The following is a 72,089-nucleotide window of genomic DNA, read 5'->3' as shown; positions in this document are numbered from 1 at the left end:
GTTTAAGTCTTTGTAATATGACCGCTAAATTTAGTATCAAATATATATCTATTTTTATTAATTCTCTTCGCTCTTTTTTATATTGAAATAATCCGTGCATCAGGCGGATATGTATACTAGTTTAAAGGACACAATAAGTTATACTCTTTTTAGCTTTGACTACAAAATTAATGTTGGATATGTAAATAAATTATTATATACATCATTTTCATTGAAGAAACATGTGAATATTAATACAAAATAAAAAACTAATTTTTAAGTGTACTAACTAAATGTTGATCATGAAATGATAATATTAATTTAATTTAAAAATCATTATTAAAGCATCTATATAATACAAAATGAAGAATGATCCAATATGTGGCAGAGATTACCTTATTCTAAGACCCGATCACCTGTCAAAGAAATATCCTTAGGTCTTAAGTCTACAGCTCGCTTCGTAGCTTGTGTCGCCTACATAGGGTAGAAATGAATGCTTTTCATAAATATCTCAATGTCCAAGATAAAAGGAACGAGAGGAAGAATCGACGAGACGAGTGTTCTCGAAGAGAAAATCATGATGGAAAAAGCGTGAGGAGAATTCTAAACTCGAGATATGCAAAATAAAAAGATTCCCTGAGAGATGGTATTCTTTGTTTTAGGTCTTGATAGATTGTTAACCACTTTTTAAACCGTGAGAGGGTGGATGTAATTCAACTCGAACGAAGTGAGAAGAGGTCATTCAGAACCCGCTGGCTCCAGAGAAGCACCCAAGGAAATGAAGTAAATATATCTTTTACTTTGCATAAGTAGTGTATTATATGGACAAAAGGTCAAAATGACCATTAAAATGGATAGTTATATTATCTGTATTGAATATGGGCAAATTAGATATTTTATCTATTTATGCCTAACCCGTTTTTGACCTGCCTTGTATTCGCCCAGACCCATTTGCCGCCCCTATTCTAACCTTATATTTAAGTGTTTAGTACCGACTAATCGTGTCATGTGGCATGGAGAATGATTTTTGTTTACCCTCAAAATAGGATAACAATTGAATTTGTAAGTGATTTTAAGGATACGTAGATTAACTTGACATAAAATGAAAGATTAGATTGCAATCGAAATAAATAATGATAAAATAAATACAAACCACACGAATTGAACAGTCTTAGCACTGGAGAATTAATCACCCTCGAGTCAGGTACTTCGATCTATATCAAGACAGAAGAAATGAGAGCTTAAGAGAATAGTAATGACCTAAAGAGAATAATAATGTATTTCTTTTGAATGCGTGTTACAATGTACCCAATGAATTATCAGACTCACTTTTATATAGTAGAGGAGTCTTACTTTAGGTAAAATTCTATAAAAGGTAAAAATCCCTAGATTAGCTGATTGTCGGTTCCTTACTGATATGCGCCGAGATTTCTGCCGTAATATCCAACCGGTTACGGATATTTCGGTCTTTTGCTGGTTATACTAACAATATTTCTTCAAGCTCGATCGCGGCTAAGGTCGACTCCGGGATTACAGACTCAATGTTCTCGCAGGCAGGCGTTCTGACTCCGGGTTCTAGATCGGTGGGACTCGGGGTTGATCTTCAGTCTTTGGTTGTCATATTTCGATCCTATCCTGCCATGTCGTAGGCGAGCTCAATTTCGACCGTATACAGATAGTCCCCTCATTTTTCGGAGAGTAGACGACATGAAACGACATGAGCTTCCGATCCTTAATGGCATTAAACGCTTGTCAGTTGATGGTCGGCCACTCCTAGATATGAACCGTCGTTGGAAAACTATAAATACCGCCTCATTTGGTCATTCAAACCTTCTACCCTCGTTCCTAAGAAATTTCAATACTTCCAAGCACTTATATTCTGGTTACTTTGAGATCTTTTATAAGAACTCTCATTCGTCTTTTTCTCAAACCACCAAGTGTACTCTTATAACTTCCTCTTTTTCCTTATTTCATCTCTATAAAGAAATGGCAAAAACTTCCAAAACTATTCCCCTAAAAGAAACTCCTTCTACCTCGCGGTCGGCTACCAAAGAGACCGCTTCACGTACTGCTGTCGAGGAACCAGCACTGGAACCTCCCCTAAAAATATTCATCCCGGGGGGGAGGGGCTGGTCAATGCTGATTTTAAAGTCGAAAAGCCCTCCTTTGTACCAGGCCGATGTGAGGAGGTCTCGAGGTACATCTGCTCGATCACCGAGGATATTCTCTCCGAAGTCAAAAAGGATTGTAACTGGGTTGACAAACATGTGTGGTTCCCGAACCTGTCGAATCCATCACCACCCTCGTGGCGCGAGCTTTCAAAGGGCCGATGGGAGCCCCGTTCGCACTGTGAGATATCTTTCATAAATGATATTTGGTCTTCCCTTCTACATGATTAAGTCCTTACTTGTTTTATTTCTTTTTGCATGTTTACCCAAGGATGTCCAAATAAGGCCCCCATCCGGTAGTGATGATTTCCCCACTGAGTCCCCTGCTCCGAAATATAGAGAAAAGAAGAAGAGAAAAAGGGCTCAGAGTTCTCCGAGCTCGGAGAAAAAGAAACCAAGGAGGAGGCTGATTGGCAAGCCAAAAGAAACCTCCAGCTCCCTAATACTTGATTCGAACTCCCTTTACCGGCTCAGGGACTAGTCTGAAGAAGATGAAGTTTTAGTGGCCCGGGAGCCATCGATCCCTGAAGAATGGGCATCAACCGAAGGGCGGACGATAGATGCCAATCCCTCCAAACTCAAGTGGTCGATGCATCAGTGGGGGTCAAGGACCTTTAAGACACCGATTCTAGTCCACCCGGTGTCATCGATATAATGGGATCGCCTTCGTTCACCGACTCAATGTTCGGTGAATCTCAAGCGGCGAAGGAACGTTCAAATGAGGGGGTCCAAGGAGCGAACGATCCCCTCCTAAGTGTTTTGATGGCGTGGACTCTATTGCCACGGAGGATGTCACCGGATTGGGTGATTTAGAAGTACCAAGAATAAGTCCTCCCTCGGGGACAGGTGGGTCTAGCTCGAGCCCAAGATTGGTCAACCAATTTCGTGCCGATCATGGTTGGAAGCGGTCGATCACTATCTCTGTTCCGGAGGATGCTCAGGTCATTTCCGCAGGTCCAACAAAAAATCGATCAAATCGGTCAACTGCGAGCTGAGATGGATGTTGTGAAGGCTGAGACCGACGAATGGAGGGGTAAGATGGATCGTCTGACCTCGGAAAAATAGGTTGCTCGAGCGCAACTGACTTCGGTTGAGGTCCAGCTTCGAGCAGCAAAGGAAAAGGCCGAGGTGCAAGCCAAAAAGGTTGAAAAGCTCCAGTCTCGGCTAAGTTCGGCTGCCTCTAATCGAAAAATTATGGTTGAGGAACTTGAAACGGCCAAGTCAACGGCCATGGCGGTTAAAGCTGATGTTGACGAGATGATGGCAAAATATAAGTCTGATGCCGAGGCGGCCCAGGACCGCTTGAAGGACATTGTTGATTATGAGAAGCGGCAGTCATGAAGAGAGGCCCTCGAGGAGATTCATGCTCGGGGTTTCGATCTATCGGCCGAGATCAAAATAGCTAAGGGGCTCGAGGCCGAGGCCAAGAAGTTGGCCTATCCCGAAAAAAGAAGAAGAAGACTCTGAGGGTTCCGATAGACCCAGGGATGGATAAGACTAGTCTAGTTAGACGCCTTTGTAGAAAGTTTTGCTTTTTTGTTTATTGTACTTGCATACTTTTGTATTTTTTTTTAAGGCCATTTGGCCTTTGTAAAGACTGTATATAATATACAAGACTTATTTTTCCCTTCGATAGTTTAAGAATTTTATTTTCCTTTGTTTTATTCTTTATGTTTGCAAAGATCGAAATGCCTTAGCATAAAATAGATAGGTCATGTTCGGAAGTTCGAACAGGCCTTGCCTTTTGTTCAAGGCATCATGGGGGTTCGGTGTGACAAAATAAATTTCCCCAAAGTGGGCTTGTTACCCCCGGGCTCTGATAGCCCGAGCCATCCGAGTTTGCTTTCGGACGTCAGACCCCGATTGGGAGTGATCGTTTGAACCCGGATAAAGACATCCCTTGGGCTCGTAACCTTTAGGGAATCAAATGTAAGGAAAAGAAAAAGATAAATTCTTAAGGGACAAGATGTTTATCCGCAAGGTAGAAACTTCTTTTTATTCTTGTGTGTAATAGTCACACATGTGTAGAAGTTTTGTGCCAGGGCTCGAGTAGTCTATGCGGGCACAGTTAATTTTATCATTTGGCCCTTACAGTAAATCCTATCGATTGAGCCGAGACCATTTAATCATAAATTTTCTTTCCTTGCTGAAGTTGTTATCTGAGGGTAATGCCCCCCGTGTTTGGGGCCGATTGTAGAGAGGCCTTGAATACTGTTGTCATGATCTTCGATATCGATTCGTAAATGGCCTTCAATTCTAAGTTAGCACGATTTACTATTGCCTCGTTTAAAACCTTGTCGGAAAATCCATTTGGGACAAAAGGGAAAAAACGTGTAACCCGTGCTTTCAGGCCTAAAGATTGTATCGTTCTTTGATGATTTCCTGTAAGTGTTAGTTCGTAATCTAAATTTTTTAAATAAAAAAAAAGGATGAGTGGGGTTGCACCTTAACAGTAGTATCGCTTCAAGTGAGTTATGTTCCATTTGTTCGGTAGTTGCTCACCGTTCATTATTCCGAGCTTGTACAATCCTTTACCAGTGATTTTGATAATTTGATAAGGTCTTTCCCAGTTCGGCCTAGTTTTCCTTTATTTGGGTTTCGGGTGTTTAGTGTGACTTTTCTTAACACTAAGTCCCCGATATTGAAGTGTCGAAGGTTGTCCTTCGATTGTAATATCTCTCGATCCGCTGTTTTTGGGCGGCCAACCGGACAAGGACTGCTTCGCGCCTTTCGTTTAATAGATCTAGGCTCGTGTTCATAGCCTTGACGTTCAATTCTTTGGTTGCATATCGAAACCTGAGACTTGGTTCTCCAACTTCGACTGGTATTAGGGCTTCGGTGCCGTAAACCAGTGAGAACGGGGTGGCCCCGGTACTGGACTTTGAGGTCATACAGTATGCCCATAAGATTTCGGGTAGGATTTTCTTCCATTTTCCTTTGGCCTCGGTCAACCTATTCTTGAGGTTTTGGAGTATGGTTTTGTTGGTCTATTCTCCTTGTCTGTTCCCACTAGGGTGGTAGGGTGTTGATAGAATCCTTTTGATCTTATGATCTTCGAGAAACTTTCTAACTTTGCTGTCGATGAATTGTTTCCCGTTGTCGCACACGATCTCGGCTGGCATTCCGAACCGGCAGTTTCATACTACATTTTAATTTCTTACTAATTCTGTAATCGAAAGAGACGGAAGAGTAATATAGTTAATTTTGGTATTGATAGATATTAACTTTTATTTAGTGGCATCTAACTCGTATATGTTAAAATTGATTCTATACTTATTTGTAATCGAAAGGGGCGAATATTGTAGTAATCAGTTATAACAAGTAGGGTAAACGAAAGGGACTTACTAAAAAGAGCAAGTTTTAGTTTAAGCATATATTACTGGCTCTTTAATATTACTATTTTGACAATTAATTTGAATAACCGAGAGGATTGCAATTAATTGTTCAACTTAAGTAATAATATATAAATATAATCGCGAGAGACATTTATATATTTGTGAGAAATAAAAATTGAAGGATAATTTTATCTATTATATAATAGAAATATTAAGTGAAGTTATGATCCCAACACCTTTTTATTATATTTGTGAAAAATAAAATATTTTCTATTGCTCTATTCATGCATTTTTAGTTAGTTAATTCACAACTCAACTCTTCTTGGTTTTCTCAAATAGTAATTACAACAAGAAACGTGTGTAGAATAGAAAAACCAATCTCTGTGGGTTCGACATCTTTCTATACTATAATTTGAGAGAGTACGAGTTTAAATTTTATACACGCCAAACACTCGTCAAATTTTTGGCGTCGTTACCGGGGATTGACAACATCTACTTCAGATTAATTATTTTATTATTAATTTGAGAACTTGCTATTATTATTATTATTATTATTGTTATATTTGTTTTTTGCTACTATAACTATTGTTACCAATAATGTCTTTCTAGTTTTCTCTTATTAACAATACTACTACTTACTATTTTCATATCGTTTTCTTTCTTCATATTTTATATTTTTATTTTACTCTACAGTATCGTACTATTGTTTTTAGGATTAGCTAGCTCTTTTCATTAAAAAAAATAAAATAATTTGCTTTAAGGATTTCAGGTAGTTTGTGACCCGCTCTTCTACAATAGAGTTAGTGAGTTATGACCCATAAATTGAAAAATCCCTTCGATTGCACAGGAAAAGACAAACATCATCCCCTCAAAGCATAGCTTGTTAAGAAATGGAGAACTAAGAACTTAACAACAACCAACTCCCGCCACATCAAGTAGAAGAATAGTTTGATGAGGTAGCTCCACGATGTGATAAAATACTCAAAGATTATGCAATGCCAAATCATTTTGAAGGAGAATCAAGTGTGAGAAGACCGCTAATTGCAGCAAACAACTTTGAAATTCACACAAGCTTGATTCAAACCATTCAACAGTCATGTTAGTTTACCGTTGATGCGAGTGAAGATCCTCACACCCATCTAATTGATTTTCTTGAATTAGTTGAAACTTGCAGATATAATGGAGTCACAACAGACGCTATCAGGTTGCGACTTTTTCCTTTTTCATTAAAAGGTGAAGCCAAAATATGGTTGCGAAGTCTGCCGAGAGGTTCAATCACTACATGAGACCAAATGACTCAGAAATTTCTTAATCAATATTTTTCACCTGCAAAAACATTTAAAATGAAGCAATAAATCAATAATTTTGTGCAGACAGATACTGAATCTGTATATCAAGCATGAGAACGATTAAAAGCAATGTTAAGAAAATGTCCATATCATGGTATCCAAGATTCTGACATCTTATATATTTTTTATCATTGTCTTAAACCCTCTGCTAGAAATGTTATTGATGCAGCATCAGTAGGATCCATAATGAGCAAAACCACTGCAGAAGCCATACAATCTCAATGAAATTTCAGAAAATGTTATTCAATGGCCCTCTAACATAATGATTGTTAAGAAAGCAGCATGAGTCAATCAAGTTGAAGCTTGGAATTCATTAGCGCAACATATTGCAATTCTAATACAAAAAGTTGAGGCTTGTCATGCAAATACTCAATCATCACCTCAATATGAGAATTGTGATGTTTGTGGAGGTAATCATCACATTCATGAGTGCCAAGCTTCAACGCAAAATGAAGAACAAGTAAATGTTATTGGTTATAGAACCAGTTATCCATTCGGTAGTCCTATGGCACAAAAACATCCGGGATTCCAATGGAGTAACCCAAATGGTGCTGAAAATCCTCAAAGAATTTTCAATAAAAAACAACAGGCATAGGGACCACATGGTTTTCAAAATAAAAATATAGGGCAACAAAATTTTCAGCAATATCAACAACAGCCCCAAAGAGCTTATCAACAAAGCCTTGAAGACATGATGTACAAATTCATTAAAGCTACAGACGAGAAAGTTGAAAGTCAAAATTCAGCAATCAAGAATTTGGAAATCCAGATGAGCCAATTAGCAACCCTCATGTCTGGGAAAATAAAAGGTGCTCTACCAAGTAACACCGAAAAAAATCCAAAGGAACACCTCAAAGCCATCTCTCTGTTGTCAGGTAAAACTCTTGATGATCCATATGTAGATAGACAAGGAAAGCCACAAGAAGTGGAACAGGTAAATGAAGGTGAGAATAAAAGAGACTCTGAACTTCTAAAAGAACAAAAAGATAAAGGAAAAAAGGTACAAGAAAATAAATTGATGACAAATCCTTACTTTGTACCCCTCCCCTTCCCCAAAAGCTAAAAAGAGAAAAATTTGACAAACCGTTCTCAAAGTTTCTAGAAATTTTAAAACAACTTTACATTAATATACCTTTTACATATGCTTTGAAGCAAATGCCGGCATATGCTAAATTTCTTAAAGAAATTTTGTCAAGTAAAAGAAAATTGGAAGAAGTTTCAGTAGCTAAGCTTACAGAAAAATGTAGTGATATACTTCAAAATAAGCTTCCACAAAAACTTGGTGATCCAAGCAGTTTTACAATTCCTTGTACTTTGGAAGGTGGTCACTTTGAAAAAGCATTATGTGATTGAGGTGCTTCAATAAATCTAATGTTTTTTTCAATTTTCAGGAAATTAGAACTTGGTGAAATGAAGGACATTGTTGTGTCTCTACAGTTGGCTGATCAAAGTACTAAAAAATCGAAAAGAATACTTGAAAATGTCCTCGTTAGAGTTGATAAATTTATATTCCCAGTAGATTTTAAAGTACTTGAAATGGAAGAAAATATTGATGTACCATTGATTTTAGGCAGAACATTTGTTGTAACAGGAAGAGCAATAATTGATGTCCATCAAGGACAATTAATTTTGCGAGTTGATGAGAAAAGAGTGATTTTTGATATGCAGAAAATAATGAAATATCTTGAGGAAGAGTCATCATCATTTTGTTTTCAAGTTGATTTGTTGAATGACCTTGCAGATGAATATAAAGATGAACATTTGATTATTGATTCATTGGAAAGATGTTTGACAAATTCAGGTACCACAAATGATGATGACATCACAATGAGAAAAGAAGTTGAAATACTGGAAAAAGAATCTGAAAATGAGAAAGTCTCACTAGAAGAAGTTCAACCAAAAATTGAACTCAAAACTCTTCCTTCTCATTTGAAATATAGTTTTCTTGAACCTGAATTATTTAGTCTTCTTTTACTGCATAACATGAAATAAAACTAATGGAGGTGTTAAGAGGATACAAAAGAGCCTTAGGATGGACTATAACTGACATCAAAGGAATCAGTCTATCTATTTGCACGCATAGGATCCTTATGGAGGATAATTACAAGCCAATAGTCCAACCCCATAGGAGACTGAACCCAACAATGGAAGAAGTCGTCAAGAAATAAGTAGTGAAACTTCTAGCGACATGTATCATTTATCCGATATATGACAGCTCTTAGGTAAGTCCTGTGCAGGTAGTACCAAAGAAAGGAGGTATGACCGTAATAAAAATTAAAAATAATGAACGCATACCTACTAGAACAGTCACAGGATGGAGAGCCTGTATTGATTACAAACGACTTAATGATGCCACAAGGAAATATCATTTTTCTTTGCCTTTTATTGATCAAATGCTTGAAAGAGTTGCAAGCCATGGTTTTTATTATTTTATTGACGGATATTCTAGGTATAATCATATACCAATTGCTCCAGAAGATCATGATAAAACCATATTCACATGCCTCCAAGGTACGTATGCTTACCGAAGAATGTCATTTGGACTATGTAACGCTCCTGCTACATCTCAACGTTGCATGTCGGCAATTTTCTTAGACATGACTGAAAAGTTTCTTGAAATTTTCATAGATGATTTCACACTTTTTGGTAAGATATTTGAAGATTGTCTCTATTATTTAACGTTGGTGCTTAAAAGATATGAAGAGACAAATTTGGTTCTTAATTGGGAAAATGTCACTTCATGGTAAGAGAGGGAATTATTTTAGGACATAAAATTGCTGCTAAAAGAATAGAAGTTGATAAGGCTAAAATTGATCATATAGCAGGATTACCCTATCCTACCACTGTTAAAGGTATTTGAATCTTAGGGCATGCGGGTTTATATAGAAGGTTTACAAAAGATTTTTCAAAAATTTCAAACCTCTGACTGACCTACTGATGAAAGATGTGAAGTTTGAATTTTTAGATAATTGCAGGAAAGCATTTGAGATTCTCAAGGAATATTTAACTAATGCTCCAATTGTTGTTTCTCCTGATTGGAGCAAACCATTTGAAATAATGTATGATGCAAGTGATATAGCAATTGGAGCGATATTGGGACAAAAGAGAGATAAGATTTTCAGGCTTATTTTCTACTCCAGTAGAACTCGCAATGAAGCTCAAAAGAATTATGTCACAACTGAGAAGGAGCTACTTGCAGTAGTATTTGCATTTGACAAATTTCGTTCCTATTTGATAGGAACGAAGGTTACATCATTCACTCATCATGATGATTTAAAGTACCCCTTAGCAAAGAAAGATGCTAGACCTAGATTGCTAAGATGAATACTTATTTTGCAATAATTTGATCTTGAAATAAAAGATAGGAGAGGTTCAGAAAAACAGGTAGCTGACCATTTATCACGTTTGAAAAATCCTCCAACGGAGACAACAAATATCAAGGAGGAATTTCCTGATGAGCATGTTTATACAATCATAACAATTGTAAATCAACCACCTTGGTTTGCTAACATTGCCAATTACTTGGTTGGAGGGTGGATCCCAAAAGTTTTTTCTTGTTTAAATAAGAAATAAGATATTATTTTTGGGAAGATCCTTAGTTGTTTAAATTTTGTGCATATGGCATGATTAGGAGATGTGTACCAGAAACAGAGATGAAAAATATCCTAAGCCACTATCATGATGGAGCTGTAGGAGGACACTATGGAGGAAGAAGAACAGCCGCAAAAATGCTTGAAGCTGGTTTTTCTGGCCCACTTTATTTAGAGATGCAAGAAATTATGTCGTCACTTGCGACAAATGCCATAGAAGCGATGCAGGTAAAAATCGTCTGTTGCAGCTTGATGAATTGGAGGAGTTCAGACTTGAAGCATATGAAAAGGCTAAATTGTACAAAAGAAAAGACAAAAAAATGGCATGATAACATCATTCTCCATACGGAGTTTACAGTTGTAGACCAAGTTCTTTTGTACAATAGCTAGTTAAGATTATTCCCGAAAAAATATCACGACTCAAATACTTAACTAGTCGTGATGACGCTTATCGTGGAACTGAAAAAGCCAACATTCTCAACATGCTTTCAATATATAACAAAAGTGAGCTAAAATAATTAAACTAACTAAAGGTTTAGATAATAACGGGGTAAAAAATGAAAACACAAGTGCAGGACATCGGGGTGTCACTAAGTCATGAGCATCTAACAACCAATCTAGAAACAGAGCCTACTACAGTCTGTGCCAAACGCCAATACAAGAGAGAAAAGATAATAAGAAAGGAGAAACAAGGATTGTGGACGCTGTCATCTACCTCGTTAGTCTTCGATAATCAGCTCGCGCACGAACTCAGCGACCGCTAGAACCGTACACACCTGGATCTGCACATGAAGCGCAGGGTATAGCATGAGTACAATAAACTCAGCAAGTAACAAAATTAAATAAGGAACTGAGAAGCAGTAACGAGCTATAAAAACACAGTTCATTTCAAAAGTTTTCAATAAAGAGTGAACATGATTTCAAATCCGGTGGTATAAGTCAAATCAGTTCGAGCTCATGTAAAACATATATAAATCTTTCAGAAATTTCACAACAACAGATAACAACTAAGTGCCACAATAAATAAAAGCAAGCACAACCTCTCAAGGCAGCAGTCACTCAACCTATCTCAACAACTCATACTCTTGGCCTTCATCCCTCAATACATACTGCGCTCACTGGGGGTGTACAGACTCCGGAGGGGTACCTTCAGCCCAAGCGCTATATTGTTACGGCGTGCAGCCCGATCTAATATTGTTGCGGCGTGCAACCCGATCCAATATTGTTGCGGCGTGCAACCCTATATATATATATATATATATATATATATATATATATATATATATATATATATATATATATATATATATATATATATATATATATATATATATATATATATATATATATATATATATATATATATATATATATATATATATATATATATATATATATATATATATATATATATATATATATATATATATATATATATATATATATATATATATATATATATATATAATAATCAGCCCAAACAGAGAATACAACAAGTATTACCAGGAAATGAGAGGGAACTTCGATATAAAACACAAGTAAGACTGTGACTGAGTACAAGACAATAATTAGCAGTTAATTCAATAAGTATATGACTGTTGCGGGTCCCAACAGTGATATTATATGGTCTAAGTATGGTTTCTAACATGAAAGGCAGTCAATTGCTCAAAGACAAGGAAAAACAATAAATAACAATAGCTATTCGACTTTTCAGTGTCACGGGATGAACCAAGTCACAATCTCTCATTGTGCACGCTCACACGCCCGTCACCTAGCATGTGCGTCACCTCCAAATATTCACATCATACCAATTCTCGGGGTTTCATACCCTCAAAATCATATTTAAGACTGTTACTTACCTCAACCGTGCAGAAATCCTACTCTGAAATGCCTTTGCCTCTCGAATCGGCCTCCAAATGCCCCGAATCTAGCCATAAACAGTACGAGATAATAAATATTGGCTAAAAGGATCAATTCCACAAGAAAACTACTAAAATATGGTCCCAAATCTAAAATCGACTAAACCCGCCCCCGGGCCCACATCTTGAAACCCGACGAAAGTCACAAAACCCGAAAGCCCATTCACTCACGAATCTAACCTTACTAAATTTATCAAAATCCAACCTCAATTGCCCCTCCAAAACCCCAAAATTCACTCTCAAATTCCCAAGCCCTAATCTCCCAAATCTCACCTCAAACACTCACTAACTAGGTGTAAGAATCAGTGGGAAAACACCATTATTGAAGATATATAGGCACAAGGAACTTACCTCAGTGATTACTCTGAAATCTCTCTCAAAATCCCCAAAATCTGAGCTAAAAAATGATGAAAATTGTGAAAAATCTCGAAGTCTTCTATTTATAGGTTCTGTCCAGACTTCTCGCACCTGCGACTCCATTTCCTACGATTAAGTGACTGCATCTGCGCTTTTCTTCCGCTCCTACGATCAAGTGACCGCATCTGCGCTCTTCGTGAGTAGGGGAACTACATCGCACCTGCGGTCCAAACTCGTACTTGTGCCCCTAAATCCGCTTCTGCGACCATCGCAGTTACGGGAATTCCATCACACCTGCGTCCTCTGCCCAGATCCTCTTTAGCCGCATCTGTGGCTCCTCCTTCTCTTATGCGGGCTCGCACCTGCGGTTCCCACTCCGTAGGTGCGGTTACACCAGTAGCAGCAGCTTCAGCTACAATTTCTCAACTCTCATCAAGCCGTTAACCACCCGAAATCACCCCGAGGCCTCCGGGACCTCAACCAATTATACCAACAAGTCTTATAACCCGATACGAACTTAGTCGAACCTTCGAATCCCTCAAAACAACATCAAAATACCAAATTACACTCAGATTCAAGCCTAAAGAACTTCTAAACTTCTGAATTCCACAACGACGCCGACACCTACCAAACCACGTCCGATTGACCTCAAATTTTACACACAAGTCAAAAACAACACCAAGAACCTACTCCAACTTCCGGAAATCCAATTCGACCCCGATATCAAAATTTCCACAAAATCGCCAAAATTCTAACTTTTCCCAATTCAAGCCTAATTCTACTACGGACCTCCAAATCACATTCCGGACGCGCTCCTAAGTCCAAAATCACCTAACGGAGAAATTCAAATCCGAGGTAGTTTTCCCACAAGTCGACATCCGGTCGACCTTTTCCAACTTAAGCTTCTAGTTAAGAGGCTAAGTGTCTCAATTCAGTCCAAAACCACTCCGGACCTGAACCAACCAACCCGGTATGACATAATACAGTTATAAAGAACAAAAGAAGCATAAATGGGGGAAACGGGGCTATAACTCTCGAAATGACCGACCGGGTCGTTACATCCTCCCCCTCTTAAACAAACGTTCGTCCTCGAACAAGCATAGAAACATACTTGAAGTGGTGAAAAGATGAGGATAACGGTTGCGCATAATATGCTCGGTCTCCCAAATTGCCTCCTCGACCGGCTGGCCCCTCTACTGAACCTTCACATAAGCAATATTCTTTGACCTCAGCTTTCGAACCTGACTATCTAAGATCGCCACCGGCTCCTCAACATAAGATAAATCCTTGTCCTACTGGATGGAGCTGAAATCCAACACGTGAGACGAATCACCATGATACTTCTGGAGCATAGAAACATGGAATACTGGGTGAATCCCCGCTAGACTGGGAGGTAAAGCAAGCTCATAAACAACCTCCCCAACTCGCCGCAACACCTCAAAGGGGCCGATGAACCTTGGGCTCAATTTGCCCTTCTTCCCAAACCTCATAACGCCCTTCATAGGCGAAACCCGGAGCAAGACCCGCTCCCAGACCATAAATGCAACATCGTGAACCTTCTGATCTGCATAACTCTTTTGTCTGTACTGGGCTGTGCGTAGTCTATCCTGAATCACCTTAACCTTCTCTAGAGCATCCTGAACCAAGTCTGTACCCAATAATCTAGCCTCGCCCGGCTCGAACCAACCCACGGGAGACCAACAACGCCTACTATACAGAGCCTCATACGATGCCATATGGATGCTCAACTGGTAACTATTGTTGTTAGCAAACTCCGCTATAGGCAAGAACTGATCCCACAAACCCCCAAAATTCATCACACATGCATGGAGAATATCCTCTAATATTTGAATAGTGCACTCGGACTGTCCGTCTATCTGAGGGTGAAATTTTTTGCTCAACTCCACTCGAGTCCCAACTCATGCTGCATGGCCCTCCAGAATTGTGATGTAAACTGTGTACCCCGATCAGAGATGATAGATACTGGTACGCCATAGAGCCTGACGATCTCGCGGATATACACTCGAGCCAGCTGCTCGAAATAATAGGTAATCATCACGCCGGTCCACAATCACCCAAACTGCATCAAACTTCTGCTGAGTCTGTGGAAGCCCTACAACGAAATCCATAGTGATTCGCTCCCATTTCTACTCCGAAATCTCTAACTTCTGGAGCAACCCACCTGGTCGTTGATGCTCATACTTCACTTACTGGCAATTTAGGCACCGAGCTACATATTCCACTATGTCCTTCTTCATTCCTCTCCACCAGCAATGTTGTCTCAAGTCCTGAAATATCTTCGCGGCACCCGGATGAATAGAATACCGCGAATTGTGAGCCTCCTAGAGAATCATCTCACGCAAACTATCTACATTGGGCACACATAGCCTGCTCTGCATCCTCAATGTAATATCATCCCCAATAGTGACCTCATTAGCATCACCGTGCTGGATCATGTCCTTAAGGACAAGAATATGTGGGGTCATCATACTGACGCTCCCTGATACGATCATAAAGAGAAGATCAAGAGACCACACAAGCCAATACTCGACTTGGCTTAGAAACATCCAATCTAACAAACTGGCTACCTAAGGCCTGAACATCCAATGTCAGTGACCTCTCTGTTGCTGGAAGATATGCTAAGCTCCCCAAACTCTCCGCCCGGTGACTCAAGGCATCGGCCACCACATTGGCCTTCCCGGGATGGTACAAAATGGTGATATCATAGTCCTTAAGAAGCTACAACCACCTCCGCTAATGCAAGTTAAGATCCTTTTGTTTGAACAGATGTTGTAAACTCCGATGACCAGTATTGATCTCACAATGGACCCCGTACAAAAAGTACCGCCAAATCTTCAAGGCATGAACAATAGCTGCTAACTCAAGATCATGGACATGATAGTTCTTCTCATGGATCTTCAACCGGCGTGAAGCATAAACAATCACTCTAGCCTCCTGCATCAGAACACACCCAATACCGATCTGTGAGGCATCACAATACACTGTGTAGGAACCAGAAGCTGATGGCAGAACTAGAACTGGAGTTGTGGTCAAAGCAGTCTTGAGCTTCTGGAAGCTCTCCTCACAGTCCTCCGACCACCTTAAAGGAGCACCCTTCTGGGTCAATTTAGTCAAGGACGATGCAATAGACGAGAAACCCTCCACGAAATGGCGGTAATAGCCCGCCAACCCAAGAAAGCTCTGAATCTCCGTGGCTAAGGACGGTCTGGGCCAACACTACACCGCCTCTATCTTCTTCAGATCCACCTAAATACCATCACTGGACACCACGTGCCCCAAGAACGCTACTAAACTGAGCCAAAACTCACACTTGGAGAACTTTGCATAAAGCTTCTCCTCCCTCAACCGTTGTAACACAATCCTCAAATGTTGGGCATGCTCCTCCTGGCTACGAGAGTACACCAGGATATCATCAATGAATACAATAACGAACCAGTCAAGATAAGGCTGAAACACGTTGTTCATCAAATGTATGAACGCTGCTAGGACATTGGTCAGCCCAAAAGATATCATAAGGAACTTATACTGGCCATATCGGGTCCTAAAAGTTGTCTTAAGAATATTTGAGTCCTGAATCTTCAGCTGGTGATACCTTGACCTCATATCAATCTTGGAGAACACCATCGCTCACTGAAGTTGGTCAAACAAATCATCAATGCGCGGCAAAGGATACTTGTTCTTGACTGTAACCTTGTTCAACTGCATATAATCAATGCATATTCTCATAGTACCATCCTTCTTCTTTACAAATAGAACTGGTACACCCCAAGGTGACACGCTAAGCCGGATAAACCCCTTATCAAGGAGTTCCTGAAGATGTTCCTTCAACTCCGCCAATGCCATATGATACGGTGGAATAGAAGTGGGCTGAGAGCCCGACACCAAATCAATACCGAAGTCAATGTCCCTGTCAGGCGGCATGCCCGGCAGGTCTGCAGGAAACACATACGGGAAATCACACACCACAGGAACCGAATCAATAGTAGGACCTCTGCACTAACATCCCTCACAAAAGCCAAATAAGATAGACAACCCTTCTCAACCATCCACAGAGCTTTTAAGTATGAAATCACTCTACTGGGAACATAGTCTATAGAACCACTCCACTCAACGCTCGGCAACCCCGGCATCGCTAATGTCACGGTCTTAGCGTGACAATCTAAAATAGCATGACATTGAGACAACCAATCCATACTCAATATCATGCAAAAATCAAACATACTAAGAGACAAGATATCCACTATACTCTCCAGACTCCCAATAGTCTCTACACATGACCGATATACACGGTCCACAATAATAGTATTGCCCACCGGAGTAGATACATTAACAGATAAAACTAGAGACTCATGGGGCATATCTAGATAATGAGCGAAATACGATGACACATATGAATAAGTGGAACCAGGGTCAAATAATAAAGAGGCATCTTTATGGCAAACTGAGACAATACCTGTAATCACAGCATTCGAAGCAATGGCATATGGTCTGGCAGGAAGAGCATAGAAACGGGCCTAGCCACCCCCTGATCTGCCTCCCCCTCTCGGGTGATCCCTAGCTGACTGGGCTCCACCCCGGGCTGGCTGAGTGGGTGGTGGAGGGGCTGGGGATGATGACATAGACTGGCTCCTCTGCGGAGTAAGACCTCCAACTATATGGGGACACTCTCTTCTCATGTGACCAAACTCCCCACACTTATAGAAACTCCCCGGTGCTGGTTCAGGGGGCTGAAGGGAGCCCAGAGCACCGGGATAACTGGCAGAAGGACCTGGCATAGACGAACCCTAACCCGATGGAGCACGGGATGAACTCTACGCTGGGAGGGCACCGATAGATGAACGGACCTGCTGAAAACTATGAGAACCATGGCCAGATGATGCACCACAGTGAACTGGACGAGCAGTCTGAGCATGTTTGAAAGAAAGAACTCTACCGTGCTGGAATTGACCCCCAGAAGGAGCACCACTAAATCCACCCTGTCCATGAGGCCTCTTGGCCTCCCTCTCAACCCTCTCCTGACTGCGAATCATCTCAAATCTGCGGAGCAATGTCGACAACCTCATCAAAAGTAGCAACATACACTCTTTTTCTGGTCATAAGCAATCGCAGCTGAAAAGTGAGGTCATCTATAAACCTCATGATCCTCTACCTCTCTGTTTGAACCAACCAGATAGCATGACGGGCCAACTCCGAGAATCGCATCTCATACTGCATCACAGACATATCACCCTGGCGAAGCTGCTCAACCTGTCTGCGCAACTCCTCTTTGCGGGACTGAGGCACGAACTTCTCCAAAAGACCACGGAGAACTGCTGCCAAGTAAGGGGTGTTGTGCCAATAGGCCTACGCCTCTTGTAAGTCTCCCACCATCTGAGTGCAGCCCTAGAAAATCAAAAAGTAGTAAATGAGACCCCATTAGTCTCTAGAATACATGTTGTACAGAGTATCCTCTGACACTTGTCCAAGAAGCCATGTGCATCCTCTCCCTATGTACCACTGAAAGATGGAGGTTGGAGTCTCCCAAACATCTCCAATCGATGCTGCTCATCATCAGGCATGATAGGAACCACATAGTCCTGAGCAACTACAACCGGCTGGGCTGGTGGTGCCCCCGGTGTGTCCGAGATCCCTGTACCACCTGCTCTGGTGTGCGGGCGGCGGGAATTTGAGCGCCTCCCTCGGCCTGAGAAGTGGCTGCTGGGGCAGAACAGAGACCGCCTGAGCAAGACTGGTACACACGGTCTGAATCTGAGCTAAGGCCTCCTGAAGGCCTAGAATCACAATAGGCACAGGTGGTGCCTGAGCTGGTCCCACAGGCTCGTCCACAACTGGAGTCTGCTCGTGAACTGGGGCAACTGGTAGATCTGCAGGTGCTGCCCTAGCTGCGGTGCGAGAAGTCTGCCCTCTGCCCCTACTGCGGCCTCTGTCGCGACCTCGGCCTCTCGCGGCCCTGACTGGTGGTACTGGCGGATGTCCATCATGCCCCGTAGTACACGTCCATACCATATGTGAGAGAATTAGAATAACAAAAATTTATTTACCAGAATCTAAAGGTTCACACGACAAGAATTCAAGAATGTGAAGTTTTCTAAGGGTTCTGCAGTCTCTCGAAGATAAGACAGACATCTCTGTACGGATCTGCAAGACACTACTAAACCTGCTCATGACTTGTGAGACCTATGTAACCTAGGCTCTAAAACCAACTTGTCATGACCCAAATACCTAACCAGTCGTGATGGCGCCTATCGTGGAATTAGGCAAGCCGACATTCTCAATATGCTTTCAATATATAACATAAGTGAGCTAAAGCAATTAAACTAACTGAAGGTTTACATAATAACATGGTAAAATCCTAAAAGACAAGTGCGGAATGATAGCCCGATATCGGGGTGTCACTAAGTCATGAGCATCTAACAACCAATCTAGAAACAAAGTCTACTACAGTCTGTGCCAAATGCCAATACAAGAGAGAAAATATAATAAGAAAGGAGAAACAAGGATTGCGGACGCCGGCAACTACCTCGTAAGTCTCTGATAATCAGCTCGCGCACGAACTCAGCGACCGCCAGACAGTACACACCTGGATTTGCACAAGAAGTGCAGAGTGTAGCATAAGTACAATCAACTCAGCAAGTAACATAATTAAATAAGGAACTGAGAAGCAGTGACGAGCTATAAAAACACAGTTCATTACAAAAGTTTTCAGTAAAGAGTGAACATGCTTTCAAATCCGGTGGTATAAGTCAAATCAGTTCGAGCTCATGTAAAACATATATGAATCTTCTAGAAATTTCACAACAATAATAGATAACAACTAAGTGCCATAATAATTAAAAGCAAGTACATCATCTCTAGGAAGCAGTCACTCAACCCATCTCAACAGCTCATACTCTCGGCTCTCAGTCCTCAATACACACTATCAATAGGTACTTGTGCTCACTTGGGATGTACAGACTCCAGAGGGGCTCCTTCATCCCAAACGCTATATTGATGCGACGTGCAACTCGATCCAATATTATTGCGGCGTGCAACCCGATCAATAATAATAATATATATATATATATATATATATATATATATATATATATATATATATATATATATATATATATATATATATATATATAGAGAGAGAGAGAGAGAGAGAGAGAGAGAGAGAGAGAGAGAGAGAGAGAGCCCGAAGGCTTGTTGCGGCGTGCAACCCGAACCATATACCTCACAGCTCGCAGCTCGGCATTTGGGCCCTATCTCAGTCACTAATCTCTCCATCCCTCGGGCTCACAGAATATCATAATAATCAGCCCAAACAGAGTATACAACAAGTATCAACAAGAAATGAGAGGCGACGGAGATATAACAAACAAGTAAGATTGTGACTGAGTACAAGACAATAATTAGCAGACAATTCAACAAGTATACGACTGTTGCGGGTCCCAACAGTGATATCATATGACCTAAGTATTATTTCTAACATGAAAGGCATTCAATTTCTCAAAGACAAGGAAAAACAAGTAATAACAATGGCTATTCGACTTCATAGTCTCACGGGACGGACCAAGTCACAATATCTCACGGTGAACGCTCGCACATCCGTCACCTAGCATGTGTGTCACCTCCAAATATTCACATCATACCAATTATAAGGGTTTTATACCCTCAAAACCAGATTTAAGACTGTTACTTACCTCAACCGCGCAGAAATGTACTCCGAAATGCCTTTGCCTCTCGAATCGGCTTCCAAATGCCCCGAATCTCGCCACAAATAGTACGAGATAATAAATATTGGCTAAAAGGATCAATTCCACAAGAAAACTACTAAAATATAGTCAAAAATCTGGAATCGGCTCAACCCGCCCCCAGGGCCCACGTCTCGAAACCCGACGAAAGTCACAAAACCTGAAAGCCCATTCACTCACGAGTCTAACCATACCCAATTTATCAAAATTTGACCTCAATTACCCCCTCCAAAACCCCAAAATTCACTCTGAAATTCCCAAGCCCTAATCTCCCTAATCTCACCTCAAACACTCACCAACTAGGTGTAAAAATCAATGGGGAAACACCATTATTGAAGATAAATAGGCACAAGAAACTTATCTCAGTGATTACTCCGAAATCTCTCTCAAAATTCTCAAAATCTGAGCTAAAAATGATGAAAATGGTGAAAAATCTCGAAGTCTTCTATTTATAGGTTCTGCCCAGACTTCTCGCACCTGCGGCTCCATTTCCACATCTGCAAGCAAAGCCCCGCATCTGCGGAAAAATCACTAAAACACTTTCTCCGCTCCTGCGATCAAGTGACCGCATCTGCGCTCTTCGCGGGTGCGGGAACTACATCGCACTTGCGGTCCAAACTCACACTTGCGCCCCTAAATCCGCTTCTGCGACCATCACATTTGCGGGAATTCCATCGCACATGCGTCCTCTGCCGAGATCCTCCTTATCCGCATCTACGGCTCCTCCTTCGCTTCTGCGGGCTCGCACCTACGGTTCCTACTCCGCAGGTGCGGTTACACCAGTAGCAGCAACTTCAGCTGCAATTTCTCAACTCCCATCAAGCCGTTAACCACCCGAAATCACCCCAAGGCCTCCGGGACCTCAACCAATTATACCAACAAGTCTTATAACCCGATACGAACTTAGTAGGACCTTCGAATCCCTCAAAACAATATCAAAACACCAAATTACACCCAGATTCAAGCATAAAGAACTTCTAAACTTCTGAATTCTACAACGACGCCGAAACTTACCAAGCCATGTCCGATTGGCCTCAAATTTTACACACAAGTCAAAAATGACACCACGAACCTACTCCAACTTCCGGAAATCCAATCTGACCCCGATATCAAAATTTTCACTATCGGCCAAAATCGCCAAAATTCCAACTTTCGCCAATTCAAGCCTAATTCTACTACGGACCTCCAAATCACAATTCGGACGCGGTCCTAAGTTCAAAATCACCTAACGGAGCTAACGGAACCATAAAAATTTAAATCCAAGGTCGTTTCCCCACAAGTCGACATCTGGTCGACCTTTTCCAACTTAAGCTTCCAATTAAGAGACTAAGTGTCTCAATTCACTCCAAAATTATTTCGGACCCGAACCAACCAACCCGGTAAGACATAATACAATTGTAAAGTACAAAAGAAGCAGAAATGGGGGAAACAGGGCTATAACTCTCGAAACGACCGATCGGATCATTACATCAAGTCACGTTGGTCAGGACCGTACATTGTAACAGAAGTGACCCCCTATGGTGCCATTGAAATACAACGTACAGATGGGGGAGACAAATTCAAAGTAAACGGCCATCGTTTAAACCTTATATCAGCAGATTCTTCGACAAACAGGCTTCAATAATCCTTTTTGCCTAATTTTTCAAATAAGTCGAGCTGGCGACATTAAACTCTAAACTATTTTCTCTCCCTCTTTAATCTTTTAAGTAATTATTAGTAGTAACATATAATATTTCATTTCTAGTAAATATATATAATAATTTCTTTTTTCTTAAAAAAAGTAAAAAATAAAATAATAATTGCATGTTTTATATTATATATGTGTATGTATGTAGTATGTATTCATATATTTTACCATGATAAAGAAGCACTCCCATGATTTCGACAATAAAAGTTTTCTCCTATCATGAAAAGGAACATTTTCTTTGTTATAATCGTGTCTTTGTTACATGAGAAAAACCTTGAGAAGCCAAGAAAAAGGAAATGAAGCTAGAATCGAAAAGAATCAGGGAAGCTCCTTTATCTCCTTTTTTTTTGTTTATCATGAGGACATGATATTATTTAGTCTTGGGGGTAGAGGAATATGTTTGTTATATATGTGTTCCTTTAAAGTGTTTTTTTTCTTTGATAAAAGCAAAAGGTAAAAAAAAAGTATATGTTACAATTGAAAAAATATGTTTTAGTAAAAATATTTTTTTAAAGAAATTAAAAAACTTGATAAAAACTTCAAAAGTACTATAGTCACATTATTTAAAAATCTAAATATTTAGAAGGCATATAAAAAATTACGATCAAAGAAAAACTCGTTTGACTATCAAAGTTCGAATACTGCCATATAAATAGGGGCGGAGGGAGTATGTACTATGTTTTAAAGAAATAGTACATGATTGAAGGATAAGAGGATCCGTCAACGCTAAAGGATATGTTGATCCATAAATAATTACATAGAGTTATAATTCTTAGCTTTAGTGACAAATTAATGTTAAATATATTTTTATAAAAAAGTAAGGAAGGTTCATTTCTTACATAAAATTAACATGAACCTCGACACTTTTTAAGAAGTAATTAGGTTGTATTCAAAGTAAAAACATAACATATTAAAAATTTAAAACGTAAATACAAAAGGATTAAGAAAATACTCATAAATTTTTGTTTGATAAGGAGCAATGTTCTAAAAAGTTCCCCTGCCAAAAGTAGTTAATTAGAATTTCCTTTTTAATAAATTATTTACTCTTTATTTACAATTCTATTACTTGTTGAAAAAAAAATATTTTTTCTTTTATTTAGCTTAAATTTTAGGAAATGAACAAAATCTAATTATTTTTTGAAGGGATCTTTACACAAATAGCCGGTCATATTCATTGTTTACTTTTTCTACCTATAAACATAGATTATACATAATTATACATATATAACACGTAAATTATGCATATATTATACCTTCATCGGCTATTTTTAGTTCAAGTGGTTGGGTGAGCGGCTATTTGGGTTGATTCTTCTTTATTGAAAACATATTTTTCTCATTTATTTATGTATGAATTTTAGGAATGCATGTTTTTATTTTTCTTTTATTTGCGCGAGGAATTTAGAAGTGTTCTATTTTTCTTTTAACTTGTTTGGATTTTTTTAAAAATTGTCGTAAGTATATTTCATAGTATTAGACAAAGTTGTAATTACACTCAGTATATGTCTTTTTATTTAAATTTAAAATTGCTAAATACTTTGAGGATAATTCCGTCGTTTCTTGAAAGAATATTTTTTTATTTACGTTTAGGATATTTTTATTTTTCGTAAAAAACATATTTTGATACTTTGACATAAAAGAAATAAGATTAATGAACATATTTCAAAGGATCAAATTAACAATAGAATGTTGCTTTGATATCTTTTGGTTGCCAGAAAGGAAGAGAAAGTTTTAAAGGCTCTTTTTTCTTTTACTGTTTGATAAGCAGCAAAATTAAAGTTTCTCACAACAAAAATAGATAGATTTTCCTTCTTACGCAATTTTGAGAATTAAAGTTGGAATACAAATGCCTAACTATTAGTTTAGTCCAATATACATTTTCTTTGTTAAAAAGATGTAGAAAAAGTCAAAGTTGGATAATTTTAGTAAACTTCAAAAGTTCTAAATATATTAGGACATCTTAAATTAAACAATTCAAATAAGGAAATATCTAATAACCTAATTTTTAATTGATTTCAAGTCAAATAACTATTTTATTTAATGTGAACTCTATTTTAAAAGGATAAAAAAGGCAAACGACATTTCGCTGAGGGCATTCATGCTTTTAATATAGTATAAATAAATAATAGAACTAACAAAAGCAATAATTATATAAATCAAGATTAACATCAATTAAAAAGAAGTCAAACAAAAGATATATTACTAGTGAAAGTAGCCACATGATCTCATGGTGTTCCCTTATTAAAAATAAAAGAGAGTTCGGTGTTGTCACGACCCAAAATTCATTAAAGATCGTGATGGTGCCTAACACCGTTGTCAGGAAAGCCAACCAAAATTAATTAACTTAATTACCCATTTTAGTATTTTTGAAATCAAAATTTCTTCAATTAAATAGTAAAGATAAAACTCATAGAGTAAGTAATAAATATTTTAGCAACTAAATTACTAAACAACCCATAACCACTCCCAAAATACGGTGTTACAAGTGCATGAGCATTTACTAGGGAGTAAAAATAAAATACATCATTTGTCGGAAATACAAATTAGACATAAAAAATATAAATAACTCTGAAAAGGACTCTGTTGGTTGCGGATCGTAATATAGAATGCAGCTTATCTAAGTCCCCGCATTTTAGCCACACATCTGCACCCACAAGGCCGCTAGACATATCTGTACCTGCACACAAAAATGTACAGCAAGTGTAGCATGATTACGTAAACAACGTGTACCCAGTAAGTATCAAGCCTAATCTCGAAGAAGTAGTGACGAGAGTTCGCCTTCAACACTCAATAAGGGTCAATAATATTAAAAATGGAAATATTTAAGTCATCATGATTTATAGGAATAACAATAATTTTCCTTTAACCAACAGTAATAATTAACTCATTCAATTCCAATAATTTCTAATTTATCAATTAACTTCACAAAATGCAATAAAATATCAAGGTATTGTGTAATTATTATTATTAGGCACGATTTCTGCTGAGGTCGTTCGGCCCAATCCAGAGTGTCGTGTACACTGCCGAGGGACGTGTGGCACGATCCATAGATGCATCTATACTGCGGAGGCGTTCAGCCCGCTCCACAAGATTCGACCACCATCAAAAAGAAAATATATATATATATATATATATATATATATATATATATATATATATATATATATATATTTGAGATTAAAAACATGAGGATGTACAAATTTCTATAACAATTAAATATTCTTAACAAAATTTCAAGTATGTGAGCTTTCAATATTTTACCATTTCCTCTAACAATTTGCAACATAAATGTATTGCTTTAATTAAATAAGGATACAATTATCCCAAGTAATTCATGATTTGAGTCCTAAACTACCGGACTTTAGCAATATTAGTAGCTATGCACGGACTCTCGTCACCTCGTGCGTATGTAGACCCCATAATTAGCAACAATTATTAATTTAAATCACCTATGAGGTAAATTCCCTCTTACAATATTAGACAAGAGACTTACCTTATCTCAAAACCCACTTCTCGATCACAACGTCGCATAAAAATCCTAATTCGGTACCGAAAAATAAGAAATTATCCAAATGTTATATAAAATAATTAATACATGCTCAATAATTTGAAATTAGGCTATTAAATTAATTACACAACCCAAAATGGTAATATTACTAAAATTCACCTTGGGTCCACATGCCCGGATTCCGATAATTTTGTCACGACCCCAAATTATCCCTCCGTAAGGTGTCGTGATGGCACCTAGTCCTTACGACTAGGTAAGCCTAATATTGCGAAAAATATAAAGAAACTCAATATTTTAAAGATAAACAATATATTATAAATAGCCAAGAGTAGTACCACTCGGCATATATAAAATAATTTTCCAAGATACGGAATATCACTAAGTCACAAGTTGCTATAATCTATGTAGCTCTATACAAAAGTATGAGGATAATAAAGAAAGTATCTAGGCGAGGGAGTAGAAGGGGACTCCAAAGATATGCGTACGCAAGCAGAAGTACCTTGAAGTCTCCTAGAATCAGCAGCACGTACTAACCCCGAGGCTGATAGCTCGCACCTGGATCTGCACACGAAAACATGTGCAGGGAAGGGCATGAGTACACCACAATGGTACCCAGTAAGTGCCAAGCCTAACCTCGGTCGAGTAGTGACGAGGTCAGGTCAAGGCCCTACCGGAGTAAATATAATAAATTAAGCGGTAAAAGATATAAGTGAAATTTACAGTAACATAGTTAGAGAAATTCTTAAAAATTTAACAGTTAAGGGAGCCCTCGGCTCAAAACAAGGTAAACACAGTGGAAAAATCTCTCAGGATACCGTCCCGTAGTTTCAAATGAATATGCAGTACAGGGGGATCTCCCGGAATACGTCCGTAGTCCCAAAGTAAATATGCAGTACAAGGGGATCTCCCGGAAGACGTCTGTAGTCCCAAAATAAATATGCAGTACATGGGGATCTTCTAGAATACATCCGTAGTTTCAAATGAATATACAGTACAATGGGATCTTCCGGAATACGTCCGTAGTCCCAAAGTAAATATGCAGTGCTGGGGGATCTCCCGGAATACGTCCGTAGTCCCAAAATAAATATGCAACACAAGATGAAATGACAGGTATGGCATCGAGTTATACAGTTTATACTAGACACATATAAGGCAAATGAGGACTTAGCTAAACATGACGCACAGAATGTCAATTAGGCAGTTAAAACACGTAAACATGCTTTTCTAGTCTAAACAACACAATTAAACATATTAGTACGACTTAATAAGAGAAACAATTTATGATTTAAAAAGGTTAAACATGATTTTTGCAATAATAGCTCGTGTACGTACTCGTCACCTCATGTACACGGCGCCCACACACCAAATAATATCAAGATATCCTAAGGGAAAGTCCCCAACACAAGGTTAGGCAAGTCACTTACCTCGAATCGCGCAAATCACCTCGAAAACACGTTCTTGCCACGAGTATCCGACTCCAAATGGCCCGAATCTATTCAAATAAATTGCATAATGTAAATATAACTACCAGTAACGAATTTAGCTAATTAATTCGAAGCTAAAGCGTGAAATTAGGAAAAACGCCCAAAAAAACCTCGTTTTAAACCTGAAATTCTGCCCAGGTGCGTTCTTCGCGAACGCGACATCATGATCGCGAACGCGACATCACGATCGCGAACGCGATGAACAATCTTCCACTGGCCCAAAATTCCTCATTCGTGAACGCGAGGGGACTCTCGCGAACGTGTACCTTCCACTGACGGACCCTTCGCGAAGGCATAGGCTTAATGCCCGAAGCTTCCTCTGCCTTGTTCCTCTACGCGAACGCGAGGACCATATCGCGAACGCATAGGCTTAAGGTCCCACACCTTCATAAATGCGGGAACAACATCGCGAACGCGAAGAACAACTTTGCTGCCTTTCCCATATGCACTACGCGATCGCGAGGCACCTCTCGCGAACGCGATGAAGGATTTTTCTGCAATAAAACACCATAAATCTACCACTTCTCTAAGTCCAAAGATGACTCGTTGAGCATCCGAAACACACCCAAGGCCCCCGGGACCTCGACCAAACATACCAACCAATCCTAAAACACCATACGAACTTAGTCGAGCTCTCAAATCCCATCAAACAACGCTAAAATCACAAATCACCCTCCAATTCAAACTTAAAGAACTTGAAACTTCAAAATTCTACAACTGATACCGAAACCTATCAAATCACGTCTGATTGACCTCAAAATTTTCCCATAAGTCATAATCAACATTATAGACCTACTTCAACTTCCGGAATTAGAAAATGACCCCGATATCAAAATTTTCACTACTGTCCCAAAACTCCAAAAATTCGACTTTCGCCATTTCAAGCCTAAATGAGATGCGAACCTCCAAAACACAATCTGGACACACTTCTAAACCCAAAATCACCTAACGGAGCTAACGGAACGTACAGAATTCCATTCCGGAGTCATCTTCACATAATTCCGACTATGATCCAAATCCTAAGGTTTAAGCTCTCATTTAGGGAATAAGTGTCCCAAAACACTCCGAAACTCAAAAACAATCATTCCGGCAAGTCACAATAGCAGAAAAAGATTTGGGGAAAGCAGTTAATAGGGGATCGGGGCTATTACTCTCAAAACTACAGGTCGGGTCATTACATCCTCCCCCTCTTAAAATAATCGTTCGTCCTCGAACGAGTATAAAGACATACCTGAAACTTTGAAAAGATGAGGGTACTGGCTGCGCATATACTGCTCGGTCTCCTAAGTTGCCTCCTCGACCTGCTGATCCCTCCACTGGACCTTTACTGAAGCAATGTTCTTTGACCTGAGCTTTTTGACTTTCCTGTTCAAAATGGCTACTGGCTCCTCAACATAAGATAGATCTTTGTCCAACTAGACTGAGTTGAAATCCAATACATGAGTCGGATCACCGTGATACTTCCGGAGCATGGACACATGGAATACGGGGAGAACTCCTGCTAGGCTGGGAGGCAAGGCAAGCTCATAAGCAACTTCCCCAACTCGCCGCAATATCTCAAATAGACCAATGAACCTCGAGCTCAGCTTGCCCTTCTTCCCGAACCTCATGACACCCTTCATAGGCGATACCCGAAGCAAGACCCGCTCACCAACCATAAATGCCAAATCAAGAACCTTACGGTCTGCATAACTCTTCTGCCTGGAATGGGCTGTAAGAAGTATCTCCTGAATCACCTTCACCTTATCCAGGGCATCCTGGACCAAATTTGTACCCAACAATCGGGCCTCGCCCGGCTCAAACCATTCCACTGGGGACCAGCACCGCCTACCATACACAACCTTATACGGTGCCATCTGAATGCTGGACTGGTAACTGTTGTTGTAAGCGAACTCTGTAAGTGGCAAGTATTGGTCCCATGACCCTCCAAACTCCATCACGCAGGCACATAGCATATCCTCAAGAATCTGAATTGTGCGCTCGGACTGCCCATCCATCTGAGGGTGAAAGGTTGTGCTCAAATCCACCCTAGTACCCAACTTCTGCTGTACGGCTCTCCAAAACCGGGATGTGAACTGTGTACCTCTGTCTGCAATGATGGATACTGGAATACCATAAAGGCAGAAAATCTCTCTGATAAAAATCTCAGTCAACCTCTCAGAAGAATATGTGGTCAACACTGGAATAAAATTAGCTGACTTGGCCAGCCGATCCACGATCACCCAAATAGCATCGAACCTTCTCAAAGTCCGTGGAAGTCCAACTACAAAATCCATGGTGATCCGCTCCCACTTCCACTCTGGGATCTCTAACCTCTGAAGTAATCCACTCAGCCTCTGGTGCTCATATTTGACTTGTTGACAGTTGAGACACTTGGCCACAAACCCAACTATATCCTTCTTCATCCTCCTCCACCAGTAGTGCTGTCTTAAATCCTGGTACATCTTCGCGGCACCGGGATGAATGGAGTACCGCGAGCTGTGGGCCTCCTTGAGAATCAACTCCCGAAGCCCATCTACATTGGGCACACAAATCCGTCCATGCATCCTCATCACGTCATCACCAATAGTCACATCTCTGGCATCACCTCGCCGAACCATGTCCTAAAGAACTAGAAGATGAGGATCATCATACTGGCGCTCCCTGATACGATCATAAAGAGAAGACCGAGAAACCACACAAGCTAATACCCGGCTAAGCTCTGAAATATCCAATCTCACGAACTGGTTGGCTAAGGCCTGAACATCCAAGGCTAAGGGCCTCTCAGCTGCCAGAAGATATGCCAAACTCCCTAAACTCTCTGCCCGGCGACTCAAGGCGTCGGCCACTATGTTGGCCTTCCCCGGGTGGTACAATATAGTGATATCATAGTCTTTAAGTAGCTCCAACCACCTCCTCTGACGCAAATTAAGGTCCTTCTAACTGGAAAAGTACTGCAAACTCCGGTGGTCAGTGTAAATCTCACAGGGAACACCGTACAAATAATGACATCAGATATTCAGGGCATGAACAATAGTTGCTAACTCGAGATCATGAACTGAATAATTCTTTTCATGCACCTTCAACTGTCTAGACACGTAGGCAATTACCCTACCATCCTGCATCAATACCGCTCCAAGGCCAATCCTCGAGGCATCATAATAGACAGTGTAGGACCCCGAACCTGTAGGCAATACTAATACTGGGGTTGTAGTCAAAGTTGTCTTGAGCTTCTGAAAGCTCTGCTCACACTCCTCGGTCCACCTAAACGGAGCACCCTTCTGGGTCAGCCTGGTCATAGGTGATGCAATGGATGAAAATCCCTCCACAAAGCGACGGTAATACCCCGCCAAACCAAGGAAACTGCGGATCTCCGTAGCTGATGACGGTCTGGGCCAACTCTACACTGCCTCCACTTTCTTCGAATCTACCTTGATCCCATCACAAGACACTATGTGGCCCAAGAATGCCACTGAATAAATCCAGAATTCACACTTAGAAAATTTTGCATACAACTTCTTCTCCCTTAAAGTCTGAAGCACGGTCCTTAGGTGTTGCTCATGATCTTCCCGAGACTGGGAATATACCAGGATGTCGTCAATAAACACAATGATGAAGGAATCAAGATAAGGCCGGAATACATTGTGCATCAAATGCATAAAGGTTGCTGGGGCATTGGTCGGCCCAAATGACATGACAAGAAACTTATAGTGACCATATCTGGTCCTGAAAGCAGTCTTCGGGATATCCGGCTCCCGAATCTTCAACTGATGATAGCCAGAATGCAAGTCAATCTTGGAAAACACACTAGCACCTTGTAACTGATCAAATAAATCATCAATGCGAGGCAAATGATACTTGTTCTTCACTGTAACCTTGTTCAGCTGCCGATAATCAATACACATACGCATAGAACCATCCTTCTTCTTCACAAATAAGATCGGAGCATCCAAGGTGATACACTGGGCATGATGAAACCCTTATCAAGCAACTCCTGCAACTGCTCATTCAACTCCTTCAACTCAGGAGGAGCCATACGATATGGAGGAATAGAGATGGGCTGAGTGCCCGACAACAAATCAATGCCAAAATCAATATCTCTATCGGGCGGCATGCCTAGAAGATCAACTGGAAACACACCTGGGAAGTCCCTTACTACTGGAATCGACTTGACTGTAGGGGTATCAATACCGACGTCTCTCACATATGTCAAATATGCATCACACCCTTTCTCAACCATTCGCTGAGCCTTAAGAAATGAAATGACCCTGAAGGGAGTATACTCTAAGGTACCTCTCCACTCTAATCTCGGCAACCCTGGCATAGCTAACGTCACGGTCTTAGCGTGATAATCAAGAATAGCATAATGAGGCGACAACCAGTCCATGCCCAAGATAACATCAAAATCTACCACACTGAGTAATAACAAATCGGCTCTGGTCTCAAAACCACTAAGAGCAATCAAACACGACCGATATACGCGGTCCACAATGAGAGAATCTCCCACAGGAGTAGATACATAAATAGGGAAACTCAAAGAATCCCGAGATATTCCCAAATGTGGAGCAAAATAAGAAGACACATATGAATACGTAGAGCCTGGGTCAAATAATACTGATGCATCCCTATGACAGACAGGGACGATACCTATGATAACTGAATCTGAAGCAACTACCTCTGAACTGGCTGGAAGGGCATAGTACCTGGCCTGGCCTCCCCCTTTAGGGTGACCTCGACCTCCCCGACCTCCACCTCGATCTGGCTGAGGAGGTGGGGTAGCAGCTGGTGCTGAAATAATGGTCAGAGGACCCGGTGGAGCACGTGGAGGCTGATAAGTCTTTGGAGGTGCACCCCCTGACTCTGGGGAAATCTATAACCAGGTGATGAGTGTCACCACACTCAAAACAACCTCTCGGAGGACGCGACGGCTGAGACTGACTCAGACCTGGCCTGCTGGGTTGGCCGGTAATAGCACCTCGAGTAGGAGGCATACTGGATACTGGCGGTGCATAATTGGGCTCCTGAGGTCTAGGAGGAGCTGGAACACCGCTGGCTGCTGGAAGAGCTGAATGAACATGGTGACTCACAAAACCCCTACCATAGCGTGGTGCTAGTGCACGAGCTCCTGAATAATGACCAGTCTCTAGAGACCTCTTGGTCTCTCTCTCCTCTCTATCCCGGGCAAACATGCCCTCCACCCTCCTGGCAATGCTCACTGCCTGCTGATAAGTGATGTCCATCTCCAACTCCCTGGCCATACTGGTCCGAATACTGGGGTGGAGTCCCTCAATGAAGCGATGAACCCTCTCTCTGACTATAGTAATCAGAGCTGGCGCATGCCGAGCTAACTCACTAAAACGGAGTGCATACTCCGACACAGTCATAGCACCCTGACGCAACTGCTCAAATTCTGTGCGACAAGCATCCCTGAGGCTCTGAGGAACATACTCATGCAAGAACATCTCTAAAAACTGAGTCCAAGTGAGTGAGGCTGCCTCGTCCGGACTACTCAGCTCATAGGCACGCCACCACTAATATGCTGCTCCCTTCAGCTGGAAAGCGGTGAAAGAAACCCCACTCGTCTCCACAATGCCATAGTGCGGAGAATACGATGACACTCCTCAAGAAAACCCAGAGCATCATCTGAAGCTAGTCTGGTGAAAGTAGGCGGGTGGTACTTTTTGTACCTCTCAAGTCTAAGATTCTCTGCCTCAGAAGCAGCTAACCTGGTCTCATGCTGAACCGGAGCAACTGGGGGCATAGGAATATACTCTGGGGCATGATCAACCTAGACCTTCTGCTCAGGAGTGCGGGTTGCTGAAGTCTGTGCCCCTCCCCCGGCCTTAGATGTAGCGGGAGCTATTGGAAATAATCCAGCCTGAGCCAGAGTGCAGAACATGCTCAAGAACTTAGCTAAAGTCTCCTGGAGGGCTGGAGTAGCAATAGGGATCTCTGGCGCTGGCCCTCCAACTGGAGCTGCTGGGGGCTCCTCTAACGTAGCTCTCGCAGGTGCTCGGGCTGCACCGCGTGGTCGTCCTCTACCCCGACCTCGGCCTCTGGCGGCTCTGGCAGGGGGCTCGGGTGCCTGATCGTCGGTCCTCCCATTGCGGGTCCTCACGATCTGTGAGAAAGAATAAATTAGAAACTTAGAATTTTTGGTGTCAATAACTCGCACGATAAGGAAATCAAAGAAATGTGATTGTTCTTAACAATTACACAGCCTCCCGAAGATAAGTACAGACGTCTCCACACCGATCCATGATACTCTAATAAATCGGCTTGTGACTCGCGACTCCTACGAACCTAGTGCTCTGATACCAACTTGTCACGACCCCAAATTATCCCTCCGTAAGGTGTCATGATGGTACCTAGTTCTTACGACTAGGTAAGCCTAATATTGCGAAAAATATAAAGAAACACAACATTTTAAAGATAAACAACATATTATAAATAGCCAAGAGTAGTACCACTCGGCATATACAAAATAATTTTCCAAGACCCGGAATATCACTAAGTCACAAGCTGTTATAATCTATGTAGCTCTATACAAAAGTCTGAGGATAATAAAGAAAGTATCTAGGCGAGAGAGTAGAAGGGGACTCCGAAGATCTGCGGACGCAAGCAGAAGTACCTTGAAGTCTCCTAGAATCAGTAGCACGTACTAACCCCGAGGCTGATAGCTCGCACCTAGATATGCACACGAAAACATGTGCAGGGAAGGGCATGAGTACACCACAATGGTACCCAGTAAGTCCCAAGCCTAACCTCGGTCGAGTAGTGACGAGGTCAGGTAAAGGCCCTACCGGAGTAAATATAATAAATTAAACGGTAAAAGATATAAGTGAAATTTACGGTAACATAGTTAGAGAAATTCTCGAAAATTTAACAGTTAAGGGAGCCCTCGGCTCAAAACAAGGTAAACACAGTGGGAAAATCTCTCGGGATACCATCCCGTAGTTTCAAATGAATATGCAGTACAGGGGGATCTCCCGAAATATGTCCGTAGTCCCAAAGTAAATATGCAGTACAGGGGGATCTCCCGAAATACGTCTGTAGTCCCAAAATAAATATGCAGTACAAGGGGATCTCCCGGAATATGTCCGTAGTCCCAAAGTTAATATGCAGTGCTGGGGAATCTCCCGGAATACGTCTGTAGTCCCAAAGTAAATATGCAACGCAAGATGAAATGACACGTATGACATCGAGTTATACAGTTTATACTGGATACAGATAAGGCACATGAGGACTTAGCTAAACATGACGCACATAATGTCAATTAGGCAGTTAAAACACGTAAACATGCTTTTCTAGTCTAAACTACACAATTAAACATATTAGTACGACTTAATAAGAGAAATAATTTATGATTTAAAAGGGTTAAATAGGATTTTTGTAATAATAGCCCGTGTATGTACTCGTCACCTCACGTACACAGCGCCCACACACCAAATAATATCAAGATATCCTAAGGGGGAAGTCCCCAACACAAGGTTAGACAAGCCACTTACCTCGAACCGCTCAAATCACCTCGAAAACACGTTCTTGCCACGAGTATCCGACTCCAAATGGCCCGAATATATTCAAATAAATTGCATAATGTAAATATAACTACGAGTAACTAATTTAGCTAATTAATTCGAAGCTAAAGCGTGAAATTAGAAAAAATGCCCAAAAATTCCCGGGCCCATATCTCGGAATCGGGTAAAACTCGCAAAATACGAACACCCGTTCACTCACGAGTTTATGCGTACCAAATTGCTCAAATCCAGTACCAAAATCTCGATCAAAATCCCAAAATTCGGCCTAAGAATCTTTCTCAATTTTCACCCCAAAGCTGAAATTAAATGATGAAATCAACAATAGATTAGTGGAATATAACCATAAAGGAGTTAGGAATCATTATCGAAAAACTTCCTCCGAATATCTCTCCAAATTTCGCCTTCTACCAAGCTCTCAATCAAATATTTTTGTGTTATGAACCCAACCCTCGTTTTTAACCTTAAATTCTGCCCAGGTGCGTTCTTCTTCGCGAACACGACATCACGATCGCGAACGCGATGAACAATCTTCCACAAGCCCAAAATTCCTCCATCGCGAACGCGAGGGGACTCTCGCGAACGCGTACCTTCTACTGACGGACCCTTCGCGAACGCGGGAACCTCTTCACGAACACGTAGACTTAATGCCCGAAGCTTCCTCTGCCCCGTTCCTCTACGCGAACGCGAGGACCATATCGCGAACGTGTAGACTTAAGGTCCCACACTTTCGCGAATACGGGAACAACATCACGAACGCTAAGAACAACTTCGATGCCTTTCCCATATGCACTACGCGATCGCGAGGCACCTCTCGCGAACGCGATAAAGGATTTTTCTGCAATAAAACACCAGAAATCTGCTACTTCTATAAGTCCAAAGATGACTCATTGAGCATCCGAAACACAACCGAGGCCCCCGGCACCTCGACCAAACATACCAACCAATCCTAAAATACCATATGAACTTAGTCGAGTTCTCAAATCCCATCAAACAATGCTAAAATCACGAATCACCCTCCAATTCAAGCTTAAAGAACTTAAAATTTCAAAATTCTACAACTGATGCTGAAACCTATCAAATCACGTACAATTGACCTCAAATTTTGCTCACAAGTCATAATCAACATTACGGACCTACTCCAACTTCCGGAATTGGAAAACGACCTCAATATAAAATATTTCACTACCGGCCCAAAACTCCAAAAATTTGACTTTCGCCATTTCAAGCCTAAATGAGCTATGAACCTCCAAAACACAATCCGGACACGCTCCTAAACCCAAAATTACCTAACGGAACTAACGGAACCGATGGAATTCCATTCCGGAGTCGTCTTCACATAGTTCTGACTACAGTCCAAATCCTAAGGCTTAAGCTCTCATTTATGGACTAAGTGTCCCAAGACACTCCGAAACTCAAAACCAATCATCCCGGAAAGTCACAATAGCAGAAAAAGATTTGAGGAAAGCAGTTAATAAGGGATCTGGGCTATTACTCTCAAAACGACCGGCCGGGTCGTTACAATTTTTCGGAGGAAATTGTTACCCATAATCTCAAGAACTCAAATATACAATTTCCATCCAATTCCATAACCATTTCGTGGTTAAAATCTCATTTCTATACAAATATAAGGTTTTCACCTAAACCCTTGATTTTTAAGATTTACCGGTTATAATCTATCCATAATCTATGTATTTAACTCAATGTGTGTAGAATTAACTTACCTTCAAGTTACTAGTTGAAATCCCCTCTCAAAAAGCTCCAAAGTCGCCCAAATGGAGGAATTACGGGCTAAAATGACTAAGCCTCGCCCTTTTTAACATTCTGACCAACAACATTTTCACACCTGCGGAGGGGATAGCTGCACCTACGGCTTTGCACCTGCGAAAAAATTCCTCGCAAGTGCGAGTTTCCTCACCAGGCCAAGCTCCGTATCTGCGGCACAAGGACCGCTCAAGCGCATCCGCTTATGCGCCCATTCCTACGTACCGGCGGCCCTTGCCGCTTCTGCGCCCTCATGCATCGCACCTGCACACTCGCAGGTGCGCCTCAAATGTCGCTTATGCGGCTCGTGGCAGCCTCCCCTTTTCTCGCATATGCGGCTTGGGGCTCGCTTATGCGAGCTCGCACCTGCGGCTGCCCAAGCGCAGGTGCGGTTGCAGCAGAAGTTGGGAGCTTCATCTGCTGCTCCAACTTCCAAAATTGATCCGAGCCTCGTCCGGTTAACCCCTGAGGCCCCCGGGACCCCGCCCGAACATACCAACAAGTTTGAAAATCATAATATGGACTTGCTCAAACCCTCGAAACGTGTAAAACAACATCAAAACTAAGAATCATACCCGAAACGAATTTGATTCACTTAGAAATTTCAAATCCTTCAAATTTACTCTGAATGTGCCGAAATATACTTATACTACTCGGAATGACCCCAAATTTTGCGTGCAAGTCTTAAATTACCATACGGAGCTATTCTCGAGCTCGAAATTTCAAACGGACCTCAATTACTCCAAAACTGTCACGACCCAAAATTTACACCTTCGAGACCGTGATGGCGCCTAACATTTCACTTGCTAGACAAGCCAACGTTAGAATATAATTAGCCATTTTTACACAATTTTAAATTAATTAATAACAAAGAAACAAATGCGGAAATAAAGTCTAAAATAAAGTGAATAATCCATAATAAACGCGATATCTAAATACCATCCCAGAACTGGAGTCACAAGTGCACGAGCTTCTAGAATAATACAAATAAGGGTCTGCATAAAATAAAGCTGTCTGAAAGAAAACACACAGCTAAAATAAAGTAGACAGGGACTTCAGAACTGCGGATGCTGTGCAGTTATACCTCAAGTCTCCTATGGGTAGCTAAAATCCGAGCAAGTCTATAGTACGCCGCTGGGACCAACTCTGAAATCTGCACAAGAAATGCAGAGTGTAGCATCAGTACAACCGCCCCCATGTACTGGTAAGTGCCGAGCCTAACCTAGACGAAGTAGTGACGAGGCTAAGGCAAGTCACCTACATTAACTTGTACACAATAATAATAATAATAATAATAATAATAATAATAATAATAATAATAATAATAATAATAATAATAATAATAATAATAATAATAATAATAATAACGGGAATAGTAGTAAGACCAGTAAATAATATCAATAATTGAAGTCAATTCAACAGTCACAATCCCTCAACTTGTTTCCATTGCGGCGTGCAACCCGTTCCAACAATATAAACTTTAAATAAATCTGTTGCGGCGTGCAACCCGATCCCCCATTATAAACTTTAAATAATTCTGTTATAGCGTGCAACCCAATCCCCCAATATATTTATTTTCATTTCTGTTGCGGCGTGCAACCCGATCCCCCCATATATTTTAACAACTCTTAAATGTAACAAAAATATTTCAATAAATATCACGTTCAATGAGAAACTATTAAGCATCAAGGCATACAATAATTATAATTTATTTATGAAACAAACAATGACAATTAGTAATTAATTGTGGAAATCAGGGAAAAAATAGGCAGTCTAATATTTAATATGCTAAATATCAAGTAGCAATTAAGACACATAAATCAAGTAAGCATGTGACAATTATTGCATGAATTCAAGAATTAATATTTGACAAGGAATATGATAGAAACAATTATTATAACAATTAATTCATGTCTTAAAATAATTTAAGATGTTAAAATAATTAAGCAAATAATTAATTTGACAAAGTATAGACACTCGTCACCTTGCCTATACATCGTTACACATGAAATTCACATAGCAAATAATTCAAGGGTTCTATTCCCTCAAGTCAAGGTTAACCACGACATTTACCTCGCTTTGCAACCAAATTCAAAAATTCAATAAACCTTTGCCTCACGAATTCGTGTCTGAAATCCTCAAATCTAGTCATAACAATTCAATATACTCAATACAAATCGTAGAATTAATTTCATATGAATTTATAAATTTTCAGGATTAAAATTCAATTTTTTTTAAATCAATAGCGGGACCCACATCTCAAATCCCGGAAAAACTCACGAAATACGAACAACCGTTCCGATACGAGTTCAACAATAGAAAAATTATCGAATTCCGACATCGGATTGGCTTTCAAATCTTCATTTTACATTTTTGGAAGATTTTATAAAAATCTAATTTTTCTTTCATTAATTCACGGATTCATGATGTAATGAGTATGGAATCATAAAATATAATAAATATAGGATAATGAACACTTACCCCAATTTTTTCCCGTAAAAATCGCCCAAAAATTGCCTTACCCGAGCTCAAAATCTTGAAAAATGAAAAATGGGACGAAATCCCATTTTTAGAACTTAAGTTCTGTTGTCCGGGAATTTCTTCTTCGCAAACGCGAGGGCAGTCTCGCGAACGCGATGCATTGCCAAACTTGGCCTTCGCGAACGCGAAGAGTAAATTTCGCCTGCCTCCAGTTCCTCTTCGCGAACGCGAAGAAGGAAACCATACAGTGCATCAAAAAAATCCATCAGAGTTCCAAGTCCAAAATTCAACCTGTTAACCATCTGAAACTCACCCGAGGCCCCCGAGACCTCAACCAACTACACCACCAAGTCCTAAAACATCATACAAACTTAGTCGAAACCTCAAATCACATCAAACAACGCTAAAACCATGAATCATACCACAATTCAAGCTTAAGGGACTTAAGAATTTTTAACTTCTACATTCGATGCTAAAACCTATCAAATCAAGTCCGATTGACCTCAAATTTTGCACACACATCATAAATAACATAACGGACCTATGGAAATTTTCAGAACTCGAATCCGATCCCGATATCAATAAAAGTCAATTTGTGGTCAAACTTTGAAATCTTTAAGCCTTTAGGCTTCTAGTTTTCGCCAATTGGCGATAATTCAAGTTAGGGACCTCCAAATTAAATTTTGGGCATACGTCCAAGTCCCAAATCACGATACGGACCTACCAAAACTGTCAAAATACTGATCCGAGTCCGTTTGCTCAAAATGTTGACCAAAGTCACCTCAGTTGAGTTTTAAGGCTATATTTCTCATTTTAATCAATTTTTCATATAAAAACTTTCCGGAAAAATATACGGTCTGTGCACGTAAGTCGAGGAATGATGAATAGTTCTATTTGAGGTCTCAGAACATAAATAATTATTAAATTTAAAGATGACCTTTTGGGTCATCACAAAAACCTACTCCAAACCAAATTTAAAGAACATTAAACCTTCAAATAGTTGATTTTCATTATTAAGCGTCGAAACGCTCCCGGGTTGTCCAAAATCCGATTCGAATATACGCTCAAGTCCGAAATCATCATACGAACCTATTGGAACCATCAAATCCCGATTCTGGTGTAGTTTTTTAAAAATGTTGGCCGAAGTCAAACTTGGACTTTTAAAGCCAAACTAAGGAACCAAGTGTTCCGATTTCAACCCGAACACTTCCAAATTCCGAACCAACCATCATCGCAAGTCATAAATTAGTAAAAATACATCCGGGGAGTCTTATTTAGGGGAACGAGGTTCTAACAGTCAAAACGACCGGTTGGGTCATTACATTCTCTCACACTTAAATATACGTTCGTCCTTGAACGTGCTAAGAACTGCTCCGGAGTTTGCTGAAATCATTGTTTAGCCCCTCGTGCACTTGCCCGTGCTATCACAATTCAGTTGAGCACATTAGCTCGAGCCAATCTGAAGATCCTCCCCTTTATTTAGGCAAATAAGCCTTAGATCCAAAGTCCAACATCCGAAATTCTCTACTAGGCCTGCTTCCAACATACGAACATTGTTTCAGTTACTACACGATGTACCACTACATGATTGTATACTCTCACTGAATTCACACCATGCACCACATTATTCACATGACCATCATAACATCCTTTGACAACAATAGCCGAAATCCCACGAATCTGATGCTCACAACACACCTCATGACACATATAAGTCTTGTTCCAACTCTTGCAATACTGCCACGACGGAAGAGATGTGTATAAATTCATAACCAACTGCGTAGTCAACAAATCATTTAGTCCCTCCTCCTAACAGGAACCATTACCTCATTATGAACCAAATAATGATATTTGCTCTTTAATATGCCTCATATAATTCTGATCGCACTGATCCCAGGTCCAAAAATGTCGCCTCACCCAGTACAATTCGTTCTAGTAATAAGCCACCACAATCACTACCAAAAGTCTCATATGATGTCACTATGTGTTAGCCACAAACTCGAATGTGATACATAAGGAAAAACGAACTCTGGAAAGAACTACTCAACCCGCGTAGCTAATTTAAACAACCGAAAAGATGTTATGAACCTTCCTCAGAACATGAGAAATAAGACACGCAAGAATAGGTATGGGGAACTGTACTCAACATCATACTGTTACGTCGTGCAACCCGATCTAAATAACATACCCGTGGTGGCGTGCCCAATCCACACATGAAAATAAATAGGGAAGTACCCATCAAGCCAAAACGCTTATACCTACGAAATACCCGAATGTCAACCACAAGCATGCCAAGTGCACAATACCATCGGATATCGTCATAGGCTACAAAACTCAAGCACGACTAAGGTGCAATAAATGACCTGCATCTCGAGAGCCATCCTGCTCATATAACACCGCAAATTATACGGGATCTCAATACGAGTGCGAATAATCAAACCGCCTCATAACCCACATAGCACAATAGGGACTACACGGAAGGGCCGACAATATAAATAACATCTAAGGCCCGAAGACCACTCCGAAAACCACGTTATACTAAAATGAACATATCCAGTCTAATATAGAGCCCACATTCACATTTAGATCCATCCACTGACCTCAAGACAATTCTGGTCGTACCGCACTAGGCTAATAACCTTTCAGGGATCCACAATAACCATTTTTCCTATGACACACAAGAACAACTGTCAAATCCGAAACAAACTTCCACATTCCACAACCAAATGAACCGAGCGCTCTTCTAGCATAAATTCTCACATTAGCGATAGTACCACAATCTCCATACTTGGTTCTAAATCTTTACTCAATCAAGTGACTAGATGTCACACTTATACAATCTTCCCGTGGGGTACGCTCCCATAACCTTCCACACTAGGTAGCAAATCTGCGCATCCAGATCACTAGTCATACAGTGTTGTAAAGCGAATCAAAAGTTCGCAAATCAGTACACATAGCCTCTTACACATGACACTGATCTCAGTGACGCTAGAGACAATACCAGCTTACTCTAAACATTGGAATCCTTCCCTGCTCGTCCGAGCTCGTGACATCCCTATCAATACCGAACTACAACCTTGATCCTCAACTTTCAAATCTCATGCCGCTCACCGCACCTTTCTCACTAACACGCGAAAACTCAAGAATTTCATCATAATTTCTGACCCACTAATAGGATACACACATTATCATATAGAAACCTTTCACTTTACTCGTTTCAGGAGAACCATTGCAATACGTTATTGAATTCCCATAATAGCAGAAAATACGATCCTCAAGTAGTGGTCTAAACTGCCATAACTCTTCCGAAAATCCATCTATACATAACATGCCATATTACTCTACTGCCTCCAAATAAAATCAATTACGGTGGTCGTTAAGCCTCGCACGTACTGCCACCAACCCATGTATAACTTAACACGCTGAAGGAACTGATCATTGCCACCATCATACTAATTCAACCATTGCTAACCGATCCGACTACTTCTAATTTTACCCTAGATTTTCCTTAGAAATAACAATAGCTCCATTTAAATTATATCGAACTCAATCCGCACTCGCCCCGAGTGACTCTATTTCATGAGCCCACATTGCCTCAAAACCCACATACCATCTCATACCCTCTTTGCGCTCATGTTTACATCCTCAACTGGTACACCCAATTGTGATAATTCCTCTATGAATCCGAAGTCATTTTCTTTCATTCCTCCAATGCTACATCGCAGCCCGAAGATAACGTAGAACACTCCAAGCCCCTTTCATAGTCCACTGCAAAAGCTCGATACTTAACTATACTATGAACTCGAAATCCTTAGGCACCGCACTCAAATTTTTGAATCCACTAAGACCTTTATTGAGAGTCACTCACCCTGACTTGGTCTCGACTATAATAAAACTCCAAGGCCCAGCTAGCACATGAACACCCTCTCAAAGAAGCACCCGACTGGACCACTTTCCTTGTACATCACCTCCACTCGAAGCATAAACCCTGAGTCTTCTCAAAACTGAACATGAACCAGTAAAGCCCAAGTATAGAACACATTCCTCCAATCCTTCGCTCAAACTACCGCTGGCGTTTTCTTTCCTTAGTCGTAATAACTCACTAATATGCAGAAAACCAGAAACCTCACAAGTATACAACCATGCAATCCAGTCCTAGATGGTGGGGCTCTCCTACTTAGCTTGAAGCTACAATTACATAACTCTGGAACCTACCAATATTCCTTTTTCTTCATTGACATGACCTCGCACAATCGACCCGCCAAATTTCTCGAAATCTTCATGTTAACCATTTCATGAACACTCTGAATCACTAGCCACATTTACATGCTCGACCTCTTACCAGATAGCCAGTAAAATTCTTCGTAGAAGCTTCGTCAACCACGCGACCGCTTACCAGCTCACGGGAGATAACCTACCTGTGGAAATTACATGCCGACATTCTTCCAACATCGTTGCACTGGGTGCAATTACTACAAATTAGTAACTCATCCTGAGCCTGTTCTCATTCACCAGTTGTACAAGTCTGTTCACTCCTCACGAGCATCAACTAAAGGTGCGACAATACATTCCAATCCAAAGTCATGTTGTATCCTTCTTCATATCAAGAAACTCCTTTTCGTCGCATCCAATCTCCCGTCGTATAATATCCAATATTCCAAATTAAGTCCGTAGACCCAGTCACTGTCCACCATAAATCCCAATTCACTCTAAACTTTTCTCAAGACGTATAGTCATTCTACCACAGAACCCATATGCTACTCTGCCACTTTGGTCAAACTCACTCATTTAAGCAACTACTCGACTCCTGTTTCTTACGCTTGGCCTTCTAGAAGTTTAACCACCGTGAGATACCTCCCACATGTCCTTTCTCATCCTTTGCTGCCCAGTTGTTGCCTTAAATCAATATCTATCTCTGTAGAACTTGAACTAATAGATCGCCACCAACTTTACACCTCCCCGAAGATCATCTTCCTTGAGCCATCAACATTAGGATCACCGATTCGATTCTGAACCACAACATACTGCGACCCCTAACAACCGTTTCCCCGGCACCATTCACAATACTCTGCCCCAAAGGAGAATTGAAGAAGACCATAACACCGGCGAGTTTAACACGTTTCCAGCAAGGATGACGTCACCACATCACAAATAAAAATTCCACCACGCTCGAAAATACCAAGTCTCGATACCCTATCAACCCAAACCTGAGCATTTGTAGTACGATTGCCTGTCCTCCGCCGGAAATTAAAAAAAACTGAATCTCTGAATCATGCACTGAGTAAAACATACTTTCAAGTCATTCACTGCCTCGACGCATAGACAAGTATCCTACCATTACACGAACATTGTGTGATGGAAATGCACGAATCGTCATAGCAATCAATACCAAAGCTCAAACCTTAGGTAATAGTAATACTGAGTTGAAATGACATAGCGACCTTCCGCAAGGCGACGACAATAGCCCAATCAAATACATAGGGAAAAACATCTTGCACCACATCTGTAGTACTATTAAACTTCATCGATTCCAAATTTATAACAAGAGCTTCACGTCGCAAAAGATTGAATAGGAAGGAAACAAAGGCATAAGCCTCAAAGGAAATCGAATCGCCCGATGAAGAATCAAGAAGGGAAGTGCACCTAACAGCCCAATAGCCTCTCGAAGATAAGTACATACGTCTCCGTACCGATCCGCAAGACTCTACTAGACTTGCTCATGACTCATGAGACCTAAGTGAACATAGTGCTCTGATACCATGTTGTCAAGGTCCAAAATTCATTAAAGGTCGTGATGACGCCTAACACCGCTGTCAGGCAAGCCAACCATAATTAATTTAACTTAATTACCCATTTTATTATTTTTGAAATAAAAATTTATTCAATTAAATAGTAAAGATAGAACTCATAGAGTAGGTGATAAATATTTTAGCAACTAAATTACTAAACAACCCATAACCACTCCCAAATCCCGGTAAAATAAGTGCATGAACATTTACTAGGGAGTAAAAATAAAATACAGCATATGTCCGGAATACAAATTAGACAGGGCAAATATAAATAACTTTGAAGGAAACTCTATTGGATGCAAATCGTAATATAGAATGCAACTCACCTAAGTCCCCGTATTTTAACCACACCTCTGCTCCCACAAAGCCGCTAGACATATCTGTACCTGCACAAAAAAAATGTGCAGCAAGTGTAGCATGAGTACGTAAATAATATGTACCCAGTAAGTATCAAGCCTAATTAACTCATTCAATTCCAATAATTTTCAATTTATCAATTTAACTTCACAAGCTGCAATAAAATATCAAGGTATCGCGTAGTTATTATTATTATTAGGCACGATTTCCACTGTGGTCGTACGACCCAATCCAGAGTGTCGTGTACACTACCGAGGGACGTGCGGCACGATCCATAGATGCATCTATACTGCCGAGGCGTTCGGCCCGCTCCACAAGAAATGAGGACATTTTCTTATGAACCTCCGGAATGAGAATATATATATATATATATATATATATATATATATATATATATATATATATATATATATATATATATATATATACATTTTGAGATTAACGCAGGAGGATGTACAAATTTCTACAACAGTTAAATAGTCTGAACAAAATTTCAAGTATGTGAGATTTCAATCTTTTACCATTTTCTCTAACAATTTGCAACATAATTCTATTGCTCTAATTAAATAAGGATACAATTATCACAAGTAATTCATGATTTGAGTCCTAAACTACCCGGACTTTAGCAATATTAGTAGCTACACACGGACCCTCATCACATCGTGCGTACGTAGTCCCCACAATTAACAATAATTATTAATTTAAATCACCTATGAGGTAAATTCCCTCTTACAAGGTTAGACAAGAGACTTGCCTTGTCTCAAAGCCCACTTTCCGATCATAACGTCGCATAAAAATTCCAATTCGGTGCCGAAAAATCCGAAACTATCCAAATATTATAAAAAAATAATTAATACATGCTCAATAATTCGAAATTAGACTATTAAATTAATTACCCAACCCAAAATGGTAATATTTCTAAAATTCACCACGGGCCCGGATTCCGAAAATTTTCGGAGAAAATCGTTACCCATAATCTCAAGAACTCAAATATACAATTTCCATCCAATTCGATAACCATTTTTGTGGTTAAAGTCTCATTTCTATACAAATATAGGGTTTTCACCTAAACCCTTGATTTACAAGATTTACCAGTTATAATCTACCCATAATATATGTATTTAACTCAAAGTGTATATAATTAACTTACCTTCAAGTTGCTAGTTGAAATCCCCTCTCAAAAAGCTCCAAAATCGCCAAAAAATGGAGGAATTACGGGCTAAAATGACTAAGTCTCGCCCTTTTTAACATTTTGACCAACAACATTTTCGCACATGCGGAGGGGGTAGCCGCACCTGCGGAAAATTGCCTTGCAGGTGCGAGTTTCCTCACCAGGCCAAGCTTCACATCTGCGGCACAAGGACAGCTCCTACGCGTCCGCTTCTGCGCCCATTTCTCCGTACCTGCAGCCCTTGCCGCTTCTGCGCCCTCATGCATCGCACCTGCGCGCTCGCAGGTGCGCCTCAAATGTCGCTTCCGTGGCTCGTGCCAACCTCCCTTTTTCTCTCATCTGCGGATTGGGGCTTGCTTATGCGAGCTCGCACCTACGGCTGCCCAAGCACAGGTGCGGTTGCAGCATAAGCTGGGAGCTTGAGCTGCTGCTCCAACTTCCAAAATTGATCCAGGCCTCGTCCGGTTAACCCCCGAGGCCCCCGGGACCCCTCCCGAACATACCAACACGTTTGAAATCATAATATGGACTTGCTCGAACCCTCAAAACGTGTAAAACAACATCAAAACTAAGAATCATACCCCAAACCAAATTGATTCAACTTAAAAATTTCAAATTCTTCAAACTTACTCCGAACGCGTCGAAATATACTTATACTACTCGGAATGACCCCAAATTTTGCGTGCAAGTCTTAAATCACCATACGAAGCTATTCTTAGGCTCGGAATTCCAAAGGACCTCAATTACTCCAAAACCTACTCCAAACCAAATTTAAAGAACATTAAACCTTCAAATAGTTTATTTTCACTATTAAGCGCCGAAACGCTCCCGGGTTGTCCAAAACCCGATTCGAACATACGCCCAAGTCCAAAATCATCATACGAATCTATTGGAACCGTCAAATCCCGATTCCGGGGTAGTTTTCTAAAAATGTTGACCGAAGTCAAACTTGAGCTTTTAAAGCCAAATTAAGGAACCAAGTGTTTCGATTTCAACCCGAACACTTCCAAATTCCGAACCAACCATCCCCGCAAGTTATAAATTAGTAAAAACACATACGAGGAGTCTTATTTAGGGGAACAAGGTTCTAACAGTCAAAACGACCGGTTGGGTCGTTACAGGTGCACAAAATATCCCGCATTCATGCTGAATTTAGGGAAGGGTCGAACTCAAGATTGTGACATGGACACGGCTTGAACCGTGACCTATATGTTACACAGAGACATCATGCATGACGTTTTATTATTGAAAATAATAATAGAAAGTTTCATAAAGCACTATAATTTAGAGTCTAGTAACTATAGTTTGCCTAATAACCATTTGTAGCTACTTTTCAATTGTTACCAGCTTGTATCACTTATATTCAAATGCGCAATGAATACAACCTGGATCAACTGTATTTGTTTGCGCAAACGAATACAACATGTATCAACTGTTGATGTGTCGAGTAATTTTTCCAAATAATAATGCAAAATTGGAAAATGAGACCTAGCTCCTGTACAAATGTCCAAATCCCTCCAAAAACCCTAACGAACAGAAGATCAACGCAACACTGCCCCATTTACCAAACAAAAGTAGCCAATACTAAAATGGAAAAACATAATTAAAAAAAAAAAAAAAAACCAAAACCAAATCAAAATAGCTTAATAGGAATGAACAGTTTTACCTTGTCCCTCAAACTTCCACCTCTGCTTTCACTTTCTCCGCCTCCCTCTGCTCAGCTCCTAAACTCCAATTTCTCCCCCTTTTCTCTCAATACCCGTAAGCCTCTCTCTTAGTCTTTTTATGGGTTTCCTTTCTTTTTTTTAAAAATTCTTTTTATTGTTCCTTTTGGTTTTTATTGATGAAATTAGGATAATGGTGTTGTTTTCTTTAATTCTTTTCCCATTGTTAATGTAACTTATTGAAAAGTTGTTTTTTTTTTAAGAAATGAGGATTCATATAGCTGAGCCCTACTTGTTTGCGACTGAGTCGTAGCTATTATTGTTTTTGTTTTTTGTTTTTCTTTAATGGGATAATGTTATTATTTTCTTTGACTATTATCAATGTAACTTATAGAAAGATTGCTTTTAGCCGTTGATGGGATTTTCTTGAGTTGGGTAGCTGGTAATTGAGACAAAAGTATGAATGCAATTTGTAGTATTTTCTTTCTAATGGTGTTAAGGGGACCAATTTGTGGAAAAAGAAGTTAATTTTTCTTTTGTGTATATTTTTTTCTAGAAAAGTTAGGGAATTTATGTTTATTTACTGCTTTGACTTATTTGCTTGGGCTTTGTTTGGGTGTGTTTTTGTTGTTATCGATGTGAGTATAGCTTAAGGATTGAGTTTAATTTCACTGAACTTTAGCTCTATGCAGTGGATGTTGGCTATTGAAACTGGGAATGTATGCCTCTATGTAATGTTAACCCTGATTTAAATGGGTCATATTTATCTTCTTCCCCTAATTTTTTAAGGTAATGTGGCTGAACAGTTGTAGCCTGCTCAGTGGCTTCCTAATGATATTGGTCAAGTTTGTAATGTAGTTCATGATAATTGGAGTATACTGTTTTGGTTCAGGCACCGTTTGTTCGTTTTTAATTATTGTGGTGTATGGTCCAACTTGTGTACACCTCGACTAATCGATCAACAACCTCTTACAAACTAATTAACGCACATGTTGTGTAAAAGTTCTATTCGCAACTAGAGATTTGGATTAGTGGTACGAGCGTTGCGATTGATGTGTGGGTTAGGCACATGCGCATCCAAAATTTTAAGTTTATGGGTTCCTACAAAAATCTCAAGTTAATAATACAATAATAACAAAATGAACGGACTAGGTTCCAGGTAGTGTTTTAAAGGGCGTTTTCGGGGCGAGCCCCGGGGCGAGGCGCACCAAAAACGCCCTGAGGCGATGGTGTGGGGCGAAAGTATCAAGAGGCGTACGCCCGGGCGTTTGAGGCGTAAGCCCACTTTTTTAAATTAAAACAAAATTTGTTGAATAAGTCCTTCATATAATACCCAAATTCTCAAAAGTCAGCTTGGTAATTACTCAGAAGTTTTAAAAAGGAACTGAAATGTATTAAATTTAAAAGTCAAGACCTTTTTTATTGATTGAATCCCTAAATCACGGTCTTTCCCAATTTTTTATCTTGTACGCTAGTCTGCTAATATCTCCCAAAAGCAACAAATATTCAATTTTTTTTTACAAATACAAAGAGAACTCCATTCTCCTTCATAGCATCAAGTTCAAAGTTCAAATTGCAGGTTAGTCATCCTTTTTGTTCCTCCATGTAGAAAACTTTATTCTTTTCGACTCAAGTTACTTGTGCTTCTACGTAGTGTATAATAGATTGTTTTGACTAGTTTTTTGTGGGGATGGAGCACATCTATATATATATATATATATATATTTCACATATTTATAGTTTTCTTCAATTTTTATGCAATTTTACCTGTTTATAAATATTTACTGTAATTATATTATTTTATAAAATATTTAAAATTAAATACCTATGGGGCTTACGCTTCGCTGAGGCATATGTAAAATGCCTTGCCTTACGCCCACGCCTTTTAAAACACTGGTTCCAAGCTAAATATTCGTATATATTTAATGGATTTTTCAATATAAATACAGGACCTAGACAAAAGTTACTTGGTTCACAAGAACCCGTAGCTATTGCACTGGATCCACCCCTGGGGTTAGGCACATGTCATGGGTTTTTGTCGCAAACAAAAGCATGGTGGGTAGAGGAGCAAGCCCATTACGTATCGAGTTTGCGTGAACGTAACCCGGGAATTTGTTGGTTATCAAGAAAAAAGAAAAAGAATAAGTTCTTTTCATTATGAAAGAAAACAGTTGCAGGACCTAGCAATTTTTCTCAATCTCGAGTCATGAGGTCAAGAGAAAATGCTGTTACGATTCAAGCTTATTTAAGAAAGGAAGTAGCATTTTTTGACGGATTGAATAGTAAAGTAACACAAACAAAAGAAGAAAGAGGGAGTATGTCTTTCTGGATTGTAAAGTAAACACTTGTTATATAATTTAAATTATGTCAAATGAGATGCACACACGAACTGTTATAATTTTCCATGTCAGCCACCACCGTCAATAAAGCACATTTCAACATCTGAAGTTGTTGGCATTACCTTGTGTGTTAAAATATCTAAATTGACCATCTAAAAAAAAAAATCTAAATTGTTCCCAAAGGTTTATTATTCCACTGTACTTTCATCTATTTCCTTTAGATGCAATGTAAGATTGCTTTAAGTAATTTCTGTTATGGTTGTTGTAACACTAGACAGGTATTCTGAGAGCAACATCTAGGAGATTTTTCAGTGCGGTAGAAGTACATTCAAGGACAATATCAACAATGGAAACTGTAAGTCCAGTCTCATAACGTAGCATCCTTGTAAAAGAGTGCCATCCCTAAATATAGACTAAGTTGTTTATGCCCATCTCTTCTTTGAACAGGATAAAGAAAGTATTGGGAGTCTAAAGCAGCAATTAGCGAAGCTATTTGAGGAATCACTTCGAGCAGCATTCCCTGATATTTCAGATGTGCAGCCTTTGGTTGCTATTTGCAATGATCCAAAAAATGGTGACTATCAATGGTATGGATTTCTCCGATTTTGCTCTTAAGTTAAAGGCTATTTATTAAGACTTCTAGCTGTTTGTTATGTAAGTAAATAAATCATTTAGTTCCTCTAAGTTCTCACTTTGTAACTTTGGACAGCAATAATGCAATGAGCTTGTGGAATAAAATTAAAGGCAAAGGTACACAGTTCAAGGGTCCTCAACCTGTTGGAAAGGTGATCTGATATCCTGCTAATCTCTTATGTCTTACTCTATTTCTTTTCTTAACATGGTACTAGAAGCGAAAGCTAGCAACTAAATGTCAGTTGTTTTTCACATTTTAGTCAATTGTAGAAAACCTTCCTGCATCGGACATGATAGAGAATTGTTCTATAGCAGGACCTGGTTTCATTAATATTGTATTAGCAAGGCAATGGATAGCAAAGGTAATTTTTTTAACCAGCTCTATTTTTGTCGGCCGGTGTTGTTTAGTTGGTTAGTTAGGATCATTTGATAACACTTCTATCTTACTGGTGCAGAGCGTTCAAAAGATGCTAATAGATGGCATCGAGACATGGGCACCGAAGCTTCCTGTTAAAAGGACGGTTGTTGACTTTTCATCACCCAACATAGCAAAAGAGATGCATGTTGGTCATTTAAGATCTACTATTATTGGAGACACTTTAGCCCGTATGCTGGAGTTTTCCAATGTTGAAGTTCTTCGGAGAAACCATGTCGGTGATTGGGGCACACAGGTAAATTTATGCTCAATAATCTCTCATTCTCTTATCGAATTTACATTGATGGACTAGTGGACTCATTGGACTCTATTCACTTCCGATGAGTAATACCTATGGGATATATCTATTGGCTATTTTGCCTACATATTTTTTTTTGTTTTGCTCGTCCTTCAACGTACTCATAAGAGAGAACCATAAGTGTTTTTCTATCTTCAAACCGATAGAGTAGTTATCTGAGCTGCTTGATCAGCTATTGTTCTTTACAAGCTTATAAGATATAGTGGATTTACCCTTTAAATGTATAACAAAATTGTTAGTGTCAGTAATTTATTAAGTGTATGTAACTAATGGTTAGAAGCCAAGAGACATCTAACTTCAATTTGTTTTCAAAGGGAAGACTTAATTCTTTGTAATTCATTAGATTTTTACCATGACACACGGTCTCTTTTCATCGACATATGAAGTTTCCTTTCTGGAGTAGTATGTCTTTCAGTAGAAGCGTTTGTTGCCTTACGAATTTGTGTTAGGGCCTAATACCTGTTACTTCTTTTGCAGTTCGGAATGTTAATTGAGTTCCTTTTTGAAAAATTTCCGAACTGGGAAGCTGGTAGTACTCCAGCGATTGGAGATTTGGAGGTGAGTCCATTGGTTCTTATTCACTACAGCTGTTTTTTCTTCTGTCGTCTGCATTTGAATTCTGATAAAGCATGCAACATACATGTTATAGATTAGCATTGGATAGAGATTTCTTATTTGATTGGCGGTCTTTCCCTTGTTTATTGATGCTCTTTCTTTGCAGTTATTCCCTGATCTATTATTAAGTATTGATACATTGAGTCTGCAATTATTGGCCATGACTAGCAAACTGTAAAAAGTTGAGATTTAGAATTGCACATATTTGGCAACCTCCAATGCTTAATATGCAAGTAATATTGAGCTTACTCGTTTCCAAAACATCTCTTAAATCATGTTTCTTGAGATTTTCCTTGGGGAGCAGTTGTTTGTGTCAATAGAAAAGCAGAAATTTATTTTACTTGACGTGGTAATCATTGTTCTCATTTATTGCTAGGCATTCTATAAGGCGTCAAAACAAAGATTTGATAGTGATCCTGATTTTAAGGAAAGGGCGCAAAAGGCAGTTGTTAGTCTTCAGGTGAGCTTTTATTTGTTAATTATTTATTTATTTTATACATTTATCATGTTTATCTTTTTTGAGAGCTCATGCACAGTTGACTAGTTATTTTGTCGTCGGGGGAGGGGGAGAGATGCATACATTTTTCGGGTTTCTGTTGCTGCTCAAGGAAAAAAGAGATCACATATCATACTTGTATCTGATGCATTTCTCTTACCTGTGCATGTGCGTGTCTCACAGGGTGGGGATGAGAAGTATAGAAAGGCGTGGGCGCAAATATGTGAAATCAGCCGAAAAGAATTTCAGAAGGTGTATGAGAGACTTGGAGTTCACTTAGAGGAAAAGGTACTACACTCAACTTTTCTCCTTATTGCTTAGAACTTGGGATGACTCTATGGAAGACATGCAGTAATTCCCTGGTTTTGCCTTTTGTCATGTGATTGCTATGCTAGTTTTGTTTAGCCTCCTCGTAGAATGAGGTCAAGCTTTTCTATTGCGGCATGCTATTAAAATGACACAGGTAGTGTGCGGCAACTTTAGCACCTGATAAGTGTGAATCTGCTTTGGAATTCAGAGGCGGATCCAGGATTTGGAGGTTGCGGGTGCCACACTGCTTTGAATAGTAGCGTATAGAATTTTGCGTAAGCAGTATCAATATTTACAAAAGAGAACCAATAAATAAAATTTATCATCAATTAAGTAGACAAGGAAGAGCCTTGCCTCTTTAGTTTAGTCCAAGTTAGAAGAGTTCTTGGGTTCAACTCTACCTAATGAAAAATTTTAACAATAAAGGCTCACTTAAATATTTGTCAAAAAGATTATCTAAGTCGTGGTTCGAACCTTTGACCAGTAAAAGTGAAGTTAAGCTTCTAATCAAGATGCTAGGAAGCATCATTTAACTAGAACACCAGGAAACTATCTTTATTAGGTTGGATTTAGTCTGAGTGCAGCGTGCTAAAAGGATATTTAAAGGTGTACAAGGTCGAATTTGAACCCACTCCTCTTGTGAGCTAAAACTAACTCTTCACCACTGGCACCTTGTGCTATATCATTACTCCGGGTGGCATAAGTAGTATTAACTTATTTCTTGGACATATACACATATATACACGAAGTTTAACCGAGGCGTCCGGGTGGCGTGGCACCCCCATCCACCTACATTGATCCGCCCCTGCTTTGGATATCAGGTATTGGAATGATAAAATAGATATAATATATGGCAGAATTTGGCAGACTGCAATATGTGGTTATGTTTTCTTTTACTTTCTTAAAAATAAAATAAAATATGTGGTTATGTTAGTTACCAGGGCTAGAACGTAGGACGATCAATTCAGGTTGATGTGTCTTTTAGTTTATTTTATGTATTAAATTGTAATTTGTTAATATGTGCAGATACCAGATATCATAACTGCACGAGTGGTATTCCTTAGAAATATAAACGCATATTGTTTTTTGAACATGGCTGTCCTTACTCCTTCCTTTGAGAAGGAGAACTCTCAAAAAGAAAAAGATTGTGTTTAGTGCTTAAATATTACTGGAATTTGTACTGTTTATTTTGCAGCTCCCTTGTGATTTGAATAGTGATAATTGCTGAAAAAGGAAAAAAAGTGAATTAATCTGAATAGTGAGTTGTCATTTCACTCGTTATTTGATGGACGAAAATTGGTTTGTACATGCTGTTGCCTGGTTTGGTCATGTCACTCTTACACTTGGTGGTGTTATAGATTATTATTGATGATGCAAACTTATTCAAGGGTGGAGCGATGAGTAAAAGAACTCTGCGTATATTCTAAAGCTAATTTCGACCTGAATTTGGTTTACAACTTGCCTGTCAAAAAAAGCTGGTGTATTAAGTCAAAGGAAACAGTTTATGGTTTTGTTGAAATTGGACCATATCGTCTCTGGTATTGAATTAATTTTCGGTAAATTAACTATTCGTTTCTGAATGTATAGATAGTCTGTTATATGTTGTAGAGGGACTCCAGACAAACTGATTGTTGTTGGAGGGTTTTCCAGCTGATTTCTGCTTTTCGTTTTCTATTGAGCCTTTTGTGCACATGTTTTAGATTGAACCAAAGGCTCATGGATTAATTTGGTGCTTCTTCCTTTTAGGGTGAAAGCTTTTATAATCCATATATTCCCAAGGCTTTGGAGTTGCTTAATGAGAAAGGATTAATTGAAGAAAGTGAAGGAGCTCGTGTTATCTTTATTGAAGGGAAGAAAATACCTCTTATTGTTGTGAAGAGGGATGGTGGTTTCAACTACGCTTCAACAGATCTTACTGCTCTATGGTTAGTTTTGGTTGCAATTCGTGTTTCTTGACCGGCTTTGCAATTATAGCCTAGTTTCTCATCAAGGATATAACTAGAGTTTGTACAGAAGCTACTAGAGTTTGAAGAGATGTATACTTTTCACTTAGGCGTCCTATCTGCAACTTTGTAGGTATCGGCTTAATGAAGAAAAAGCAGACTGGATGATATATGTGACTGACGTTGGCCAGCGAGAGCACTTTGAAATGTTCTTTTCTGTAAGTTTCTGATATCGATACCTGTTTTCTTTTTCCGCAGTTAGCGTATGAGATAATCGAGCAGCTTTATTGGGGTTGAGCGTTATTCTCATATTTTTTTTTCTTCCAGGCTGCAAAACATGCGGGTTGGCTTCCCTCTAACGAGAATGATTATCCCAAAGCTAGTCATGTAGGATTTGGTCTAGTTTTAGGAGAAGACGGGAAACGGTTCCGTACGCGAAGTACTGAGGTGGTGAAGCTGGTTGATTTGCTTGATGAGGCCAAAAGCCGGTGTAAATTAGCACTTGAAGAAAGAGGTCTGCTCTATGTTATTTGTGGTTATTCTCTTTTTCTACTTGTTTGTCTTTGGCCTGTAATAGCATCTCACTTATAAATACTATGGGTAATAATATTGTGCAATTGTGCAAGAGTACCACTTCAAGTTTATATCATGTTTGTCTTATCAGGTAAGGCTAAAGAATGGACAGCTGAGGAACTGGATCAAACTGCTGAAGCAGTAGGATACGGTGCTGTTAAGTAAGTTTCCTCATGCTTGTGTATTAATCGCAGTTGTCTTTTCCATGTAAGTACTTTTAGTGAAAGCCAGAAATCTAAAAACTTTTTCTTAGAAGAACGTTTTCTTATTCTGTAGAAGTGGAGATATTAATTGACTACCGAAAAATTAAAGACTGTTAACTTGGTATAAAGGGAGTGTTGTACGTAAGAAGAAATCACATTGTTAGTTGTAGTAATGCACTCTCCAATTTCTGTTGAGTAAAATACTTTGTGTGTATCAATTTTATTACAATAAAAATATTACAAGTTTTAAGAAATCAAATTCATTTAACATTGAAAATTAATCCATAATCTGTAATTCTACCTATTAAATCAAAATTTTATCAACTGACATAAACAACTCAAATTAACTCTTTAATCTCCGTGTCTAGTCAAATTATGCCATATAGAACCAAAAAGTAATTCTTAAAAAAGAGCGCTAAAAAGAACATTTACAATCTTGGCAAAAACATAATGAGAGTTTTGCTATGCATTTGCTTTGATGCTTTTCTTGTTGTCTCAACAGGGTTTTGACCTTTTTTTTTTTCTTTTGGTACCCCAAAACAGATATGCTGACCTGAAGAACAACAGGTTGACTAATTACACCTTCAATTTCGATCAGATGCTTAGTGATAAGGTATGTGAATGGATATCCCTTTGATTAAATGAATTTATCTGTTAATCATTTTCAACCAGCTATTAAACCCAAATTCAATTCTTTAATTACACCAGACTTCTTTTACAATTTGAAGCACATGAGTCTCTACATGGTTTAATAATTGATTTTGTTTTGAGGAGCCGATGCTTGTTCATTTATGAACGCTCTCAATATGTAGGGATATGTTCGTTCCATTACTTATTTTTGCTGCAGCCGTTGTATTCTATTACTCCGTTTGGAATATGATTCTCTTGTATTTTTCTGTGATGGGCAGGGAAATACCGCTGTGTATTTACTGTATGCACATGCTCGCATTTGTTCAATCATCAGGAAGTCGGGTAGAGATATAGAGGAGTTAAAAAAGGTAATTTCATCCATTTTATGTGATCCAACTGAACTCTTTCTTTATCAAGAATTCCAACCGTTTGCTTTGAGGCCTCTTGTGGCCGCCCAAGAATGTTGAAGTAGGGAAACACGTGATAGCGTGGTAGTTTGTCAATGTTAACTGATATTTCAATCATGTTTAAATTACAACAGTGGCATTAGAATTACTATTTGTGGTTATTGAATTCGTTTTCGTTGGACAGAGTGGGGCGATGGATTTGGCTCATCAAGATGAACGCATGTTAGGACTCCATTTGCTCCAATTTCCTGAAGTAAGAATATATGGAATTTTATTACTTGTTAGCACTTAAAACGGGTTTTTATTATTTCTAGGAACGAAGTTTTAATCAAGTAAATTTTGCCATCTCATTTTGCAGATTGTTGAAGAAGCTTGTACCAATCTTTTGCCCAACTTGTTGTGTGAATATCTTTACAAATTATCTGAAGACTTCACTAAATTCTATACCAACTGTCAGGTATGAAGTTTTCCTAGCTGAAAATAAAGTAAACCAAAGAAAAGCTGAAAACAAATGTTGTGCGCCCGTTTAACCCGTTGCTTAAGTTGCAAATAGACCAGCTCGAAACCACTAATAAAACACCAAATAATAATAGTTCACTATCTAAGATTCATGAAAATCTTGAAAAGTGGTGAACATACTATGTAGAAACCACCGAGGGGTGCGGTGGGATGGTTAAGATCCCCCACTCTTAACCAGAAGGTTTTTCCAGTAGAGAGCGGTTTACACCTTTAGCAGGCCTCTCTGGCGTGAATTCAGATCAGTTAGACCAACGACTTTGGATATCGGATAATTTAACCAAAAGAAAGATACTGTGCTGAGTACATATGGTATTTAAGTTGCATTTACAAATATACATTTTGGAACTTTGGCAGGTCGTTGGCTCGGATGAGGAAACAAGCAGACTCTTGCTTTGCGAGGCAACAGCACTTGTCATGAGAAAGTGTTTCCATCTTTTGGGTATCACTCCTGTTTACAAAATATGATCTCGTATGAGTTTTTTGTGTTCTTCTTTAGTTAGTATTCAAAATTGAAATGTATTTGAACAGAGCGATACAAAATGTTATTACTAATATGTAGTCAATTTTGACTAATTTGAAAGTGAAAGAGTAATTGATTGATCAATTGATCTATATATCAGCTTCAGTTTCATCTACACAGTTTGGGACTGAGGCATAGTTGTCGTGTTGTAGTTTCATCGATCTAATGCTCATTAAGTCAAAATCTTGTTGTCAGTTGTGCCCATAAGTTTTGCATATAACCTGATACCAATATTGTGGTGTTTTTTCTCTTCATTGTATGCTAGTAAACTAAGGAACCAATTGGTAGTGCAAGTGATGCAAATGTTACTCCCTGTTTCATTTTGTGTAGCATTTTTTTCTTTAATTTGTTTAAAAAAGAATGACGCCTTTTATATTTGAAAGAAAATTGACTTTGACTTTCAATTTTATTCTTAATGACATGCTTTTTATATCCATAGAAATGTCATGATTAGTTTAAAATTACAAATTTCAAAGTTATTTTTTTCCTCTTAAATTTTGTATTCAGTTAAACAATATCACACAAATAAAATAAAGGTAATACTCCCTTTTAAACAAAAAAGGGAAAGTGTTGGTTATCAAATTATTCAGACCTCTGCTTTCTTTTTTGAAGAATTAACTCAAATAGGCGTTCACCCAATCGCTTAAACTAAAAATAGCCGATTGATGTATAATATAAGCATAATTTATGTATTATATGTGTATAATTATGTATAATCAATGTATAAACTATGTAGATGGCTAGAAAAAGTAAATAATGAATATGGTGGGCTATTTGTGTAAAGATTTGATTTTTCAATGATGAATTTTGCGCGATAGAATTGTAAAAATTGCATGGGGCGCCCTATTTGGTCGCCCCTTTTTAACTTATATCCGTTTTATTTTTTTGTTTGCATCCGTACCTTTTTTTTTTATTTATTAAAAGCGTTTTAAAAAGACGATTTTGCCCTTCTTTAATAAAGACTATTGGCAAATTGCAGGACAAAAACTTAAGTATGTTTAGGATGAAGTTTTAGCAAATAAACTAAAAAACTTCAGCTTGTTTAGACTGAAGTTTCGGATAAAACTCAGAACAAAACTGTAAATTGCGTTACAAAACTTCAGCATGTTTTGGTATGACGTTTTAGCAAATGAACTAAATAACTTCAGCATTCATTAGCAAAAACTCTTTAGAAAATTATATATTGCAAAACAAAAATTTAAGCATGTTTAGTCTAAAGTTTTAGCAAATGAGCTAAAAAATTTCAGCATGTTTAGTCTAAAGTTTTAGCAAATGAGCTAAAAAATTTCAGCATGTTTAGTCTGAAGTTTTAGCAAATAAACTAAATAACTTCAGCATGTTTTGTCTGAAGTTTTAGCAAATGAACTAAATAACTTCAGCATGCATTAGCAAAAACTCATTAGAAAATTACATACTACAAGACAAAAACTTAAGCGTGTTTAATCTGAAGTTTTAGCAAATGAACTAAAAAACTTAAGCATGTTTAGTCTGAAGTTTTAGCAAATGAACTACATGTTTAGTCTGAAGTTTTAGCAAATGAACTACATGTTTAGTCTGAAATTTTAGCAAATGAACTAAATAAATTAAGCATGTTTAGTCTGAAATTTTAGCAAATGAACTAAATAACTTCAGCATGTTTAGACTGAAGATTCGGATAAAATTTATGGCAAAACTGTAGACTGTAGGATAAATAACTTCAGCATGCATTAGCATGAAGTTTTAGCTTCAATGTGAAACAACTTCATGCTATATTAACATGAAGTCTTCAACATGAAACAATTTCATGCTACATTAGCATGGAGTTTTAGCTCCAAGGTGAAACAACTTCATGCAAGTGTGATTCTGAAGATGAATCTGGACAAGTTTCTGATTTTTTTTATAAAGTTGATGAGAGGAGAGGAGGAGATCATTTTATATCTTTTATTAGGGGTGTAATTGTCATATTATTACGGATTTTTTGTGAGATGGCTACCAAATCAATAATTTTTAAAAAATAGGGTACATGTTAAAAGGTGGCACAAATATAGGGTCATAGGTATAAAAATTGCATGGGGCGCCCTATTTGGTCGCCCCTTTTTAACTTATACCCGTTTTATTTTTTCGTTTGCATCTGTACCCATTTTTTTTTGTTAAAAGCGTTTTAAAAAGAAGATTTTGCCTTTCATTAATAAAGGCTATTGACAAATTGCAGGACAAAAACTTAAGTATGTTTAGGCTGAAGTTTTGGAAAATAAACTAAAAAACTCAGCTTGTTTAGACTGAAATTTCGGATAAAATTCAGGACAAAACTGTAGATTGCGTTACAAAATTTCAGCATGTTTTGGTATGAAATTTTAGCAAATGAACTAAATAATTTCAGTATGCATTAGCAAAAACACTTTAGAAAATTACATATTGCAAGATAAAAACTTAAGCATGCTTAGTCTGAAGTTTTAGCAAATGAACTAAAAAACTTCAGCATGTTTAGTCTCAAGTTTTAGCAAATGAACTAAATAACTTCAGCATGTTTTGTCTGAAGTTTTAGCAAATGAACTAAATAACTTCAGCATGCATTAGCAGAACTCATTAGAAAATTACATACTATAAGACAAAAACTTCAGCATGTTTAGTCTGAAGTTTTAGCACATGAACGAAAAACCTTAAGCATGTTTAGTCTAAAGTTTTAGAAAATGAACTAAATAACTTCAGCATGTTTTGTCTGAAATTTTCGCAAATGAACTAAATAACTTCAGCATGCATTAGCAAAAACTCATTAGAAAATTACATACTACAAGACAAAAACTTAAGCATGTTTAGTCTAAGTTTTAGCAAATGATCTAAAATATTTAAGCATGTTTAGTCTGAAATTTTAGCAAATGAACTAAATAACTTAAGAATGTTTAGTCTGAAGTTTTAGCAAACGAATTATATGTTTAGTCTGAAGTTTTAGCAAATGAACTAAATAAATTAAGCATGTTTAGTCCGAAATTTTAGCAAATTAACTAAATAACTTCAGCATGTTTAGTCTGAAGTTTCGGATAAAATTTATGGCAAAACTGTAGACTGCAGGATAAATAACTTCAGCATCCATTAGCATGAAGTTTTAGCTTCAACATGAAACAACTTCATGCTACATTAGCATGAATTTTTAGCTTCAAGGTGAAATAACTTCATGCAAGTGTGATTGTGAAGATGAATCTGGACAAGTTTCTGATTTTTTTTATAAAGTTGCCGAGAGAAGAGGAGAAGATCATTTTATATCTTTTGTCAGGGGTGTAATTGTCATATTATTATGGATTTTTTGTGAGATGGCTACCAAATCAATAATTTTAAAAAATAGGGTACATGTTAAAAGATGACACAAATATAGGGTACGACTGCAAATCCCCCTAAAAAAAATGACCTTGGTCGCTCCTTTATAACTTATACCCGTTTTATTTTTTCGTTTGTATCCGTACCCATTTTTTTTGTTAAAAATATTTTAAAAAGAAGATTTTGCCCTTCTTTAATAAAGACTATTGATAAATTGCAGGACAAAAATTTAAGTATGTTTAGGCTGAAGTTTTAGCAAATAAACTAAAAAACTTCAGCATGTTTAGACTGAAGTTTCGGATAAAATTCAGGACAAAACTGTAGACTGCGTTACAAAACTTCAGCATGTTTTGGTATGAAATTTTAGCAAATGAACTAAATAACTTCAGTATGCATTAACAAAAACTCTTTAGAAAATTACATACTGCAAGATAAAAAATTTAAGCATGCTTAGTCTGAAGTTTTAGCAAATGAATTAAAAAACTTTAGCATGTTTAGTCTGAAGTTTTAGTAAATGAACTAAAAAACTTCAGCATGTTTAGTATGAAGTTTTAGCAAATGAACTAAATAACTTCAGCATATTTTGTCTGAAATTTTAGCAAATGAACTAAATAACTTCAGCATGCATTAGCAAAAACTCATTAGAAAATTATATACTACAAGACAAAAACTTAAGCATGTTTAGTATGAAGTTTTAGCAAATGAACTAAAAAATTTAAGCATGTTTAGTCTGAAGTTTTAGCAAATGAACTAAATAACTTAAGCATGTTTAGTCTGAAGTTTTAGCAAATGAACTAAATAACTTCAACATGTTTAGACTGAGGTTTTAGCAAATGAACAAATAACTTCAGCATGTATTGTTCGAAGTTTTAGCAAATGAACTAAATAACTTTAGCATGCATTAGTTTAAAGTTTTAGCAAATGAACTAAATAACTTCAACATGGTTAGACTGAAGTTTCAGATAAAATTCATGACAAAACTGTAGACTGCATGATAAATAACTTCAGCATGCATTAGCATGAAGTTTTAGCTTAAATGTGAAATAACTTCATGCTACATTAGCATGAAGTTTTAGCTTCAAGGTTAAACAACTTCATGCAAGTGTGATTCTGAAGATGAATCTGGATAAGTTTTTGATTTTTTTATAATGTTGTTGAGAGGAGAGGAGGACATCATTTTGTATCTTTTGTCAGGGGTGTAATTGTCGTATTATTATGGATTTTTTTGTGAGATAGCTACCAAATCAATAATTTTAAAAAATAGGGTACATGTTAAAAGGTGACACAAATATAGGGTACGACTGCAAATATGGCGGGCTATTTGTGTAAAGATTTGATTTTTCAATGATGAATTTTGTGCGATAGAACTAATGGGGAAACTAAAGACGTTTCCAAGAGTTTTTTTTGCCAATATTGTCCCTTATCTTTGAGGGTATGTCTATTTTGATCTCTCAAATATAGCCCTAAGCATATTTTGTCCCTTAAGTATGCTAAAGTGAAGAACCTTCAGTCTCACTGACACAATGTGTTAACAAACTAACGGTGTTACCCAACTCTGATTCATGAAGCAAATCTTCTGCTTTGAAGCAAAACGTTTCGTCTCCTTTTATTGGATAACGCAAATTGTCACTTTAATTCCTCATTTTTAGATAATGTATTCTCAAGGTGACGGATAATGAATATGAGATTTGTTAATCATGATTTAAATTAGTTTAAAGTCATATATGACTATATATGATGTTTGGATAGAAAATATAAAGTTTGGGAAAAATCGGATTTAAGTTGCGGAAAAACCGACTAAGGATTTGCCTTTTAACAAATCTTTTTGAGAAATACATTTCGTATGCTATATGAGGTTTTTTGAGACATATTATATACCAAATTGAAGATCTTGGAATGTAGTTTCCAATGCTTTTAGCCGTACGTTCATACGACCCACGGATAAAATGTTATAAGCGTTGGAAGAAGGACCAATGCTAGGGTGCCAAGTAGCACCTTTTGGCTTTTAATTTTTTTTTGGATATTTATATCCTTATCTCGTCTCCTTCTTCAATTTTCCAGAGAAAACGACCAAACAAGACTCCTAAGTTTACTCTCAAGCTCTCCTCGAGGGTTTCCAATGAGATTATCATCCGGGGCACGAAGCCAAGCAGCGATAACAATAAAACAATCCCTACGACGTAAGTATCGCTATATTGCCTCTCGTTTTCATTGTAGTTTGAGTTTTGGAAGGTACTTCATAGTTAAGAAAACGTGTACTTTCTGTATTTAAGTGTTTAAATATCAAGTAAGGTTGATAAATTTGTTTCCTAATAGTTAGAACTCACGGGACAGTGATCGGAAGCCGTGAGTTCGAATTATTTGACTTGTAGTAGACTGTTTTGTGTTGCCTTTTGGCTGTCTATTTTTCTACTGTTTAATGGAGTTTTAGAGGACAAATTGTGTGAAAAAACACCACATAATGATGGAATGGTGGGTTGGTCATTCGTCGTTATATTTTTTTAGGTTGTTTGACATTACTTTGGTTGTCGTTTTATATATGAAGTGATTAGGTTGTGTGGGCTGTTTTGTGGTATATTGTGATGGATATAAGGTTGGAAAATGATGCTTACATGTTGTTATTTTTGTGTTCTTTTTGTTGTTGGTATATGGTATTGGAGGAAGGCCTAGTTACAGGGGAGATGCTGCCCAAATTTACGTAAACGAGCTGCTAGTTTAAGTAGCGGACTTAGCCTTTACTCAACACTGATTTTGAATCTCCTTATGTTGTAGTAGATTGAGTTGAGTTGTTTGAAGAATTTCTTTAAAGGTATTAAGGACTCAACGGAGTTAAGGTATGTTAAGGCTAAACCTTTCCTTCATTTTGGCATGATCCCGTAACTGCATATGTTTGACAACGAGACATAAAGAGAAGTATGTATTCATGAATTTATTCACATTATCCTAGTCTCAGAAGTTACAATATTTCCCTTATCGGGACTTTATATTAAATTGAGTATTGTCTTCTTCCAGTCAAGAGAGCAGATGGTCTATATATATACAGTATTACAGTATTTTTACCACCATCGAGCTATAATCGGTGGACAGGCCCCTATTGGACAACCTCTGATTAGATGGTAAGTTATATACCGAACCTACCGTGGCCGAGCACCTATGAGCGAGCCCAGAATGGCCGAGATACAGAGCCTAGTATGGTCGAGCACCTATGAGAGATCCTACTATGGCAGAGCAATTACACATACCGAGCCTTATAGGGCCGGACAACTACTTTACTTACTATATTGAGAGAGATGAGTCAGTATCAGCAGGTAAGCATATCTTCAAATTATATTTGACTCCCAGGTACTTTTAGTTGTTATATTATCAGTTCAGTTTCAGATTTTAGTTATCTTGTTGCCTTACACACTCGGTACATTATTTCGTACTGACGTCCCTTTTGCTGGAGACGATGCATTTCATGCCTGCAGGTACTAATAGACAACTGGATAGACCTTCCTAGTAAACAAAGTCAAACATTAGCTTGGTTGGTAAGCTCCGCTTCCTCGAAGTTACCAGGTCGATACCTTGGAGTCCATTTTATATATACAGGTTTGATAAGTAGGTCAAGGCCCTGTCCCGACCATGATACAATTCAGTTATTCCTAGAGGCTTGTAGACGAGTCATGTACATTGTTTATATCAGTATTGTGGCTTTACCAGCCCTATGTAGATGTTTAATTTGTTATTGCTGGTTGTAGACGTTATTTTTAGATGATTCAGAATATGGCCTAATCGGCCTAAGTTGAGGGTTACCCTTCAGAGTTCACAGTTACAGAGTGGTACGCTCGGATCGAGTATGGCACCGGGTGCCGGCCATGCCTATTCAGGTTTGGGGCGTGACAAACTTGGTATCAGAGCAGTTCTGTTCTAGGGAGTCTACAAGCCGTGTCTAGTAGAGTCTTGTTTATGGGTGTGTTATGCACCACACTTATAAGCATGAGGTTACAGGGAATTTAGGACTTTCACTCTTTCTTCTTACTCTAGATCATGTGGAAGAGCCCAGTCGTAAGAATTCAAACTCCTAAATTTTATTTTATTCGTAATACAACGATACCTACATCTAGAAAGACAGTTGGTAAGAGATTGAATGTGGCTGCAGAAGAGCTGAGTCAGAGAAACTCGATTTTGCGTCATGCTTATGATGAGTAAATGTAAGGCCTTCAGTAGATATGTGTGTACTACGACGTGTGAGCCTCTTGATAAAGAGACCTAAGGCATGAATATCTATCTACCCCTGTGGTAAAAAGCAACGGAGAATCAGAAATAAGATACGAGTTTTAACAAGTAAAAGAAGCTAGGTGAAGAAGGATACAAGATACCAAGTTAGTGAAGATTATCTGTATTTACAATTCAGGCAGAGAAATATAAGCATTCTGAGTTACTTTCAACAATAACAAAGATATATTCACTTGACAACGCCCATTTCAGTTATGTCTTGTGGGAGCTAACAAATATACTTAAAGAGAAGGATGGGATATTAGCATCCATTTGGGATTAGAGTAACCCAAAATTGTTGATGGATTGTTATCATTATCTCACATTTACGAAGGATATTGCAGACGTGGTAATATTTCTCCTTGTGAGACACCCAGATGATGCACTCTAGAATAGTACAATCAGATATGAATACTAGAATGCTCAGAAATTTTAGAAGATTGGCATTGGAATCCTAGAAGGGACAAATATTTACCTTTGTATGGCTCCCATCCCTAGTAAAAAGAGAGTGTTAGGCTACCCGAATATCCAGTGAGATGAATCAAGGGGGCTAAAAGTGAAAGAATATTTTGAAGAAGTTTTCATAATAAGGTGATAGACAAAAATATTAGTAGGAGAATAAGAAGAAAGTAAATAAAGCACTATGAGTAAGATGTGATAAATAAACGATAACGGTAAGTCAAAATATGACAGGACTACAGATTCTATAGTCAAGTGAAGGAAAAGACAAGAAGTTACAGGCCTTAAGACAATAAAAGACTATAAGCCGTAAAGTCATATCCTTATTTCGAGAAATAAATTGGTGGCTCCAACATGATTAGCAGAAGGAAACATTAGACCCCGGAGTAATATAAATTAGTATGAGCTGGTGAACAAGATAAAATGAATATGAATTAGGGACCTAATGATTTGACAGTAGCCGGCATCATGAGAATTTTAGAGATCACGTTCCGGCGATAATGGAATGGACAACAGAAGAATAACCTTTAAAGGTCATCCAGGAAGACGCTTCCCTAAAGCGAGCACTGTGAGCAAAGTTAAGCTTAAGGGACTAAGTGTGCCAGTTACACTAGGTGTCACCTTCGTGCGTAAGAAATTCAGTTATTCTTGGTACAGAAGGGTTACCGCAAGGCAAGTAAGAGTCCGTGAAGATGTGAAAAGATGCCAAATATGAAGAAATGAAACATTTATAGGTAACTATGGAATAGTAAAGAAATAATGTGGTAGAAAGGCGAAAGGAATGAGATTGCATTTATTCAGATCCTACGGATATGATACGACTCCAGAATATTATGTAAGCATGACGACGGGGAGAGGCAGTAAGGGTTCCGCACCAGATGATACTGATAAATAAGTGGGAATGAACACTCGATACATAAGGAGCCAGTACGAGAGGTACGTTAAGACAAAGGACATAACCCAAAAGGGGTTACGCAGAATATAGATACGAGAATGGACCAACGAGTAGTGTGTAGTGGATTCAGGAAGAGTCTAGTTATAGCTAGACAAGAGGATACAAATAAATCAACAGATCGTTCAAGATAAACATAGTGAACCCCAACATAGGGAATCCAGTCTCGCAGATACGAGATCACAATTGTTAAAAAAAATTCAGATATAAGTTGCGGCTGTTAAAGGTACCGTATAAGTGTTACAAATAACAAAATGGTGCCACTGAGAAGACAGTCAAAATTTCAGTTCAGAATCAACCTTACGAGCATAAGGGCGCGGAGGTAAGTAATTAAGGATAATTATAGGTGAGTAAGAACATCAAAAATTCTTTCGGCTATACGATGTAATAAGCTCGTAGCTTTACAGGAGTCAAAAGGTCTCTCTTAAGTACTACAAAGAAAGACTAGGTGAGGTAATAAGGAAGAAGGCTTCAACTTAAGCATAGTGACATAATAAAGAAATGATCTTGTAACAACAGTCTCACAATAATATTGTATGCACTCCATAAGAAAGTGGCACCATCGTGGCTAATGAACGAGAAGTAAAAATCAAAGCTGATATTTGAGATCATATGAGTTACAAGAAATTTCAGTATTTGTAGGCAATGATATGAGCCATGTATTCATGCAACAAGTGGTAGAACGACAATGAAAAGTAAATGCTTATGTTTAAAGACAACTAAGAAAGCACGAGAAGATATACCCGATCCACGATTTAGAGTTATCCGCGGTGATTCATGCACTAAAGATGTGGAGGAACTATTTGTATGACATTCATGTTGATATCTATACGGATCATAAGAGCCTTCAATATATCTTCAATCAAAAGGAATTGAATTTACGCCAAATGAGATGGTTGGAGCTACTGAAAGACTATGACGTTGATATTTTATACCATCCGGGGAAGAAAAATGTAGTAGCTGACACCCTCAGCTGTAGATCTATGGTAGACTGTCATATTTACAGCTAAAGAAGTGTGGGATAGCCCATGAGATTCATCAGCTAGCTAGTCTTGGAGTTCGATTACTGGACTCAGGTGATACCGGAGTTACTATTCAGGACATAACAACATCCTCTTTAGTAACTGAAGTGAAGGAACACTAGTATGAGGATCATGTGCTAGATCATTATAGAGATACATCCCCTCAAAAGGAGAATACACCATTTGATATTACATGAGATGGAGTCCTCAGATATCGAGGTCGATTATGTGTTCCTAATGTGGCAGGATTGTGCCAGCAGGTTATGGGAGAAGCTCACTATTCTCGTTATTCTATTCATCCAGGAGCGACGAAGATGTATCATGATATTGGGGGAATATATTGGTGGGACGGAATGAAGAAGGATATAGCAGAGTTTGTTACCCAGTACCCTTATTGTCAGCAGGTTAAGATTGAGCATCATAAACTCGATGGATTATTGCAGACTATAGAGATTCCGACTTGGAAATGGGAAGTGATTAATATGGATTTCATCATAGGATTACCTCGTACCTAGCGTAAGTTCAATTATATATGGGTTATTGTTGAAATACTTACAAATCATCCAATTTTCTTCCTGTCAAGACTACTTATTCAGCAGAGGATTATGCAAGGCTTTACATTAAGGAGATAATACAACTTCATGGTATCCCCATATCTATTATCTCAGATAGAGGTGCTCATCTTACAACTAATTTCTGGAGGTCCTTCCAAAAATGGATTGGGGACTCAGGTAAGTCTTAGTACAACATTTCATCCCCAGACAAATGGCCAGGCTGAACGTACTATTCAGACACTGGAGGATACTCTACGGGCTTGTGTGATGGACTTCAGGGGTAGTTAGGATGATTATCTTCCACTTATTGAGTTTGTATATAATAATAGTTATCATTCCAGCATTCATACGGCTCCATACGAAGCTCTTTACAGACGAAATTGTAGGTCTCCTATAGGATGGTTCGAGATTGGGGAAACTAAGTTAGTAGGACTAGAGTTGGTACAGTAGGAAGTTAAGAAGATTAAGCTATAAGGGAAAGGCTATTAGCAGCACAAAGTTGTTAGAAGTCCTATGCAGATAATCGACGACGAGACTTGGAGTTTCAGGTAGATGACTGGGTATTCCTAAAGGTATCACCGATGAAAGTCGCTATGAGATTTGATAAGAAAGGAAATCTTAGACCTCGGTACACTGGACCTTATAAGATTATACGCAGAGTAGACTTGCCTTCCAAATTGGAGTATGTACATCCAGTCTTTCATGTGTCTATGCTCCGTAGGTGTATTGGATATCCCTTTAAAGTCATTCTAGTTGACGATGTTCAGGTTACAGAGCAACTATCATATGAGGAAGCTCGCATTGCTATACTAGATAGATAAGTTCGGAGATTGAGAACTAAGGACGTGGCTTCAGTTAAAGTACTTTGGACGAATAAGAATGTCGAGGAGATGACTTGGGAAGCTGAAGAAGACATGAAGTCTAGGTATCCTCACTTGTTTCCGCTTCTGGAGGAGGATCGGACTGAGATATCACAACCTTTAGGTTGGTAGTAGTACCGTTATAGAGGAGATTCTGCCAAATATTTCTATAGATCTCTGGGAGTTTAACATTCAAGGACGGATGTTTCTAAGGGGGGAAGATTGTTACACTATGTGTATCCTAAGGTGATGTATAATGAATATGAGACTTGTTAATCATGATTTAAATGATTTTAAATTAATATATGACTATATATGATGTTTGGATAGAAAATATAAAGTTTGGGAAAAATCAGATTTAAGTTGCGAAAAAATCGACTAAGGATTTGCCTTGTAACAGACCTTTTTGAGAAATAAATTTCGTGTGCTATATGAGGTCTTTTTGGGACATATTATATACCAAATTAAAGGTATTGGAATGTAGTTTCCTACTCTCTTAACCATACATTCATACGACCCCCCGCATAAAATGTTATAAGCGTTGGAAGAAGGACTAATGCTAGGGTGCCAAGTAACACCTTTTGACTTTTCAAACAAATTGGATATTTATATCCTTATCTCGTCTCCTTCTTCAATTTTCCAGAGAAAACGACCAAATAAGACTCCTAACTTTACTCTCAAGCTCTCCTCAAGGGTTTCCAATGAGATTATCATCCGGGGCACGAAGCCAAGTAGGGATAACATTAAAACAATCCCTGCGACGTAAGTATCACTATATTGCCTCTCGTTTTCATTGTAGTTTGAGTTTTGGAAGGTACTTCATAGTTAAGAAAACGTGTACTTTCTGTATTTAATTGTTTAAATATCAAGTAAGGTTGATAAATTCATTTCCTAATAGTTAGAACTCACGGGACGGTGATCGGAAGCCGTGAGTTCGAATTATTTGACTTGTAGTAGACTGTTTTGTGGGTTGTTTTGTGTTGCCTTTTGGCTGTCTATTTTTCTACTGTTTAATGGAGTTTTGGAGGACAAATTGTGTGAAGAAACACCACATAATGATGGAATAGTGGGTTGGTCGTTCGTCGTTATATTTTTTTAGGTTGTTTGACATTACTTTGGTTGTCGTTTTATGTATGAAGTGATTAGGTTGTGTGGACTGTTTTGTGGTATATTGTGATGGATATAAGGTTGGAAAATGATGCTTACATGTTGTTATTTTTGTGTTCTTTTTGTTGTTGGTATATGGTATTGGAGGAAGGCCTAGTTACAGGGGAGATGCTGCCCAAATTTACGTAAACGAGCTGCTAGTTTAAGTAGCGGACTTAGCCTTTACTCAACACTGATTTTGAATCTCCTTATGTTGTAGTAGATTGAGTTGAGTTGTTTGAAGAATTTCTTTAAAGGTATTAAGGACTCAACGGAGTTAAGGTATGTTAAGGCTAAACCTTTCCTTCATTTTGGCATGATCCCGTAACTGCATATGTTTGACAACGAGACATAAAGAGAAGTATGTATTCATGAATTTATTCACATTATCCTAGTCTCAGAAGTTACAATATTTCCCTTATCGGGACTTTATATTAAATTGAGTATTGTCTTCTTCCAGTCAAGAGAGCAGATGGTCTATATATATACAGTATTACAGTATTTTTACCACCATCGAGCTATAATCGGTGGACAGGCCCCTATTGGACAACCTCTGATTAGATGGTAAGTTATATACCGAACCTACCGTGGCCGAGCACCTATGAGCGAGCCCAGAATGGCCGAGATACAGAGCCTAGTATGGTCGAGCACCTATGAGAGATCCTACTATGGCAGAGCAATTACACATACCGAGCCTTATAGGGCCGGACAACTACTTTACTTACTATATTGAGAGAGATGAGTCAGTATCAGCAGGTAAGCATATCTTCAAATTATATTTGACTCCCAGGTACTTTTAGTTGTTATATTATCAGTTCAGTTTCAGATTTTAGTTATCTTGTTGCCTTACACACTCGGTACATTATTTCGTACTGACGTCCCTTTTGCTGGAGACGATGCATTTCATGCCTGCAGGTACTAATAGACAACTGGATAGACCTTCCTAGTAAACAAAGTCAAACATTAGCTTGGTTGGTAAGCTCCGCTTCCTCGAAGTTACCAGGTCGATACCTTGGAGTCCATTTTATATATACAGGTTTGATAAGTAGGTCAAGGCCCTGTCCCGACCATGATACAATTCAGTTATTCCTAGAGGCTTGTAGACGAGTCATGTACATTGTTTATATCAGTATTGTGGCTTTACCAGCCCTATGTAGATGTTTAATTTGTTATTGCTGGTTGTAGACGTTATTTTTAGATGATTCAGAATATGGCCTAATCGGCCTAAGTTGAGGGTTACCCTTCAGAGTTCACAGTTACAGAGTGGTACGCTCGGATCGAGTATGGCACCGGGTGCCGGCCATGCCTATTCAGGTTTGGGGCGTGACAAACTTGGTATCAGAGCAGTTCTGTTCTAGGGAGTCTACAAGCCGTGTCTAGTAGAGTCTTGTTTATGGGTGTGTTATGCACCACACTTATAAGCATGAGGTTACAGGGAATTTAGGACTTTCACTCTTTCTTCTTACTCTAGATCATGTGGAAGAGCCCAGTCGTAAGAATTCAAACTCCTAAATTTTATTTTATTCGTAATACAACGATACCTACATCTAGAAAGACAGTTGGTAAGAGATTGAATGTGGCTGCAGAAGAGCTGAGTCAGAGAAACTCGATTTTGCGTCATGCTTATGATGAGTAAATGTAAGGCCTTCAGTAGATATGTGTGTACTACGACGTGTGAGCCTCTTGATAAAGAGACCTAAGGCATGAATATCTATCTACCCCTGTGGTAAAAAGCAACGGAGAATCAGAAATAAGATACG

General features: G+C 38.8%; 1 protein-coding gene, 1 long non-coding RNA gene and 1 other non-coding gene across 6 annotated transcripts; 1 reads left to right on the top strand and 2 right to left on the bottom strand.

The window, feature by feature from the left end:
* Positions 1–6,822: 6,822 nt before the first annotated feature.
* Positions 6,823–6,929, bottom strand: LOC142175576 (small nucleolar RNA R71). Its single transcript, XR_012704685.1, has one exon. It is a non-coding gene; the product is annotated as a small nucleolar RNA R71 (small nucleolar RNA).
* Positions 6,930–37,422: 30,493 nt separating this feature from the next.
* LOC142175113 (uncharacterized) lies at positions 37,423–47,995 on the bottom strand. The gene is made up of 3 exons (XR_012704329.1): positions 47,873–47,995; positions 45,005–45,064; positions 37,423–37,561 (listed from the first exon to the last, which is right to left on the bottom strand). It is a non-coding gene; the product is annotated as an uncharacterized LOC142175113 (long non-coding RNA).
* LOC107776442 (arginine--tRNA ligase, chloroplastic/mitochondrial-like) lies at positions 47,735–57,995 on the top strand. Of its 4 annotated transcripts, none has more exons than XM_016596338.2 (18): positions 47,735–47,967; positions 50,484–50,564; positions 50,657–50,796; positions 50,919–50,994; positions 51,103–51,204; positions 51,298–51,513; positions 52,054–52,134; positions 52,568–52,651; positions 52,871–52,975; positions 54,743–54,921; positions 55,073–55,157; positions 55,267–55,453; positions 55,604–55,673; positions 56,259–56,328; positions 56,624–56,713; positions 56,937–57,005; positions 57,111–57,209; positions 57,626–57,995. In XM_016596338.2, the coding sequence occupies exons 2-18, from the start codon at positions 50,556–50,558 to the stop codon at positions 57,734–57,736; spliced, it is 1,773 nt and encodes a 590-aa protein (XP_016451824.1). In that variant the 5' UTR covers positions 47,735–47,967; positions 50,484–50,555; the 3' UTR covers positions 57,737–57,995. The 4 variants fall into 4 exon arrangements, with proteins under 4 accessions (XP_016451824.1, XP_016451823.1, XP_075097774.1 ...); XM_016596337.2 differs by having other exon boundaries at positions 47,748–47,967; positions 50,488–50,564; XM_075241673.1 differs by lacking the exon at positions 47,735–47,967 and adding an exon at positions 49,321–49,449 and having other exon boundaries at positions 50,488–50,564.
* The last annotated feature ends 14,094 nt before the right edge of the window (positions 57,996–72,089 follow it).

This window comes from Nicotiana tabacum, chromosome 21 (genome assembly GCF_000715075.1).
Source record: "Nicotiana tabacum cultivar K326 chromosome 21, ASM71507v2, whole genome shotgun sequence".
Taxonomy (NCBI): domain Eukaryota; kingdom Viridiplantae; phylum Streptophyta; class Magnoliopsida; order Solanales; family Solanaceae; genus Nicotiana; species Nicotiana tabacum.
The sequence above is the reverse complement of the archived record's forward strand: the minus strand, read 5'-3'. Positions and strand labels throughout refer to the sequence as shown.

Coding starts and splice junctions, on each gene's coding strand:
- LOC107776442 (XM_016596337.2), top strand. CDS start 47,859: ATGAACAGTTTTACCTTGTCCCTCAAACTTCCACCTCTGCTTTCACTT. Junction 51,205..51,297: donor CAAGGCAATGGATAGCAAAG/GTAATTTTTTTA, acceptor TTACTGGTGCAG/AGCGTTCAAAAGATGCTAAT. Junction 57,210..57,625: donor AATTCTATACCAACTGTCAG/GTATGAAGTTTT, acceptor GAACTTTGGCAG/GTCGTTGGCTCGGATGAGGA.